The sequence below is a fragment of the Coloeus monedula genome, assembly GCF_965178545.1.
Source record: "Coloeus monedula genome assembly, chromosome: 2".
NCBI classification, from domain to species: domain Eukaryota; kingdom Metazoa; phylum Chordata; class Aves; order Passeriformes; family Corvidae; genus Coloeus; species Coloeus monedula.
Genome location: NC_138782.1, coordinates 2340843 through 2410802, shown reverse-complemented (window position 1 = coordinate 2410802; position 69960 = coordinate 2340843). Strand labels below are relative to the sequence as shown.

General features: G+C 42.3%; 3 protein-coding genes across 6 annotated transcripts; 2 read left to right on the top strand and 1 right to left on the bottom strand.

Annotated features, from left to right (window-relative positions):
• Positions 1-13619: 13619 nt before the first annotated feature.
• Positions 13620-29287, top strand: PNPT1 (polyribonucleotide nucleotidyltransferase 1; the record flags this gene model as incomplete). The annotated part of the gene is made up of 29 exons (XM_082300024.1): positions 13620-13804; positions 15249-15309; positions 15625-15699; positions 16163-16268; positions 16613-16662; positions 17142-17205; positions 17291-17338; positions 17995-18108; positions 18353-18539; positions 18716-18767; positions 19520-19577; positions 19725-19821; positions 19917-20019; positions 20813-20883; positions 21504-21540; positions 22301-22367; positions 22458-22547; positions 22850-22903; positions 23007-23113; positions 23687-23758; positions 23857-23920; positions 24469-24552; positions 25050-25133; positions 25766-25872; positions 25956-26011; positions 26571-26649; positions 27024-27071; positions 27415-27573; positions 28291-29287. The coding sequence occupies 28 exons, from the start codon at positions 13620-13622 to the stop codon at positions 27568-27570; spliced, it is 2376 nt and encodes a 791-aa protein (XP_082156150.1). The 3' UTR covers positions 27571-27573; positions 28291-29287.
• A 3395-nt stretch (positions 29288-32682) lies between these two features.
• On the top strand, positions 32683-51302 carry PPP4R3B (protein phosphatase 4 regulatory subunit 3B). Of its 3 annotated transcripts, none has more exons than XM_082303318.1 (16): positions 32683-33122; positions 34434-34489; positions 40302-40400; positions 40912-41532; positions 44462-44539; positions 44740-44856; positions 45460-45576; positions 45933-46064; positions 46483-46585; positions 47246-47287; positions 47540-47698; positions 47924-48093; positions 48689-48828; positions 49279-49463; positions 50008-50132; positions 50889-51302. In XM_082303318.1, the coding sequence occupies exons 1-16, from the start codon at positions 32981-32983 to the stop codon at positions 50982-50984; spliced, it is 2382 nt and encodes a 793-aa protein (XP_082159444.1). In that variant the 5' UTR covers positions 32683-32980; the 3' UTR covers positions 50985-51302. The 3 variants fall into 3 exon arrangements, with proteins under 3 accessions (XP_082159444.1, XP_082159443.1, XP_082159445.1); XM_082303317.1 differs by having other exon boundaries at positions 32683-33103; positions 49930-50132; positions 50889-51300; XM_082303319.1 differs by having other exon boundaries at positions 49930-50132; positions 50889-51300.
• A 7395-nt stretch (positions 51303-58697) lies between these two features.
• CFAP36 (cilia and flagella associated protein 36) lies at positions 58698-69234 on the bottom strand. 2 transcript variants are annotated; one of them, XR_014227375.1, is made up of 11 exons: positions 69108-69234; positions 65472-65536; positions 64481-64582; positions 63963-64077; positions 62905-62992; positions 62218-62269; positions 61211-61337; positions 60770-60939; positions 60202-60357; positions 59365-59509; positions 58698-59243 (listed from the first exon to the last, which is right to left on the bottom strand). XR_014227375.1 is itself a non-coding variant. In XM_082303322.1 (10 exons), the coding sequence occupies exons 1-10, from the start codon at positions 69220-69222 to the stop codon at positions 59423-59425; spliced, it is 1077 nt and encodes a 358-aa protein (XP_082159448.1). In that variant the 5' UTR covers positions 69223-69234; the 3' UTR covers positions 58698-59422. The 2 variants fall into 2 exon arrangements, 1 of the variants encoding a protein (XP_082159448.1); XM_082303322.1 differs by having other exon boundaries at positions 58698-59509.
• Positions 69235-69960: the final 726 nt, after the last annotated feature.

The window sequence follows — 69960 nt, the reverse complement described above, 5'->3', positions numbered from 1 at the left end:
CCAATGAGGCACTGAAGTTTCATGGACAGTCAACCATACCATGGTGAAAGCTACCCAGTTCTAACACAAATAAACATTTTGCAGGAATATGTTTCCTTACTTGTTTTAAAAATTTGTTACCCCCATTTTCTGGAGTGACAGAAATTAAGAGGCCACAGTGACACTCCAGTGAAGCTCCACTTCGTGCTTTGCACAAAGGCTGTTTGCATGTAAATGTAAAGAAAAGCTGGAGGGGCACCACACTCACAGCACGGCAATCAAAGATGCAGATAAAGCTCTCCTGCAGGATTACTCACACATACCTGCTACAGGTGTATGATACATGAAATGAGGATCCAGTCAGTACCAACATCCCACCCAAATCCACCTGCCTGCAGGTACCCAGGTAATGGAAACATGTGTCTAAGCTGGCAGCTTGTTGGCACAAAATAAAGCACTTAAGTCGCTGTTCATCTTGTTGTAATTTGATGCTTGTACCTAGGCCAAAATCCCTAAACCAGGCTATTTGCAAATGTTAAGTCCAGTAGCTTGGTATGTTTCTCTTCCCCAGACTGGGATAAGCATTAACCAGCTCAGGAAAAACACAAAACATACTCATAAAATCTCCAGATTCTGGGTTTTAGCCTCTATTACTGAGTTTACAAGATTGTTTTGATTCTGAGCACTGAGTGTTCAAGCACATTTCAGAGCAGGGTGGAACACCCCCAGCCCTTCTTTATTCTGCCTCTTCAATGGGCTTTGGGCAGCATCACAACACATCCCTCACCACAGCATTTTCTTATTTGAATTTAACCCTTCCACTGCTGTTACACTGCTGCAGGGATATTTTTTAGCTCTGCAAAGCTAAAAAGTTCTTCACCTCTGGGATCACCCAAATTTGCACACATTCAGACACTTGGGATCAAAGCTTTTGGTCTGATTGCTCCTGACCACCAGCACCAAAAATGAAAACACTGTGCTTTGGGGGAAAAATACTTTCTAGAAATTTAGGATTATCAGCCCAGTCTTGAAAATTAGACAGTGCTTTCAAGCAGTGGAAGGTATTTGGTGATGGGGGATGCTGTCTCACACCACAGGCCCCAAACCTCCACTGATCAGCTATTTAACCTGGGATAGTTCAGCAGCTGTCCTCAGCAGAAGCTTCCTGAGGTTGCCTGGAGTCTCCAAAAAAGACATAAAATATTTGTAGTAATTCCCTGAACAAACCCAAGAGGCTTCCTCGAAGCAGAGCCCTCAGCTCTGTTGACTTGTGTTTTTAAAAGGTAATATAAATTCCACTTACGCTGGTTTGTTTTGATGTTGAAAATTGGTCTCCATAGACATGGTTGAAATCATGCCCTGCAGCACCGAGGCTGAAGCCAACAACCACACAGCCCTCCGCCAATGCAGAGCTCAGGAGGCTTTAGAGGTGTAAATGCCATCCCACCCAGCACAGCAGCACCAGGAGAGCAAAGGGAAAGGGACAGGGTGCCCCATTCCACGGGGAAAAGCCACAGCTGTGGCCACCCAGGCACTGGAAGAAGTCTGTGGGGTTACCCCCACATCACCCTCAACCCATTGCTCACGCATTTCCTTCACCAGGCAGTGACAAGCCTTAAAGAGTACACATGAAGCCTAAAATATTCATTTTTGTTAATTTTTAAAGCCTCATTGCCCTGCAGGAACTCCCTCGAAGGCTGACATGCAGCTAGGACCACAGCAGTGTTTGCCAAGCAGAAACAGCAATGAAAAGAAATCAGGGTGAGACAAACAGGGGGAATATATGGAGAAACGACAAGCCGAGGTTTTTATATGGAAATTTATATCGAGGGTAACATTCTTGTCTAACACAAGCATTTTAATACTTCCGGATGCAAGCCTCAAGCCAAAATCCAGTGAGGTCTGATGTTATGATACTGTTTAAGCTCAGGGATGCTGTACATTTTGCAAGAGCTACAGGTTTTCCCAGTGCCAAAAACCATCCAGAACAACAACAGAAAAGCTTTTAATTCTGCCCCAATAACCCCTGCACAATGTCCCAGCACGGAGCAATCGCAGAGCAGAAATGAGCCCTGAGGCACCAAACCGCCCAAGTGGATCTAAACACGGAGATGCTGCGGAACCTGCCCACCCAGTCCCCAAAGAAGGCAGGGAATGGCCTATATTTGAGAAAGCATTACTTCCATGACACTGGTTTCTCCCCTTCTGCAACCCTAAGGCTGCTTCAGCCACCTCCTTCACCACCCCAGGGTGGCTTTGCAGCTCTCCCTAGCACCACAAATCCCAGGCTGCAAGGAGAATTTCCCTGGAAAGCTGGCTCAGGCTGGGATAAGGCACAGGATGGCCTGGCTGAGGGGGATATTGGGCTGAGATCAAAGCAGGAGACACATTGCCCAGGTCAGCAGAGCAGCAAGCGTGAGCCCCACAAGTGATAAAGTGTTCAGAACAACTTGTCCCAGAGCCGCCACTGCTGCACCGCGGCTGCCAAGGCCCATTTCTGCTTGGTTTATGCACCATGCCAATTCCTCCCCTATAAGATTAAGCTGCCTTGAGGCCATTTCAACTTACACATCTGATATTTGGAGCATTTTCTATGCTCTGCAGCTCCGGAGCCGGCACAGCCCCAGCACTGCCACTTCCCCTTTTCACCTCATGTCACCCTTCGCAAAGGCACTTGCTCCCATTTAAGGGCTCACACACCTTTTCTGGGATTTTGAGACATCAAGGGAATCATATTTTGATGAAGAACAGGACAGAACCATCAGTGCCATAGAGATCAACTCTGCAGGGGCATCAACCTAACAGCAAAGTGTACAGGACCTGTTTGCTTGGATAGATCCATCATCCTGGAGAAGAGTTTCTCCCTCTTAAGACTGTTCTGAGCTCATGAAATCCATTAATTAATCACAAATACAGAACCCAGAAACAAACAAACACTGTTTGAAGGCTAAAAGCTTGGTTTCAAGACCATTCTGAATGGTTCCAAGTTAAAAAAGCAGATACCCAGTTAAAAATATTCAATAATCTTGAAAGCCTCCAAATTCCTTATTTGTTTACTTATCCAACTACACATGAATAATTTTAGTCTAGCACAGGCCTGTTTGGGTGCCAGATCATGTTTGCAAGTCTGCCCTGTGAAAGGCAAATGTACAGTTGAACTTGGATGCTATGCAAGTATCAGCCAGCTATTAGCAGTGATTGCTAAACAATTTTTCCAAAAATTCGATCAAACAAAGCTCAATGCTGTGGTTGTTGCTGGTTACTGCTGTGAGGAAAAGAGTTAACTAATACACAACTGGTTGGGCTCAAATTATAAATGCAATTAAAATGCTGCATTTATCTTGCTAGAACAGTAACTCTACGGAGATTTTTTTCCAGCATTAAATCCAATTTCTGTACACACCACCAAGATGGACAGACCTAAAGGGACACTTGTGTGCACAGGAACCACGATCATGGTGATTCAGCTCACAAAACACCAAGAAATTTTGCAGATGCACCTCCAAAGCCATTGGTTAAACCATTCAGATGTAACAGTTGTGTAACAGAGTTACAAAGAAGACCATGGAAAAGCAGAAGAGGAAAGAAACTTCCTGAGGGTTTGGCATTGTTACTATTAGTGATGGCTGAATTCATTTAGCCTCATTTCCAATGCAGTCAGATATTCAAATAAAACTTGAACACCATCTGTTTGCCATGATCCAGAGCCAACAAGGATTGGAGACCAGGAATCATGACGATGGCAATAGTTATACACAGATTTTGCCTACCAGATCCAGTCTGGGACCTGTGAGAAAGGCTCTACCTGGAAGAAGGGAACAAGTTTCCTCTAAATGTAAACCCATTTCTAACTGAATCAGCACTGGATGTGTGGAAAGAGTATATTTACAAGGGAAAAGATTTTACAAGAAAATTTTGCAAATGTAATCAATTTCTGCATGGAAAGAGTCTCTGGAGCAGCAGGGCAGAAAGCACTGGCTTTACAGCAACTGGGGAGGAATGGCTTGCAAAACCTCTGCACCTCAACCTGCGCTATAATTATACAGCTCATTAGTTTAATCACTAACAACTCCAGACTCTTCATGATGAAATCAAGAGTGCTATTTCTCTGATTTGGGAAGCTCTCAGAAATCAATTTTTTTTAAGCTGAAGTTTTTTTAGAAGGTTGACAAAACCAGGAACATTAAAACTCTATATTCAGGAACTGAAGTAAATCAACTAAGTAAAACATCCAATAAAAGCACCAAGAAAAACCCTAGAGCAAACTTAATTGTGATAACTGAGTTTAATGATGTTAAATGGCAAAGCTCATCATAAAAAAATTCCAACTGAAACTTCCCCCCCAGTATTACTTAGGGCAGGTTTCACTCCACTTAACTCGGACAACAGGAACAAGATTCACAATTCATTTAGTCAAGGAAAACCTGTGGGGAGCAGGAGGGCTGAAGAAGCATATTCATAATTAACTCCCTTTGGAGGCACAGTTATGATATGAGTGTGTGCACTAATCCTTCATTTTCCTTCCCTCAAACATTTGTGCTCCTAAATCTGTAGCCAAGATTTGCACACGTCCCTGAATGAGGCTAAATCTGTGCAAGGCTTTGCTCTGACTTTTGCTCAGTGTTGAGCCCACTCTGCCCCAGGCAAAACCAGCACAAGTGGGCACACAGGTGTCCCATCCCCTCCTTCTGCCAGCAGCAACACCAACCAGGGGACACAGCTGGGCTCCCCTCAGGAATTCAGGGATTGCAGCATGGCCATGCCAAGCTCCAAGGGTCAGCCTAGGAGGCTGCAGGCTGCCTAGTCACAGAAGGGAAACTCCCTCCAGGAAGCATCAATTAACTCCCCCCCAGTTAAAGGCAGGTGCTGAACAGACCCCAAATTGCCACAAAAGCACCCTCAGCAGTGTTTTACTGCAATCCTCAAAAGCATATTCCCTCTTGCATGTAACCAAGGTCACTGGTGTTCAGGGCCAGCCCTGGCCAGGGATCCCAATGCAGAAGCCAACAATCCCCAAACCTTGCAGAGTCAGCCAAGAAATTGGGTTTTATCCCAGCTCAACCACTCAGGGCAAAAGGCTCACAAACCTCAGAGGCTTCAAATTCTTCCCAGGGTTAAAAAAATCAGCCCTTGCATCAAAATTTTGTGGGATGGTAAGTCAAGCTCCTTTTCAGAGCACAAAGCACATGGAGAGAAGATTTTCTTGGCATTGTTTTTTTTTTTGCACCGCCTCCTTAGAGGTTGTGAATTTGCTGGTGCCCATCAGCATCTTGCACTGCACCCCTGTTATAGTAGAAATTGCTGTGCAGGTCCGGCTGACCATGTGCCACTGCTCTCAAAAGTATCAGGTTCAGGAAGAAAATAGCAAGACTTCCTTCCAGATGAGAGATTATTTGTCATTCATGGCAGGGGCAGAATTACATCTGCTTGAGGATTTCACAAGTACAAACTACTCAACAAATTCTTGGAATTGGAAAATAGGTATAACCCTAAAGGAAAAAAGTCACTGAGAGAAGATTCAGCAAAGAGCCTGTGGTTAATGATACACTGGATATTGCTGTCCTGGCTTTGTGCTCCTACTTGCCAGTACACACAATCTTTTTTAATATCTTGAAAACAGCAGTAACAATAAAAAAATCATTTATTAATAGGTTTGGGTTTTTTTCAGAACTGTGGTGAAACCTGTGAAGCCAGAAGGACGGACTATCACCCGTCCTGGGAATAATATGCTGGGAGTTGCCAATAAGATCATTCCAGTGACACAGCTAAAATCAGGGTGTACCACTGAGAAACCCCCGGTTTCCTCCAGATGCTCTTTACACCCACCACACAAAAACTTACACATAACTAACAGAGATCAAGTTTGGGAGGCTCTGAAGACAACACCTGAAATAAGATCAAGGCCAAACACAGTATGAAGTTATGAGACAATAAAATAAAGGTTGCAGCTGAATCACTGAACTGTTACCAGCTGTGGAGCAAATACCTGTTACTGGGAGCAGCTGCTACTACCCTATAAAAATTTTACGTATTCTGCACATTTCAGACCCCAGAACAGGGTTGAATATACTTGGTTTTAAATGGCAGATACCCCTATTAATATAAACAATTACCACTCTCCTACTTTTACTAACACTGGCATTTTTCAAGCCAGTTGCAACTTGTGCAGGTAACTGTAGGAATTAAACACCACACACTGAATTCTTCACTAACCTTTCTTTCAACAAGGTAGCAACATGTAAGTATAGCTATAGTAAGTGCTGATGGGATTTATAACTGGGTCCTGAATATAAATCATATTTTTATCAGCCTCAAACTTTTTATTGCTGTTTTCATCCTTCATTTTATATGCCATATCACCTCTCATCAGGAGAGCCTATATCAAGGTGTAGCTCTTACTACATACCCCAAAAAATAATACAGATTTTTTTCCCCCAAGAAAAAAAAAAATTAATGCAAACATTTAGGGATTCCAAGGAGTCATTTTGAAGAAATAAGCATTTGGATTCATGGTAAAATTTAAAAGCTCCACACAAAGCTTGACCCAGCCTTGGTGAAACCAGTGACATTTGTCACAGCAAGAGGATGGAGCCAAACACACTGGAAATGGATCAAGGACATGGCATGGGTTGACAAACTCCTCCATCATTGGCTCTTAATTTAAGCTTAGACCTCCTTTTTAAGGCAAGTGGGTGAGAACAGAAAAAAAAAACCCACCCATATCAATCACCACATCCACACAGTTCCCAACTCCTATTTATAGTTTTGCTTTGAAATTAAGGAGAAAAATGCAAAGTATCATGCCAAAGGGGAACAGCCATGATCCACAGGACTCTGAGCTGCAAGGCTGCTGGTTTATCTCAAGCATGCTGTCCACCCCACTCAGCACTGCTGCAAGTTCAGACTTCATCAACATCCAACTTTTAACAAGATTTCAAAGACTTTTTCCTGGAGTTTGTCAGAGAGCAAAGAAAAAAAGGATTCAGTGACTGAGATACTTTAATGATGGACGAGCCGTGGTCAAGCAAACCTCTCCTGTCTTTCTCCACTACCTGGACCTATCTGCTTGCTACCTCCAGCAGCTTGGAGGCTTCCAGAGCTTTGTTCGAGAGGCTCTGTGAATCACTGTCTTGCTTTTGCTTCTCTTACTTGAAAATGCCTTTTAAAATTAACACACTAAGTTAAAAGAAAGCCCAAGCAACCATTAAATAGCCATTTCAAAACATCACATCCACAGCTCAGCAATCACAAGTAGCATGTCAACATGGGATTTGAAGAGTTCCAAATCCACCTTTTTTTACCGATTCTGTGCCATCACCCAACACACCACACCACACTCAATCACACCTTGCTCTTCAATCAGTCAAGGAATTCAGGGCCTTGGGTCATTTCGGACTTCTTGTATTCCTTGGGAGGTACTATAATTCCCATCATAAGCATTTAAATTTAGACCATTGGCTCTTCACAAGCAACAAAGACCTGCACAGCCTCTCAGGGTGACACAGAGAGGGGCCCTGAGCAGTGCTCAGCCCTCAGATGGGATTTTTGGAGTGTTTTCTAGAGTACAAATCATTTTAACTTGGGCACCCAAAAACTGGATTGACAGAGAGCAAGGACACATACCAGGAAGCTTTGTGCATTACAAATGATGTGCACTTACATTTCTTTTTACATCAACTGAAGATCCAGATCATCAAAGTCACCTACAATGTCAGAAGTGATGCTAATTCAGTTTAGAAAACAGGAATCTGAACACTACCCCACACATGCAGAGCGCTCCCGCAGTTAGCTTTGCTCAACTCCTTTGTTAAGGGCACAGCAGTGAATAATCCGAGTTCACAGAAATGCCTGAAAAGGCTTAAAAACCACACCTCTAGGTGCTCCTCTTTAATCCATTAATTTAGGGTCTCTTCAATCCCTCTCCACTCCCACTGCACACAAAAAGGGAAGAGCACTGTCCATAGTAAATTCTGTAAAATTTACTACTTTCGTAGATTTATCTCTTCAAATGAAAAATACTTTCTGTGCCAATCACTCACCCATGCAAATTAAAAACTGAAATGAAAACCAAGCTGTTGTTTTCTATTATTCCGTAAATATTCAGTCTACCCTTGGAAGCTTCCAAGCGAGCCACGCAGGAGTTGCGTGGGCAGAAGCTGCACCCTGCAGGCACCACCAGGAAACAACCAGAACAGAGCCGGGACCGCGCCGGCACAGCCCGTGCTCAGCTCACCAGTGCCACCGTATGGCCGAGGATTACTTTAAATAAAGACACACCAAATCACGCATTTCAGAGTTTTACTCTGCCCGGGGAGCTTCCTGCCAACGTGGGCACAGTATTCTCAATTTCTGTACCATAGAAAAGCCAGGGCATGGTGAGGATCCCCCCACCAAAGGGACAGGCTCTGGAATTAAACCCAGCACGAGGGACAGACTCTGGAATTAAAATGTGATGTTTCACACTGCCTTGAAGGAATTGTTATTCAGTGAACTGGTTGGGAAAAAAAAAAAAAAAGTAACTCTCACTGTGGTTGCTCATCCCTCTGATTTTCGTGTGAAGCCAGTGTTCCAGGCCCACGACTAATTTCATTCCTCTGTCCAATGCCAGGAGCAGCACCCAGCACACACCTCGCCCCCAGCCAAAGTATATTTACCATTTCAATAAAAGCACGTTTACTTCAAAGACACACTGCAAATAAAAGAAACATTTTCAGAATCTCACATGCTACAACAAACAGGTCTATGTGTTTAGTAAGTAAATATATGCAAGCAGAACCTTCACATAGTACCTGTCCCACTGACCTGGAATATTCCTGTTTCCTGGGGAGGTGGTGAAAGAGAAAGCAGCTCAATAAAGAGGTCTAAACCACAAAGGTAACACCTTTAAGAGGACAGCATTTGTTAGAGAGACTAGTTTTCTTTCATTAGATAGAAATACACTTTAACACAATCTCGCAGCACATGTACATAATGATTTCAGCACAATGCAGACTTAAGACATCTGAGCAAGTGAATCCAAGTGAATTTAAGTGTCAGAGAACCCAAATCCACAGCTCCCAGAAACCATTGCGGCTCTAATTCAGTACCTGGCCAAGGACATTTAAAATTCCTGTAAAGAAGACTTACATAGAGTCTCTGTTTCCGAGCTCTGCAGAGGGGTTCCTCCCAGATGTATAACCACTGCCCGCTACCCTGCGGGACTGCCCTCGCCAGCTCACATGGACAGGTTTGAGTCAAATCCCCTGCACAGCTACAATGTCCCTGCAGCTGAACACAGAACTTTCCTCTACAGACCCTCAGTTTTAGAGGCTGCTCCCACCCTCTGCATTTGCTGAGCCTGTTTCTACCTGCCCAAAGTTCCAATTGCCCAGGTTTGGGTTTTTCTTTCACATGAAACACCTAAAAGCTGGCCTATAGAGACACATTACATCCCATACACCAGCAGGAAGGCTTGGCTAAACAGTTTGCTGAACATAAGACACTTTAATTCTCAACTTAAGATAACAAATAGGACAAAAGAGAGCTCAGAAAAACATGAAGGAGGTGACACCACCAGTTCCAGTAAGGAGCTTATCTCTTCTTTCGTGCTGTGCTTCTGTTATCTCTTACCACAAGGGGGAAAAGCACAACAGTTTTCCTGAAGGCCTTCACTAAGTTTAGACTTCACAGCAATAAAAACCATAACTCAAATTGCTTAGAAGCTTCTCCCTCAAAAGAAAAAAAAGATTATACCTTATGTATCTATTAAATTGTAGTCATGACACACAGGCTTCATAAATGCATATACTTGACTACTGACATAGCCAAATAAATCTTCTCAAAAATAAAAGGTTCCTCTGACAATTGTTCAGCCCTCTGCCTTACTTGATCTTTATACAGTGCAAAAATAAAAAAAAACAAAAAAAACCCCAAACAACAACAACACACCCAGCTCATTTTAGAAACCACAGCACCGGTTTGGGAAAAGAGAATTTACATCTGTAACTCTTTCTCATGTGTTCAAGCACTCCCCTAAGAGAAATAATTGGTTGTGGAGATCTCCAACTTACTCAGCAGGACAGGAAGGCTTGGGATGAGCACAGGCTTGAGTTAAGTCACCTACATGTCCTGCTTGAAGCCACCTTCCATTCCCAGAGCACGTGGAATGCTGCAATTTCACACCTCCTGCTCAGGAACCTGGGAGAGAAAGGAAATAGGACTAACACTGCCCTAAAATAGGATGAGACACAGGTGCCCCCAACAAGAATCAGGCATCCAATGGGCAATTTATCGAATGCAATCAGCCCCACTTCTTATTTCACTCAAATCAAAGATTACACCCACCTGCCGCAGACATTGTGATTGCAAAGTTCATCCACGTGAGTTTTCTGCAGAACACTGAGACACTCGAGTTCTACCAGCTACGGAAATCTAGCAGCATCTGAAAGCCATCACAAGAGATACAGCAGGAACTCAAATTAGAGTAAAGCTAAACGTGACAAGACCAAGGAGAGAAAATCAAGTAAAGTAGAAAATAAGTTGGTTTAAAGTCATGCAATTTTAATGGATATTCCTAAGGCTTCTTTAGAAAGTTAAGATGAGATCTGTATCCTGCTAAAACAAGTTTATCTGTTCCAAAGAAGTTACTTGCTTAGGTGCAGCATCCTGGGGCTCACAGGACTATTTAATGATGCCATAATTGTTCTTCACAGTTTGCAATAAAGCCAGCAATGAGGTGCCCCACCTGGGCATGGTGGATGGCTGGAACACCACTGGGAATCTTTCCTGGAACAGCTGTAGGTACGATTTCTTATCAGCATTGTCCTTCTTGGCAATGGTGGAAAAGAGGAGGGAAGTAAATCACTGTCAGGCTGTTCGTTTGTTTTTTAATTTAAGTGCTATATTGAGCTGCTTTCATAGACCCAGGTCTGTGCAATGGGTTCATCTTGAAAGCAAAATTATAATAAATAAAATAAGTGTGTAGAGCTTTATGCCAAAACTATGTAAGGGGCTCAATTTAATCTTGTTTGGCATATAAACTTAAGTTCAGGAAAAAATAGAGCCATGAGAAGCCATCCAGTGGTGGGGTGCATGGAAAATGGTCACTGCCTCTTCTTAGGGCAGTTGGTTCCATGTTTACCATTCCTTAAAATAGCCACAAGTCTTTTTTATTTTTACAAGTGTCTGTAGCACTTGAAATGAGAGATTTATTGAGCTGCAGGATGGGGATGGATAGAGTTGGGTGATCAGCTGCAGATGGACTCTGGCCAAAATAAGTAAGTGGCTTAAGACTAAGTGGATCATAAGTAATTCTCTCGAGGAACTTGGAAAACTTTAACGTAGAAGAGCTCTCTGCTGCACCAGCACACCCAGTGAGCTGGAGAGGTTAGGGCATAGACCAAGTGGCCAAAAGGGAGCTGCTTAAGCTGCTCCTAAATAAAACCCCTCCTATTAACAACCACAGGATAGATATCAGTAGGGCCCATAGAGCACAAAAACACGGAATAATGTCATATGGGGATATTAAACATGTTCATTTCACTGTGGCAGAGGCTGCTAAAAAAGGCTCAAAAACTACTGCTGCTCTCCTGGAAGCTTTAATAATAATCAATTAAATTTAGCATATTAAAATCAAATTGCTCTATTAACTCCATGCTTTCCACAGGCACTTGTGCACACATCCAAGCTCTGGGTGTTCCAAAGGGCAGAAGGCACCTGACGAATTCAGGGTTTTCCTTAACAACCTCCCAGGCTCTGTGTGACTTGGGAGACTTTGGAATGGTTACAGCAGGGCTTTCTGAACAGAAAACTGCATTTGTATGTTAGTGTGGAAGCTGAATTTTCAAGTACAGCACATAAATCTCATTTTACAAGAAAAAAGGTGAACTTTACTCTCTACTAAGGATGGACTTGAAAAATTCTTGGCAGGATCAAGCTTTTTATTCTAAATAGCTGCAGGTATCTACACTGGGCTGGACTTTTTTTTGTGGTTTGTTTTGGGGTTTTTGTTTGAATTTCCAACAGTGGAATTAAAAAAAAAGAGTAAATTTAATGAAGAGAGATTTGCACTTCATTTCCTTCTTAATAAATTAACCAGAGTTTTGCTTTTTTTCATGAGGTTAAACATTAATTTTGTTTGCTGCCTAGTATCTTGAATGAAATCCAAGCTCTGATATCCTTTTCCTATGACAGTGGTATGGCCATAGTTTGTTAGTGCATGACAGTGATGAAATATTCACTTATCATGTTGGTGAGTGTGAGAATAGCAATTTTAATGAGTAACAGTTACATTAAAAACTTTCCAAACAATTGTCTGTTTGCCAGCAACAAAGTGAATATGAATTCAGGAGAACATGGGGAACATTCCTGCTTTGTCACCTAATATATTTTTGTACCAAATAAAACTGTACCAATAAATTGTAAATCTGGATAAAGTTAACAGCCTTTTTGCCCAGGCCAAATCCCTAGTTTCTGATCATTTTACTTCTCACTTTTGTGTTTTGCCAAAAAGATAAGAAACATGTTGGAACAAAAGAAAAATTATTGCTTAGATTGTTCTCCCAGTGAATCTGTTTCCTATACATGCAGCTTGGACAGAAAACTCCAGTTAAGCAATATCAAAATAGCATTAGAAATAAAACAGTAGTAAATGATTACGTTTTTTTATTAATTAGTTGCTGAATTTAAATTGCTACATCCAGATGGCAGGTGAGTTTAAGGTGATGTGTGACAGATATATGTGGGATTAAATGAATATAAATTATCTCACTGTTGGTGTGGTCATATCTCCATGATCACATTATTGTTCACTCACCTCAGTGACATAACTAACACTAATTACTAATCTATTTTGCATTACACTGAGAAATAATTAGTAAACAAAACCACTGTCCCCTGAGTGTCATTCTGATATACTCTGAGCATGTAAGAGCACAAAAAGTTTGTGATAAGTGATAACTGTGTTCTAACCTTCTTCTTGCACATTTCGGATTATTTTGGTGTTCCTGGCTTAAAAGGGTGTTTTGGTTTTGGGTGGGGTTTTGGGTTTTTTGGGGTTTGTTTGTTTGTTTGTTTTTTGGTGGTTTTTGTTTGTTTGTTTGTTTTTTGGTTTGTTTGTTGTTTTTTTGTTCGTTTGTTTTTGTTTTTTTAGTTTTTTTGTGGGTGTATTCCAGAACAAGGTCTGTGGGGCAAATTAATTTCAAATGCATGTATTTTTCCCCTCATGAATTTAAATCGGCGTTCGGGCTTGCCCCTCAGGAATGGTCGGGAACTTTTGGCGGAACGTTACCAACTCTCCCAGGCGCCACCTTGGCTCCTGAGGCGCCGGTGGCGGGAAGAGGCGGCAGCCCGGTGCAGGTGTCCTTTTCCTCGCTCCGAGCCACGTTCGAGCGGGTTTTCCTCAGATTCCAGCCCGAGCTGGCTCCAAGACCGCCTCAGGCGCCGCCTCAGACCTTTTCCTCCCGCTTTTTACCTCAGGATCCGAGGGTGGCAGAGCACCGCCATTCGCGCGCCCTACGCCGCCTGACCCTCCGCAGCCGCTGTAGCGCCCGTACGGAACCGAAACCGGCGCGGCGGCGCCGGAGCCAATCCGCTTCGCTCTTACTGCGCGGTGCCGCTCCCCCGAGCCAATCGCGTGGCCACCATTGCCTGCCGCGGGCGCTATGGCGGCCGCCACGAGCTGCGGCCGCGCCGCGCTGGGCGCGCTGTGCCGGGATGGCGGCGGGGCCGCGACGCGGTGGCGGCGGGTCCTGCCCCCGGGCCGCCCCGCCCTGCCGTGGGTGCCCGCCCGCGGCGCCGCGGCAGGGCCCGGGCCCGGGCGGGCCGTGACGGTGGAGGTGGGCGGCAGGTGAGGGGCTCTGAGGGATGTGGCGGGGCGGCAGTAGGGAGCGCTGCCCCGGCTGGAGAGTGAGGCAAACGTGAGGAGAAAGTGGTACAAAGTGCGGAACGTGTCGAGGTTGTCCTCAGTCGGGACGTTCTTTGATGTCGGATCTTGGCGTGCTGGCAAGCCTAATCAGCAAGAAAGGAGACCGGATCAGTGGAATCATCCTTGTCATGGCTTAGCCAGGGGCATCCGGGAACTAACGAGCCCTAAGGATGCAGAAAATCAAGATGCTAATGGATGTCTATGTGTACATTGCTAACTTAGCAAAATATTCGAGGCCACCAAGTTGATCAGAGGGATGGAGACCTCTCCCGTGAGGAAAGGCTGAGAGAACTGGGATTGTTCAGCCTGGAGAAGAAAAGCTTTGGGGTCACCTAATCCTGGCCTTCCAGTGCCTGAAGGCAGATGACTAGAAAAATGATGAGACTCTTTATGAGGGCATGCACAAGGGGAACAGGTTAAAATTGAAAGACAGTAGTTCAGATGAGCTATTAGGAAAAAAAATCTTCCTTTTGAGGTCCTGACACAGGTTGCCCAGAGAAGCTGTAGGTGCCCCATCCCTGGAAGTGTTCAAGGCCAGGTTGGACAGGGCTTGGAGCAATGTGGGATAGTGGAGGGGTGGAACTCGATGATCTTCAGGATCCCTTCCCATTCAAACCATTCTGTGATTCTGTAGCTGAACTGTGTTCATTATTATAACAGTAAAGATCACACCTACAGGTTATAGGGGCCCTGCCCGAGTGTTCCCCTGAGCATGTGAACAAGTTACCTGGGATAACCTGTATAGAAATTACTAACGAATTGTAACAGAGGGGCTGTGCTTGGGAAGGGACCACCGCTGGATTTCTTTGTATAAATAATGGCATGGAAAGTCAGGAGGGTGTGCTGGGCTTGTGGAATAGCACCGAGCAGCCAGCACAACTCAGGAATAAGTAATCCATGTCTCACTCCTGAGTGTGTCATCGTTGTCTCCTTGTGCTCCATTCTCTGCCATGAAGGAGGGGATATTCTGCAGCCGTGGTGGGACGTGGTGTTCTCTGGGAGTGCAAGCAGCTCCCCTTGGCCTGTGAGGGTGTTTTCCACTGGCTAAACCCAGCTGGAGCTGGTGGTGATTCACCTTTGCCTCCAAGGCTTGGATGTAATTCCTAGTGACAGCTGATGTGCTACAAGGCTTTGCTTCAGGGTAAAAGAAGCAGGACACTTGAGGCTAAAGCACTTGAAATTTAGGAGGATTTTGTCACTTTTGCTGAAGGAGTTTCAATTTTCATATGTAAGGAAGATTTTTAAATACCTTGTGAAGCATAGCCTTCATTCTGTGCAGTTGAGGCTGCAGATGAATGTAGAAATTGCTGGAAAATTTATGTGAATTCACCAGGAATTCATGTAACAGGTTGTTTCTTTCCTTTAGAAAGATGGAGCTGTCTTCTGGAAAACTTGCCAAGTTCGCTGATGGATCTGCTGTTGTTCAGGTAAAAAAATAGTTAAAATTTGTGCAGCTTCAAAATTCCTGTATCTTAAAAGTCATTGTTTGGGCATCCGAGCCTGCTATATGTGGGATATCGAGCCTTAAGTGGCAATGTCATCCCTAATGAAGGGACAGCTGTATTTTTTAGGAAAAAATTCTGTTTGAAAAGCAAAAATAATGGCCTGAATTGCAGATTTATGTGGTGGTTTTCTGCACAGTACAATGCTTATTCATATTTTAGCTTTTGAATGAGTTTAGAACATTTGCAGTTATTTTTTTTGCAGGTAACTTCAGTTTTTATCTATTTTTCTTAACCCAGCTAGGTGACACAGCAGTGATGGTCACAGCAGTCAGCAAAACCAAACCTTCTCCATCTCAGTTTATGCCATTAGTGGTAAGTACTAATGACAGAATTCGTTTTGTGCTAATCAGTGGTCGACGTAGCAGTGATAATCCTTAAATAATGGAGTTCAGGATGCTGGGGAGAGTGAGGAATTCAAACAGTAAATAACAGACCCTGGACTTCAGAATTGCAGCTGATGATAAAATGTCTAGATGTCCAGGATCCCTGTGTGGGTGAGGGATGAGTCCTGGATGTTGTCTGCCTTGGCTTCAGTAAGGCTTGCTTTCCTCAAAGCCCTTGTGAACTTTGCCATGACATCCAAGCCCAGATATTATGGTTTGGTTGTGTGGAGAACTGGTTGGATTGTGAGGCTCAGAGGGCTGTGATTGTTATGGCAAGGAAGTAGATAACTGGGGTTGGAACTGGATGATCCTTAGGGTCCCCTGTGAGGGTTTCTGTGGCTCTGCAGTAAATAATCAGGTGTCATTAATATTACCTGAATTGTTTTTGGAAGGTTGACTACCGTCAGAAAGCTGCTGCAGCAGGAAGAATTCCTACAAACTATCTAAGAAGAGAGCTTGGTTCCACTGATAAAGAAATTCTTACAAGCAGAGTAATAGGTAAGCTGAAACATTTCATTTACAATGTATTTTAAAGACCTTGTAATTTTCTCAGGAGTGTTTGAAAATACAGTTGTTTATAACTGCTGTCAGAAAATAAACTTGTAATTTATTGTTTATCAATATGATTGAAATTTTAAGGTTATATAGGTCATGCTAAATACATTTCTGGGTTCTCTGCCTTTTGTTTTTTTTTGTGTGTTTTTTTTGGTTTTTTTTGTTTGTTTGTTTGTTTGTTTAAAAAACCCTATTTTGTCAGTTTCTTGTGGGGTTTATTGCAGGACATATTGAATATTAACTATAAAACCAAACTGCTTGTTAGAGTTTGATTATTTCCTTTGCAGATCGGTCAATCAGACCACTCTTTCCAGCAGGCTACTTCTATGATACACAGGTGGGTCATGCTACCTTCAAAATGGAAAACTGGGATATGGCCAATGAAAAGTTCACATAATAAAGGCCCTGTTTTAAGAAAAATGGTTTTTGTTAACATTAAGGAGGAGTTTGCACTTTACAAACAAATGTAAAGTTGCTTTTTAGTTTGTCATCTCCTTGTCTTAAATTATTTTTATTACATCCTACTTTTCAAATTTTGGAAATGTCAAGGTGCAGGAACAAAATTAAAATCTCCTCTGTACAACAGAGGAAAGATGCTAATGGTGCATATTTTATATATGATGTGATACAATATTATCCATTAGTGGGGGTTTTTTGTCAGCTTTCTACTTTAAATACCTGAGAAATTTTTCATGTGCAGCATAAGCTTGTGTAGATATGTGGAATGTGGGGTTTTTTTCGTGTCCTTAGCTTTGTATTGACAGCTAATAAAAATGTATAGGCCAAAATTATTCATTGTCTTTTATCTTATGCCAGATCCTTTGTAATCTTTTAGCAGTAGATGGTGTCAATGATCCTGATATTCTGGCAATTAATGGAGGTAAGAGGGCTGTGAGAAGTTACTGCTTCTGTGGGATTTAATGAGATCAGTTTTTTTCTAATCCAGATTTTTGTCTTCCTTTCAGCTTCTGCAGCACTTGCATTGTCTGATATCCCCTGGAATGGTCCTATTGGTAAATAAACATTGTGAAATTATAGGTGATTTTAATGTAATGGAAGACTTAGACCACAGCTGGTGCTTTGCTTTTTTAACAAGAAGCTGAATCTAAATACTAAATTTCAAGCATTGAAAACAATTTTACAATGGATAGGATTATTGCACTTCAAGAGATTATTTTTTCTGGACTAAATACACTTCTGGGAGGAATTACAATCCAGAAAGAGTGTACTATAGAGACCAATAAATTAACTTTTTCTTTAGAGAAACATATTCATTGAAAAGTATTGCTTGGAAAATAGCTGGTTCAGAATACTTTTCCTCAAGGAACTCAAGAAGATATTTATTTCATTGTGAATTTTCTCTGGGAAAAGACCTAGCCAAGAACAAGTATTTAACTGTATTTTCCTTTCAGCTGCAGTACACTCACAGCACTGTGTGTAATACTACTTGGCATTATTTGCCCTACCCAGTAGTAGTACTCGAAAGAAAAATAGAATAGATAATTTTGTCTTCTAGATTTGTTCTTAATATGCAGTCAACATGCTGATGTTTTAAAATTAGTTTGGAGCTTTAATTATTGTTATTAGCTGTGTAACTTTCAAAGGAAAATGATGCCTTAAAGAACTTCCTTATTATGATAATAAATAACTTTCTGGAGTTTCTTTGCAGGTGCAGTGAGGGTAGGGCTGGTGGATGGAGAGACTGTTATCAATCCAACTCGAAAAGAGATGGCCTCTAGTGCTTTAAATTTAGTTGTTGCTGGAGCTCCACAAAGTCAAGTTGGTAAGCAGGTTAATTGTTGTGTGTTGAGGGCTTGGAAATCTTTGCAGATGTTTTCCATATCTTTGAAACGTGTATTTTTATACAATAGTAGCAGCAAACAACAGTGATAGGTAACTTCTGGTTAAGTAAAGTAGATTCTCTCATATTTATGCAGTTTAATGTTAATCTGTATTTCCTCAGTTGAGTTAGGTTGCTATTGAACAATAAAACAGGAATTTACTTAATTTTTATCTTTCCATTGCAGTTATGTTGGAAGCAACTGCTGAGAATATCTTGCAGCAAGACTTCTGCCATGCCATCAAAGTGGGGGTGAAGCAGACCCAGCAGATAATCCAGGGCATTCAGCAGCTGGTGAAGGAGCGAGGCGTTGTCAAGAGAACTGTCCAGAAATTATTTATTGCTCCTGAAGAGATCGTGGAAATGGCAAAGAAGTGAGTTCAGAGCAAATAATGCAGATGTAGCAATGTTTATAAGTATCAGTCTGGTGCTTTCACCAGACTGATATTTCACCAAATATTTTTCAAATATTTAGTCCTCAAAAAAGCCCCTAGTTCTAGAAGTGGTTTTTAAGCTGTGTATTCAAAAATTCTTCCTTTTCTTCCCAAAGACTTGCTTGTAACAAGATCTATGCAGTGTTCACAGATTCAAACCATGATAAAGTAAGTAATCAATCATTTTATTTTTTATAATTATTTAATATATAATTATTTTCTCTATTAATATCAGAATGAAACTGTAGAGGATTGAGTTCTTCAAGCTTTTAGCTCTTTAAGCTTTGTCCCTGGAGGCGTTAACGGAAAGACTGGATGTGCCATGGTCTGGTTGACAAGGTGCTGATCATAGGTTGGACTTGATGATCTCAAAGATCTTTCCCAACCTCAGTGATTCTGTGATTTTGTGATTTAAGCTTGTCTCCTTCCCTGCATCTATTTATAACAGTAATAATAAATTGTTCTGTAAGTTCTTACCTACCACAATATTTTGTTTGTATTATGTGGAGGTGGAGACTTCCTTTTAACAAGGAGTCACATGGAAAAGATGAGGGGAAATGGGTGCAGGTTACTTCTGAGAGGTTCTGATTGGGCACAAGAGCAATGTTCTCCTTGGGAAAAATTATCAGCCACTGGGATAATCTCCCCAGGGAAGTGGTGGATTCCCCACCTTGGGACATGTTTAGGATTCAGATGGGGAGGATGCTGGGCCATCTTGTCTAGATTGTGCTTTTGCCAAGAAAGCTTGGACCACACAACCCTTAAGGTCCCTTCCAACCTGATTATTGATTTTTGAATTTGTGTGACAGTTCTGTTTCTTATTCCTTAAATTTTTACAGATCTTTAAACCAAACAAAACCCCAAAGCTCTGTTGTTGCTCTGCCCTGTAGAGATAACTGGTTGCAAATCCTGTGTTCTAGATTTCGAGAGATGAGGCAATCAACAAAATAAGGCTTGAAACAGAAGAGGAGCTGAAAGGTATTTTTTTTCTTTGTGTTTATAGAGTGCTTCAATGGAGGTAGCACTGCCTGGAGTTACAGTGTGCTCTTTGTTGGAAGCTATTTTAGTAAAAGTTGTATAAAATTAATTTTCCAACTTAAGATGCAATTTCTTTTTTATACCCAGAAAAATTTCCGGAGGCTGAGCCTTATGAAATCATGGAATCTTTCAACGTGGCTTCAAAGGATATTTTTAGAAATCTAGTTCTAAATGAATATAGAAGGTGGGTATGTCAAACTCCTACTGATAATAGTTCTGTCAGCTTTTAATCCAAGACTATGGTTTAACTGATCTCTTAATTTCTCTTTGTCACTTCAGGTGTGATGGGAGAGATTTGACTTCCCTCAGAGACATTAAATGTGAAGTGAACATGTTCAAAATGCTTCATGGATCAGCCTTATTTCAAAGAGGTCAAACACAGGTAGTGTCACTTAAACATCAGAAATTATAAATGAATTTTCAAAAGCTGAAAGATTTGGGTTTTTCATTTAAATGCCAGGTTTCCTTTTTCTTCACATTTAAATAGGAATAAGTAGAAATGGTGTGTAGGTTGATAAGTACACTGGTGTGTAGGGCACTGCTAAATTGCGCACGTCATGAGAAATCTTTTAAAAGCAACTTCATATGCAACCTGAACTAAATAGGGAAATTTTATCCAAAAAATTGCAATAATGAGATGATTTTTTTTCCTCTTCTTTGCCAAAAGTGTCAGCTGTTGGGTGGATTGATTTAAGATTGTACTCAAGATTTGGCCTTCTCTATTTTTATAGCTCCTTTTGCTGGAAGACTGTCAGCCATTGATCTGACTTCTTATTACACTGACTTGGGGTGGCAGTTGCAAACAGTGATTTACTCCTCAGTGTTGTCCCCTCTTGCCCACTGCAAATCCATGTGGGAAACAGGCACAAACAACATCGTGGCTGCCTCTGGCCCTGTCTCTTAAATGTTTCTTAGGGAGCAAAGTGCTCTTGGCTCCTACTTAAGAAGCATTAAGTTAGTATTTTTAAATGTGATTGCTTGTAAGATTATGTGATCTTTACAGATTATGAATAAGTTTATGTGATGGAGGAAAAAAGTCCATACAAGTGGTAGCTGATGGCATCTTACTTGTTGCTGAAGTCATTCTTTTTGATTCTTCATGAACAGTAAAATTTGTGAAGGCTGGAAGGGTTTAAGAGGGGTTTATTTTTTATCTTAGCTCATTTTTATTTTAGGTTCTGTGTACAGTTACATTTGACTCTCTAGAATCGAGTGTAAAATCAGATGTTATCTCAACAGCAGTGAGGTATGTATATCTTGGTGCTTTGGCAGTGGTACTAAGAGGGTGAGCATTTAAGCACATTTGATTAAATTCCCTTGAACTTTGACATAGATACGTTTCTTAGGACTGAAAATTGTGTCAAATTAGACTTCTAAGTGGCCTGTTTTCCACAGATCATGGCATTGGGTTTGTGTTAAGGTGACATTAATTCCATAGGCACACACCTGAAACTGGAGTAACATCCAGTCTGGTTTATATATTTTAAATACTTACGTTCTTTTTTTTTGGAGCAGGGAAAATGTAATTTAGGATGTAGCAAGCTAGTCCTTTTGCCTTGAACACTTTATTGCTGAAGGCTGAAGTGAAATTCGTTCCTTTTAAAGCCACAGTTCAGTGATTTCATCCAGTGTGGGAGCTTTTACATTTTAATGTCTTAGCTTTACTGTAGTTAAATCTTTATTACCCTGAAAGAATTTGTCCACATTTGCTAATTTTGGTAACTGTGGGTGATCAGCAAATGTATTGATTTGTTGGTTTTGGCTTGATCCATTTGTAAGCATCACAATATCAGCTTGAACTACTTGTTGTGTGTAAAACTTGTTTGGTTGCTCCTTTTTTAACATGGTCTTGTTTTTAATTAATAGTGGAATAAAAGATAAAAACTTCATGCTGCATTATGAGGTGAGAGTTTTCCTGTGTCACAGCTTTCTGCATGATTCACAGAAGGGCTTTATGTCTTGCTTTTAAAGGTGCACTTGATCACTTCCAAGGTTATAAATTATCTCTAGATTTGCCAAAATGTATATATGCTAATTGATGCATGAATTTATATGAACAGAAGTGCTGGTTTCCTGAAAAGCAGTAGGTAATTTGTAAATTGCCATTTTATAGAGTGTTTTTAATGCTGTAACATTAGGTGAGCTCCTTCAGAACAGGTTCTTACTGAAAGCAGGATTAACCTGTGCTATTATTTTTAGTAAACTCTATTAATATATTCAGCTGACATGCCACAGCAGTAGTAAATAAATGCTTTTACATCTTGGATCTCTTTCAGCCTTTGGAGCTTGCCCAGAGTATTTCCTCCAGGCAACAGGCATATCTTGTTCCATTATCTCTGTGACAGAAATAACATTTCTGCTAGGTTGTTTGACAAGTTTATTTGGAGGAAGCTGCTTGTGTTCTCTCTTAGCTGCCTTGCAACTGCTTTATTCTCTTCTGTTCTGTGGAAGTAAAACATTTACTAAACATTACCTAAACTGGTCCTGGTTTGCAAACCAAGTGACTGATACAAGTCATGTGGTGGCTTGAAATTATTTTATTTTTAATTTATTTTTACCTTGAGATGCACCGAAACTTCAAAGATGTTTTTCTAAGTGTATGCTTTAAAATGGAAAAGAAATGCACATTAATTTTCTGTGTATACACATCTTTTGCTTCATAGTTTCCACCTTATGCAACCAATGAGATTGGCAAAGTTACTGCGATGAACAGGAGAGAGCTTGGACATGGTAAGTCCAGCCTAGAGAAATCCTGTGCTGGAAGATTCAGTATTTTATCTGATTTCTATTTATGGATCACTTGGTATCTTTTTTAAACAGGTGCATTGGCAGAACGAGCTTTGAAACCAGTTATTCCCCAGGATTTCCCATTCACAATCCGAGTTACTTCTGAAGTCTTAGAATCAAATGGTATTAGGATTTTCTTGTTTCTACCCTAGTGCTAGAGATTGAATTTGGTTCTTAAAAAGTGTAGGTTTGACAAATGTGCCATATAGGCATGTTAAATAATAGATTTCAGTTTAAATGTTCTTCGTAATTATTACCTGAAACACTTCAAATAAAAAGCATGTACATGTCCATGAACAATGGACCTTTCTTGGTTTAATAAAATGGTATTTGGGGCACTTTTAAGCTACAGGTTGAGGGAAATAACTCTAGCTTGTATTTTTTCAGTGTTTAATCCCTGGTTTTTTCCTGTATTCCAATTCCAGGGTCCTCTTCCATGGCTTCTGCATGTGGTGGAAGTTTGGCATTAATGGATGCAGGTACAAAATATGGCACTTACAAGGATAAACTGCATGTGATAATGTGTTACAGGATCTGGAAATGACCACAGGGTTCAAAAATGGGGTTTTTTGCCACTCTTAGGAGTTCCAGTAACAAATGCAGTTGCCGGTGTAGCCATAGGCCTTATTACGAAGTGCAGTCAGGGAAAAGGGGACATTGAGGACTATCGTTTGCTGACAGACATCCTGGTGAGTGTTCCTCACATTGTTATTGTTGCTGCTGAGTGCTGAAAAATACCTCTTCTGGCCTTCTTTTGTAACCTTTTACCTAGTTAATTCTGGAACATCACTACTGAAAAATTGGTTGTATCTTCTCGATTTTATCTCCTAAATTCCTCCCTTATTTTGAAAAATGTCTGTGAAATGTTCAGTCGTGTTTCTTTTTTTTGTGTGTGTTATTAGTTATTTAAGCATTCATAAGCTTTCTCTTCCCAATGAATTTTGTTTTTCCTCATGGGAGAAAAAAATTATTAATTTACTGAAAGACACAATATATGGGGTGAAGAATGAGCACTTGGAAGAGTGGCTGGGGAGGAAAATGTGCAGCCACTGACAGCACAAAATCAGCTGTCGATCAGACGCTTGTTCACAAAAGCTCCTAATTTCTAAAGAGAGGATGGAACAGTGTTAATCCTGAGCAGCAAAATAAAGCTGAAGAAAACTTGGAAGTCTCAAAAGTAATTCCTCTGTACTTTCAGTATAGTGGGACCTGGCACTGTGATAAAATGACTCCAACTTGGTTTTCTCTGTCTGTGCTGGCAGGGAATTGAAGATTACTATGGAGATATGGATTTCAAGATGGCAGGCACTAATAAAGGGATAACAGCACTGCAGGTATTGTGACATGAAATCTTCCTCAAGTGAAACTCTTGAGAGAGTATTAAAAAAGCTTTCCTGACATTATTGATGCCACTTCATTCTTTTCATGTCAGGTTGATCTGAAGCTGCCAGGAATACCAATGAAAATTGTGGTGGAAGCTATTCAGCAAGCTACAGGTAGGTCCATGCTTGAATTTGCACCCATTTTATCATGTTTAATGATAAATGGTGTTAAGTTGTATGCAACTAAACAATAAACTGTTCATTTTTTGGTTTTGTTGTGGAAAAAACCAAGCCTCTATCTTTATAAAATGAGTTTGGCTTAATCAGTAAGCTCCAAACTAACTTTAAAGTAACTTCAGACATTGCATGATTTGGACTAACACACATTACATGACTTTGTTTAAATCCAATAGGATAATGTTATCAAAATAACAGCAAACTTTCTCTCATTTCCCATAAATTCAGCTATATTTACAAGTGAAACTTACTGCCATCTGTATTCTGACATGTGCAGCTAAAATATTCTTAAAGCACATGAGAAAATGAAGCTACATGGTTTAATAAGGATTTAATGAGTTGGAAAACTTTCAGCTTGACCTTCTCCAGCTAGGCAGGAGACAGGTTTTGATAAGGAATGTTTTTCTACTGTTTAACAAAAACTTCATATATTTATTTTAATCATATACAAAATTACTGATTTTTTTTTCTATTATTCCCTCTAGCTGCAAAGAGGGAGATTTTACAAATCATGAACCAAACACTGGCAAAACCGAGACCTAAAAGAAAAGAAAGTGGACCAGTTGTAGGTAATGCTATTGTATGAATTCATAGCTTTCATAATTACCTTTTTAACAATAAGCTTCTGCTTAAAACAGCTTGGTTTTTTTTTTAATGATTGATTGTTATATATTTTTGCTCCTGCCCTGTGGGGTTACTTTTAATTTGTAGAGGGGATTTGGTTATTTTTGGTTATTTTGGGGGGATTTTTGTTGCCATGTGGGGCAGCACTGTTCTATTTCAGTGCACAGCAGAAAACAGAATTTGAGTGAAGTTATGTGAAGCTCTCACAAAATCAGAATTGATATAGATGAGAGTATCAGTATGGCTTAAGGTAATTTACAGTCATCAAAGTGTATTCTGTGTTTTCATTTATTTCAGTTCTTACCTATAATTACACTCATGTTCAGCAAATACCACAGGTAGCTGTAAAAGATGAAAAGCTAAAGGAATGTGCCTTTTCTGTGTGATAGCTTTCAAGGTGATTGTATTTAGCATTTCAAAGGATTTCAAAATGTTCTTTCAGAAACTATCCACGTTCCATTATCAAAAAGATTAAGATTCGTTGGTCCTGGGGCTTATAATTTGAAAAAACTGCAAGCACAGACTGGTGAGACATTCTTGATTCCTGTGATAATTTATCCTGATGTGTTTCCCTTTGTTTCAGACTTGTATATTGAGCTCAGTGCAAACTAAAAATGAAAAAATACTGATATCTGTAGAGTACCAGGTAGATGCTCTGCTTTGGACCTGAAACCCTTAATGGTCTGGTGAATTTGATTAATTTTTCTCAGGGGATTGGGTGGAGAAAAGGAGGAAAAATCGTATTTCCCTTTGGTTGCAAGCCTATGTGGTCTGGCCACAAAACTACTCTAGAGGAGCAAAGAATTTTACCATTCTGTCTCCAAAACACTTTAATTTCCATCAGCTATTAATGCAAGTTTTATTAAAAATCTCTAGGAAATTGATTCATAACCCTCAGCATTTATTCAGGATTTTTTTCCCTGCCTTTAAAGGATTATAAAAACAATTTTGTGTTCCTTTATGGCCCACAAGTTTATCCTGGTATTTGCAAGAAGGTGGCGGCCGTGCAATTGAATGTAAAGCTGAACAAGATTAAATGATGATTAGAACTCAGATCTTAATGAGTCTGTGCAAAACCATTCTGCTCCGTGCAGGTCTTTACTGAGTGTGACTTTCTGCAGCCTGCACCTAAATGCTCTCCTAAATGCCCACTTCCAGGTGTGACTGTGAGTCAGCTGGATGAAGAGACCTATTCTGTGTTTGCTCCCACACCGGGGGCAATGCATGAAGCCAGAGAATTTATTGGGGAGATCTGCAAAGATGATGTAAGAACAGACTTCTGTTGTTAACTTTTTCAGTTTGCTCTTTGTGACTTTGTGTCTTACTGTCTGCTTTTCTTCTTCTACAGCAAGAAGTTAATTTGGAATTTGGGGCAATTTATACAGCCACAATAACTGAACTAAGGTATAAAAACTGCTTTGGAGTTTAAGTTAGTTTATTTACATAGCTGTGTTCCTGATATCTAAATATGTTGTGGAATAGTAAATGATTTTTAAAGGTGCCAAACTTATGCTGGGGTTCTTGGCACCTACATAATTTCTGATATTTTTTTCTATTGAAAATAGTATTTTGTTTCCTGATAAAGCTCTTTATTTTTGCTGCTTGTTTAGTTTTTAGAATGTCTCTAAATTATAAAACTTAAGGCCTTTTTCATCTTTGAATCTGAAAGAGATGGTTATGAATTTGCTTTTCACTTTTCAACCCAATATTTGTCTTGTAAAAAATACTTTTTGGATGGTACCTATTACTGAAGTACTGCCCTGAAATAAGAAATTCTCATTCACTACCAGTTAAGGAAAAATGAGTGGACATGTTATGGTGAATAAAAGATTTTTTTTAAAAGAGATGAGTAAAATTTTGTTTATGAGAAGCTTACTAATGCTTGCTTTGGGGACCATATGCAGAGGGAAATGTGGACTTCTCTTGAGACACTTTGAAATAACTGTGCTGTTTCCTGCTGCAGAGATTCTGGAGTGATGGTAAAACTGTATCCGAATATGACCCCAGTATTACTTCATAATTCACAGCTGGATCAAAGAAAGGTAATCCATCCTTAAACAGGTATAAAATGGGCAATTATATTTATTTTTACCCAGTTGTCATGGCTGTAACACACTCACTGTTGTTCCACAGTCCATTTCCACGTTAGAAGCTGTTAATTAGCAGCACTTTTTTGTTTAATTCTGCCTGCCCTATACTTAAAGCTGCAATCAATCAGCTGTGTGGCTGCTGCAGTCCTTTTTACACCGAGTTCTTTGGCTCTGTAATACCCTTTTCCAAGGAATATTCAGAAACCTGTTGTTCCTAAGGTAATGCTGAGCCACTGGGGTTGAAGTGTAGCATGAGGACCCCCTGAAAGAAGGGATTTTTATAACTAACTCAGATAATTTTATTTCTGAAAAACACTGTGTTCTAGATTAAACACCCTAGTGCCCTGGGATTAGAAGTTGGACAAGAAATTCAGGTAATTATTTTTTTAACTTTAAAATGCTAATAAAATGCTGTTCATATTTTAAAATTTGATTTTTTTATAATTATTTATTCAGTGTTTATGAAGAAAATATTTTTCCATAATGGATTCCCTTTCTGTGCTAGTTAAAGGCCTGGTCATTCAAATTAGATTTACTTAGTGTCATACTCTTGCTATCTAGGCACCACATTATTTGACAGCAATATAGGCTAAAGGATGCCTATTTATGGCTCCTCTAGAATCAAATTGATAAAATATCAAACCAATCTTTTAAGGAAAATGCTATATCCAGCTCTCTTAAGTTGGTCAGTGTGAAAATGCTTTGTTTCCTTACCAGGTTAAGTACTTTGGCCGTGATCCCACTGATGGCAGAATGAGGCTTTCACGTAAAATTCTCCAGTCCCCAGCCACCAGCACCCCGAAAACCCTGACTGACAAAAACAGCATTGTCCTGGGAGGGGCTGTTCCACAGACATCCACGTCATCCCAGTGACAGGTAAGGCCAGAGGAGCAGCTTCAGCTGACTCAGTACTGCACTTCACAGCTCTGCTAAAGAATTGTGTCAGTCTGGGTCTGTACTGAGCAGTTACCCCTCAGTGCTGTGCAGGTGCTGCTTGCCAGCTGTGTTGTAGCTGTAGAAAGGTTGATGATACACAATTTGTTCAAATGCCTTGACAGTCTCAGGCAGTCTGGACGGCCCCCTCTGTCCAAAACAAACTTATTTGTTCATCTACAATGTCCTTTTTCTCTACCTTGCTACCATTTCTTTTTTTAATTAAAAAAACAAACAGGGCAGAGGAACAGGAGAAATAAGCTGCTTTCTCAATTAAGTGAATTAGTAGAGAAAATTTCAGTCAATTAGTGAAATGGCCAAAGTTCTTCCTTAGAAGTAGTTTTCCAGCATGTATTTGACTGTCAGAAGGCTTATGCCTCAACTTTTCCCGAAATTTGTCAGTTTTCTTATTCTTAGAAAGCTGCTAGAACAGGAAGGTGTCTGATCTTAAAATCAGGAGAAGTTACACAGCGAGATTGGCAAATGCAAAGGCACAGTGCAGCAGTGGGAACTCAAGGCCATCTGTGGCAACCTTCCAAGAATGATTGCCAGCACAAAAAGAAGGGAAAATTCACTGAAGAAATCTTGCTTTTAAGAAATGTTTTTGAATCTCATACCTTGATATTACGAGTTGGTTACAGAGTATTTTCTCTCTTTCAGGAAAACAGGTGTGATAGTTCATGGAAATACAAGTGACCTTTGCTAGAATCTCTACATGTCCTCGCAAGAATCTGCAGGTGGATGGTAGTGAATCATATTTATGAAATAGACACTATTTATGCTTAAAGGTGATATAGAACTTCAAAGCCTTCAAATTGATTAAAAACTTTAAAATAAAACCAGAAACAAGCAATGCCCTCATCTTGTGTAGCAAGGTTGAGATGAGACTATAAGAACATGGAATTTATAGACTGGGAAGATGATATTTCAGTGCTTAAGATTCTTCTGAGTTACCCACTCAAAATAAAACTGTGAATATGGGAAGTAAGAATTGAACGCCTCTTTCGTGGGAGAAGGAATTATCCTGTACACTTGGTCAAGAGTCACACTTGGCCAAGGTTTTACTGGCTTTTCAGTGTACAAGAATGTTGAGCAAGACGTTAAGATTTAGAAGTATCACCTTTAACATGATGGATGCTGTTTTAGATCAATACATCACTTTCAAAAGATTCAGACCTGCTCAAATACCTGAGCAGAAGTTGGCTGAAACATCAGCCCTTGTTACCTGGGTTTGTTAGCACTGACTTTTAAAATACATAATTAAAACATTAAAATACTTTTTTTGGAACGAACAATTGATGTGATAAATTTTCCCCCAAAACACTCCCTATAAGAGTGTCCTAATCCCTTCATTAATTATGTTGCATCACTGAGTTCACTGATCTCTTTTAGACTTCAAAACATTTCCCAGGGGCTCACGAGAATTACTCGTTTTTCTACTGTGAGGTACAGACTTTGAAAATCAAAGAGGGTCCTTCTGATGTTCACCAATTTGTATGCAGACCTAATAAGAAAATCAACTTCCCACGTGATGGCAAGTGGGCTCTGAACCTCCTGAAAGTAAAAACAAAGCACTGGGTAGAGGAGAAATGTGACTGTACAGTAAAAACTGCTCTTTTTTAAAATTCTAAGTTAAAGTATTAAAGAAGAAAGAAAAGACTGGTACTTCTCTGTGGTTGTCTCTGTCTTTCATTATGAAAGATTGAAAATTTGAAAAAAGTTGAGAAAGACTGAAGAAAGATTTCCTTGGCAATCTTTTCCTCCTCTTTGAGGGCTGTTGTCTTATTATTTCTTAGTAAGAATTCAGATGTCACGTCTTACTGTGACAGTTGACTGATACATTGTTGTTACATACGAATAGTGTTAATAAAATCATGTAGGTCAATGTTAAAGTGCCTGAATAGAAACTCAGATGTTTCCATTTCTGGTAACTCTTCCCAGAAATTGACATCTCCAATCAAAGTGGTTTTCCAAGGTCTATCTCCCTTAATTGTACACTAATTTCTGTGAGGCTACGTTGTAGTGCTGGTCTCAGTAAAGCAGCTACTGCAGTGCTGGGGCATTGTCTGGTGGATGATAAAGGAGCAAAATGGCTTTAATGTGGCTGTGGCAGAACCTGTACCGTCAGCCTGGCTTTCTGCATCTGGAACCAGCTTTAGGCCCTATGAGAAGGGGCGGGGGAAGAACACACTTGGGAACTGTCTGGGAGGAGCAGAAAGCAGCTGCTCTTACCTGAGGAGAGAAGCTCAATGGGAGCCAAGAGTTGAGTAAGCGTGTGCTGGTGTGACCCTTCCTGGGGGAAGGACATCCCGGGCTCTCCGAGAGCCGGCGCTGGGGCCACGGCAGGAGGCACTTGGTTCTCAGGTGGGATCAGCTATGATCAGAAACCAGGTGGGTCCACAGTGCTCAAGAGGACAAGCTCAGTCCTTTTGCAGCAACTGGTTTTTCGTGTTTGAAATAGCGATTTAGTTCCTTTTTTTTTTACTGCTCAACATAATTAACTTCAGTAATGACCTGTGTTAAATGGAGCTGTTGAAAGGAATTGCCTTGGAGAGTGAAGCTGGGCAGGTGCAGCATTGCAGCAGGTCAGGAGGGCCAGAAATGCCTTTATTTGACAAGTCTGAAGTTTTCATGCAGGTGCAGAGTCAAGAGCTGGGGTATTTTTAAATGCCATCAGTAAATATTACAAGTGCTATCATAAAAGTATAAGAGCTGGCCTAATTGTACTTCTGGGATTACATGCCAAAGGGAATGATAGAGTCTCGTAATTTCACTCCAAGATATTTTAAGTGATTTAGGAATGAGTTGTCTGTCTTGCTTTGGAAAACAAAAAAAAGGAGCTTTCTGCTGCTTGTGTTCTGACACTTGGAGTTGCTCTGTCTGCTGTCTACCCTAATGAAATCCTTTGTTTTGATGAAGAGCACAGAATTCTCAGCATTGATAACTTGATGGTGGTAATGGGGAAGGATGAGCTGCTGGCAGGCGCAACACCACAGTGGAAAACATGGCTTTGCTTTTTGTTTGTCTTAGCAGAGACTCAGATGCTTTCCTGGTCTTAGCCTGGGTTTAAATCCAGTATGTAACATTTGTTGGGGCTAGTATTGCGTGTCTTGTCCAGGCAAAGCCCCCAGAACTGACTTGCTGGTTGTGGGTACCGATGGAGGGGTCATGCTGGGCTTCACAACCCCCTGGATGCTGTTTTGGGCAAAGAGAAACCCCGTATCTGAGTGAATGCAATCCCGGTGTGTTCTGGAGTGATATTTTTCCACAGAGGTCATTGAGTTCATGCCTGGAGAGATCATGGACTTACTTCACAGCTGAAGCACGAGAAATGGTTTTTCATGCCAATTCTAATTCATGTATCTCCTTTCTGTAGCTTTTCACCATAAGAACTTGCTCCAAAATACTTTGCTGTGGTGTCTTGCTGTTTTCTGTATCCCGAGAAGTGCTGCATTTAATCATGAATAGAAGTCATGCTTTTATTTTTGTGCATTTGGTTTGAAGAGCTAAAAAGCACGCACAGAAGTTGTGCGGAGGAGAGAGAGGGTTCATGAGCAGCAGATGTCCTGGGGCAGAAATATGCTGTGGCCATTGGGATTTGTGTTTCTTTTTGTGTGTTTGCTTTTTATTGAGCTTTCTCTAAGGTAGAAATATGCTCAGTGTGTAAAACCTTGAGAAAAAAGGCCACTAAAACATAGCAGGGAAGGTTTGTGTGGAACCCGACTGTAAACTGGCTCATGTGACTCTCAATCCAGGGTTTTGAAACCACTTAACATGGTCTTTTTATAGTTACTGACTCACTTATCCATAATGATGCACACAAAGTGTGCTCATATACAGCTAAATATAAGTGTATATGATAATTCTCAGAGGTGTATCTTGTATTTTCTTGGTGACTGTATGATGAATCGTAGAGGCCTGGTACAATGAACGTCAGAGCAAAAGCTGAGACTTGAATGTTACTTAGATGCTAAGTTTTCTAAATCTGCCTAGAGAATGTTTGGAAAAGTTGCACAGTTTGTTGGAAACATTTCCTTTCCCTTCCTCTGGAACGACAATTTGAACTTGCGAGCAGAGAAATGCCAGTCGTGTAAATAAGAGCCATACCGGTGTAACTGCTTTCACCGTGAGGCAAGAGCCAAGGAAGTCTGGCTTTGTCTGGGAATGAGGCACACCCTGGCCTCGGGAGTACTTGCCCTCCCCTCTCCTTCCCCTTCAGAGCCTCAAATATTGGGTTCGGAGACGCATTCAAGCTTCCCCTCGTCCCCAATTTCCCACTGTTTCACACAGCTTGACTCCCTGAACACTTTTGTGTCCTTTTTCCCTATTCCCACGCAAGCATGGAGATGTAACTATTTATCTGTAGTACAGAGGAAACGTGTAGATTGTGTTTAGTGTGGAAAACTTAAGATTTACAGACTCCACGATGCTTGGCAAGTGGTCTGTCTTAAATTGTACAGTGTGTGTAAGGGCTAATTAAGCACGTTTCTCTCATTTTGAAGCTTCAACTTCAGTTTCGCTTTTGAGCCTTCTGTGGAGATGTACAAAGCATGCACAGACTGTATGTTACAGTATTGGCTGTTGCTGTGAGGAGACGCCGCTCACTAACCTTTCCGCCGTTTTGCGATGCAAGCGATACCTTTTCTTCCTAAACATTCAAGCTGTGTCGCATGCGCTGTTTAAATTTACCCTGGCCGGGGTGTGGAGCTCGCCCGTCATTTTGTGTGACGGCGGTGGGTGGCACTTTCTGTGGCGTGAGGGGGGGGAGCCGTGTGCTTCGTCAGCGGCGGCACCACCGCTTCTAGACAGACTTGTAAAAGGAAAACAAAAAAACGAAAAGAAAAAAAAAAGGTTTTTCGGGGGGCCATGTGAGCTATTTCCCCCTTTAGACGCTGTGGGGGTTAAAAGGCAATGATCTGCCCACACCCCCTGGGGGTGAGGGCAGCCGCCATTTTGTTCCCGCCTCCCCGTTCCCGCCTCGGCGCCGCCCGGGGCCGTGAGGGAGCGCGCGCGGGCCCCGCCCCGCCCCGCCCCTGTGGCCGCCGTCCCGTCGGCGGCGCGGCGGCAGCGGGCGGCCGCCGTAGCCCCTGCGAGGGGAGCCCGTGCCCGGGCGGGGAGGAAGAGAAAGGCGGCCCGAGCCGGGTTACAAGATGGCGGCGGCGCTGTGGTAGCTGCTGAGGCGGAGCGGCGCCAGCGAGGCCCGGCACGGGGCGCGGCGGCGCTGACTCGCCATGGGAAGCGGCGCGTTAAGGGCCCCGCGGTGCCCCTGAGCGGCCCGGCGGCCCCGCTTGCTCCCCGCCGCCCTCGCTCCATCACCCCCGCGGAGGCGGAGCGGGCCCGGGGTTGCACCATGTCGGACACCCGCCGGCGAGTGAAGGTCTACACGCTCAACGAGGATCGGCAATGGGACGACAGGGGCACCGGGCACGTCTCCTCCAGCTACGTGGAGCGGCTGAAGGGGATGTCGCTGCTGGTGCGCGCCGAGTCGGACGGTGAGAGCGTGGCCGGGGCTGCCCAGGCCGTCCGGGCCGCTTCCCCTCGCCCCCCGCCCGGCTCCGGGCCCCCCCAGCCGGGCCTTCCACCCACCGTCGCCGGACTTGGCTGATGGTGCCTTCCCTTGGGATACCCCACAGGATTATTGTTATTATTATTATTTCCATCCTCCGTGCCTTCCCTTATCTTGCGGCTCCATGTGAAGTTTCCTTACCCCCACAAGCCACAGCAGTGTTTGATACCGTGGTCCTAGACTTTTCTCCTCCCAGTTCACAAAATTATGGAATATGCTGAGCTGGAACAGACCCACAAGGATCATCCCGTCCAGCTCGTGGCTCTGCACAGACACCCCAACCCTGTGCATCCCTGGGAGCGTTGTCCAGGCTCTCTGCTGGAGCTCTGGCAGCCTTGGGGCCGTGACCATTCCCTGGGGAGCCTGTTCAGTGCCTGACCACCCTCTGAGGGAAGAACCTTTCCCTGATACCCATCCCAAACCTCCCCTGACTCAGCTGCAGCTCCCCAGCCTGAATAGAGCTGAAGCTGTGACATGTGACGACATTTTGTTCGCTTTCAGAGCAATATCCTTTGCTTTTGAGGTGCTCTTTTCTTACTGCTGTAAAAAGTTGTTTGTTTGTTGCTTTTTTCCCCCCCTTAGGAATTCACTGGTGGTGTTCGAGTCGGGTGGCATCCCTCGTGTTTTATTGCACTTTAAAGTCACCTTTAAGGGTCTTTTTTAGAGGGGGGGAGGTACGTGCTCCCCACTTTGTCAGCCGACAGGTGCTAATGTGCTAAATAAACCACCTAAGACTGGTATAAATTGCTCCGGAGCTGTTGCCAGGAGACATACACTACTTGCATACACAAGATAAAGTCCCTGCGTTTATAGTAGCTGGGTGATTCACTTCTGAAGGGCAGCTGAAGGGAATAAAAGCAAGTGGCCCACGTGGCTTCTCTGGGCAAAAACACTTTTATGCTGGGCAGCACGTTACCTGCTGGAATCTGTATAGGTGGCCTAAAAGACCACTAAACAAGTTGGTTCTGGCATCAGATTTCAGGAGAAAAGAGTGCCACAGTGGATTTTGGACTAAATTAGAAGAGAAAAATGTATTTTAATAGGGATATTTCTGTTGAATTTTGTCTTATCTGGCTTATTTTAGGAAATTATATTTAAAGGAGGCGGTTCTTGCGGATTTTCTGGGAGATTTGGATTAAGCTGAGGGTCTGTTGGCTGGCACATGGGCAGTGGTGTGAGATGTGTGGAGATGTTTGTTTTGTTGAGTTCAGTAAATCTCTCTTCGTACCTTTTTCAGGTTCACTACTGTTAGAATCGAAGATAAATCCAAATACTGCATATCAAAAACAGCAGGCAAGTATTACTGCTAGGCTTTACTTTCTCTGGGTGCTGATGCTGAGGAATTGTTTTGTGCTCGGAGTAATTGCATTTTTCAGGAAGAAAGGAAAAGCAGGACGACATGGAATTGTTGATGGTGTTTTTTATAGAGGTGACAGTCTTGCTTAGAAACCTGTGGGTGCTAAACACTTCACATTCTAGGAATTAATATGTGGGTCTTCTAGAAAAATACATTTTGGACTTCAGGCTTTGAAGTTAATCTACGCAATTTGGATAAATATTGAAATCATTACAGGAAAGGAAAAGTCACGTATATGTGTGACTTTTGTCTCCCATCCCAGGCTGTCTGAAGTAATTGCAAAATCAGGGAGGCAAAACTTTGGCCAGGTCTGTTGAAGTGTATTTACTTACCTCTTGAGTTCTTTTTCTGGAAATAACGTGAAGGAATTTGTCTTGCTGTTTAGTTTTTATTTTAAGCCTGGTAAGCTTCTGTTGTCCTAGGTAAGGCCACAAGCCATGGTGAGTTACCTTTCCTAGAGGTAAACCTACTGCAAGACCAAGAAGGAAAACAGTTGGGAGATGTGTTAATAGGTTATTTTTGTTTCATCTACTGAAAAAATCAACTTACTGAATCTCTTCTGCTTTTACTGTTTTCCTTTTTTCAGCATTAATTTTTGATGTCTCTGCCTGCATTGTTTTCTCATGGGTTTTCTGGAGTTTTTTCTGTCTGTTCCTTTGTTCTACAGTAGAGTCTCTGTTCCTTTCATTCAGTGTTTGATACTGTTCTTTATCATTATGGTGTCCAGAACTGTTTCAGTGCTAGAAAACAGTAATTTTGTTCTTCCTAAGTCACAGAGGGACACGTCTTTAAGGATTTTGTTATCGTGACAAGTTACAGTGTGAGAATTTGAGAAAGAGACTTTATTATCTCGTGAACATTGGTTGGCTCACTTTAGGTTAGGACTGAGGTGGAGTTTTGGGCCAGCCTTTCCAGGAGGCTGTTTGCTGTGGTTTCTGCTTTTCACTTGTTAGGGATTGGTGGCTGGAGGCTTTCCTTGGGTGGGCCATGCTGAGGAAGGAGCTCTTCAGAGTTCCAGAAGCCGACAGTCTTCAACTGCTTCCTGTTTACTAGAGGGAACCTATACATAGAGAAACACAAATGCCGATTTTGTGGCTGCAAAGTTTTAAAATGCTTCCTTTCACACCCTGTTTCCTGAAACTACAACTGATTAGTTGTAGGCATTTTTTACTTAATTGGTAGCAAAGTTTCAAGTGACTTAAGTAGCTTTTGTTGCCATTTTTCTTGTGGAAAAGGTAGATCATAGTTTAGGAAAACTCAAGCTGAGGTTTATTTTGGCTGGCTTTTATTTCTGATACTAATGCTTTTGCGTCCTTGTGGCAGAAAGCGTTTTCTTCGCTGTTCGCTCTTTAAGGCTTGTGTAACCTCGTGCAGCTTCACACAGAGCATTGTCCTCAAGTTGATGGTCTTGGACTGGGGAAAGCCGCAGGGTGGTGCAGCTTGATGGAAAAGAAACGTGCCCTGCCTACACATCTGTCTTCATGTAAATAACTTGAGTGGACTTAGAGGGTACTTAATGCTTAATTGTGGTTTGCATAACAGCGTCCTGTGAAAAAAGGAAACCAACCACTGATTTTTCGGTGCTGTGCATCCATCTGTGACTTCCAGTATTACTCTGTTGGTGCCAAGTCATGCTGTAGCTATTGACTAACCCCAAACAGGACAGGCCTGTTACCTGTCTGCTCCTGTCGTGTTTGCGGTTCCTGGGGAATTCATTCTGTCCAGGTGTTGGGCACGCTGTCATCACGACTTCTTTCTCGAGGGAAATAGGGCTTGGATGGGACATAGGTGCCAAGCTGCTCAGCATACAATGTGTAAAATTATCTCTAATTAGATGAATGCAAAGAACACGAGAGCCTGAAGAGCTTTAGGTCCCTCTCGATTTTGGAGCATAGGCTTTGAGAGTTACACATCTCTGCTGGACACCCCACGATAGCCAGAGGGCAGGGTCAGATGTGTTCTCGAGTCTCTGGCAGGAGCAGTTTTAAAAGTTGGCACCACACCCATTTGTTGTTCCAGCCTCTGCTTGAGGTTACTGTTCCCTGGCAGAACTGGCAGAAGAGAGTGTCCATGGCTGAAAGACATTGAACTGCTGCAGAAATCCTTGCTGGGAGTGCTGTCCTCCGGTGTTACCTTTCCTGTAGGTGTGCTCTGTTTGCAGCTCTGAGATGAAGATCCTGCGCAAATCCTGTCTTTTGCCCAGGGTTGCCATCACTCCTGTGACAACAGAACGTTTTGCTCGAGGCAGAATCGGAGTTCCTTGCGGCCGGGATTTAACACGTTTGCAGAGGTGCTGTTAAAGCCAGCCTGAGTGGTTGCCAGAGGGCTTCTTCACTCCTGTTTCATGCCAGCAGGAGTGTTCACATTACCGTGTGGCAGGTTAGATGTAGGACTGAGTCAGTTGAAACATGTCTTCCCCCTGGATTCATTTTTATCAGCACATGTTCCCCGTCCGCTTCCCTGTGCAGCACTTCGGTGCTGGCATGGGGATGTGGTGCAGTGCAGGAACATGGAGAGGTGGAGCAGCAGGCACTGTGCAGACCAGTACCAGAACTGGAGAGGGGTTTGAGCTGCTGTTGCAGTTTTTGTTCAGAATGAATCTTCTTTGTCTTTATATGGTGTTTGAGTGAATTAAGGAACGTTGCTGTTGCTCATGGATGGAGCAGCATCCCCTCTGAGCATGTGGGGGTGGTAGAGCCAGGCCTGGAAGATGTCTGTGCTATTGGTGGGTTGTCTGAGGTCGTGCAGGAAGTGTGTGCCAGATGAGTACATTTTATATTGGTATTGGACAATTATTTTCTGTTGAAACCAACTTCGAGTCTTTCTGAAATATTTTTGGAAAAGCTTATATAACTTCTGCTTTGTGTGGGCAGTACAGATTGTAACGAGTACCATTCAGTAACTTGAGAATTTTCACAAATTTTTCACTGCAGTCCCTGGGTGCCTGGAGTCATTTTAAGTTACTGCATTAATTCTCTTCCTTGAATCATCCTGAGCTATGAATAGGGCTGCTGAGTGTGTGTGTGTCCTTCTTTGTTCAGTGAAGCACCTTTGAGGCTCAGCTTACCTGGGAGTGCATTGATTTTGAGTGCCAGGGCATCAGTATTTGCACAGAACGTTTCAGGATAAACGTTTCAGATTTTGAATTCTGTAACAGCCATAAAATTGTACTCAAGAATTATTTTTTGATTAATCTCTGAAAGGGAACCAGATCAGGGAGCCAATGAAGCTTTTCAGTGCATGCAGTTGACAATTACTGTTTTTCCCTCGAAGCCCAGTTGAACTCTTGACTCTGAAATGGCACACGGTAAACACAGAGATCCAGCTGTCCTGAGCTGGAGATGACGGGGGACAGCTGTGAGTGAAAACTATGTCTGCTCTAAGAACTTGGACCAGTTGTGCCCGTGAGTTGGAGCCTGAGAGCAGAGAGGCTCCCTATTAATATTTGTCACTGTAGGAGAAAAATGTAATATACATAAACAACTGACAACAGTGCTCCAACCACAGTGCTTGAACTCCGCTCTTTCCACAAGAGGGAAATTTTGTTTCTCTAAAGAAATGTTTAAAAATTAGTAAGAAAGGAAAAAAATTGTGTCTTTGCAAATTCCATTGTTTTTAGTGTGGCCTGTGATTATTTTGGGAGAAGGAAGCAGATCTATTGGTAGGCATTTGTCAACAGTGATGTCATTCTAAACTTTATTTTCAAAACAAAAAAAGGCAAAGACAAAACCCCCAAAATATACTACTCCACATGGATGTTGAAGGATTAGGATTACTGTAGAAATGAACTGAAGGATTAATGCTGTTATCAGTGCTGCTGATGTTCATTCATGTTCCAGTGATAGCTGGAGCAGCTGGGAAGTTGTGCTTGTTGAGAGAGATGTATGTTTTCCAAATACCTTCCAAATGATTGAAGAGGGAACCTACTGTCCCATGCCAGCAGTCCTTCCCAAATGTCAGTGTCCTCACTCCTGGAAATACACAAGTGCTCCCTGACCCGTGTAAGCCCAGATAACTGCATTTACAAAGGGCTGTTTAAACCTCACGGCCCCTGAAGCTTCCTAAGGAATATCAGGTATCTATAATCAGGCATTTCTTTGGGTTTCCTTGCTGAACTTACAGATACCACTCTTAATATTTTGTGTTCACTAAAAGTGGTGCATAAGGTAAAGATCTAACCAGCCTTGATGAATTGTGTGGTGAATATTGGACATTGTAAATGAGGGAACTAAGTTACCTTACTGACCATTAAGCAAGGGCTTGCTAGTGTTTTAAAAACACTTCAGTATTTAAAAAACTGTGGTGACAGTTCAGGAAGTCAACAAACTTGGAATGCTGAACAGTTTTGCTGAAGCTCATCAAATATAGTGGAGAGTTAGCAGAGAGCTGCTCAGTTTGGATATTTTTATATGAAGATGAGTTTGCTGTGGGATGGGGAGCTGTTGTCCTGCTCTTGTCTGGGACTGAGCTGATTTTCTTCCCAGTAGCTGGTGCAGTGCTGTGGTTTGGATTTCGGATGAGAATAACACTGATAACACAGGGATGTTTTCGTTGTTGCTGAGCAGTGCTTACCTTGAGTCAAGGACTGCTGAGTTTCCCGTGCTCTGGCAGTGAGGAGCTGCACAAGGAGCTGTGAGGGAGCGTGGCCAGCACAGCTGACCTGGCCAAAGGGATGTTCCATATCCCGGGATAACAGGGGCAGTGGATAAACTGGGGGGGTTGGCTGGGAGGGGCCAATCACTGCTCAGGTGGTGCTGAGCAGCTCTATTGTGCATCATTTGTCTGTTATGGGGTTTGTTCCTTTCTTCACCTTCCTTTTCATTGCTGTAACTATTATAATTGTTCATTATATTTTACCTTATTTCATTTTTTAAACGGCTCTTATCTCAAGAGTAAAAGTTTCACCTTTTTCTGATTCTCCTTCCCAACCCACTGGTGGGAGGAAGTGAGTGAGCAGCTGTGTGGTACTTACTTGGCAGCTGGGATTAAACCACAACCACTCTATATTTGAATGTTGAAGTACAGGCTTGCATTCCTTACAGGACAGCAGCAAGTGTCCTAGTAAAACCTCTTCAAAAACCATTTTAGTCTATTCAGAAATTCCATCGAAACTTCCAGATCTACTGTGCAAGTGCACAAATTGTATTGATGGAGACAATAGTAACACAGAAAAAAAACCTGGCTCAAATGAAAATAACCAGCAAGATGGTTGTAACTTTAGTAAGAACTTAGGAGTTTTATATTATTCAGGTTGTATGGTTTTTAATTCAGAAAGAAATATTTGAACATTAGCTAGGCGTTATATCTCACATATCTAGGGTTGTCTTAAACCCATTCTAAGGGGGAAATTGAAATTTTAGGCGTTTGTTTCAGCCTTGCTAAATATGACAATACTTAAATGGTCATATTGCAGGTTTTCTTAATCTAGTGTGTGCATTCCCATTTCAAGACTTGGTTCGAGAAACGTGTCTTGCAGAGAAGTGCCATCATAAGTGGCGTGCATATGAAAAATAGTATCTTTAAATATGGTTTGTGTAAGGTAGTGGTCATAAAATAACAAGAAAGAAAGTTGATGTTCCTTATGGCAGAACAGGTGATTTAGTGTTTTGGTGTCTTACGTTCTTTTGGCAAGTGTAGCTTTAATTAAAATGATTTATTCTGTAGACATTGTCTGTAAGGGAATGGAGATTAATATGCAGTGCAGACCTGTTTCAGAAACAATTCTTTTCTTGGTTTTATCTCAAACAGGACACCCTGATTGTTTGGTCAGAAGCAGAGAACTATGATTTAGCACTGAGCTTTCAAGAAAAAGCTGGCTGTGATGAAATTTGGGAAAAAATCTGCCAGGTACAGTAAACATGAAACATCCTGGTTTTATTCCAGATTTTCTTGTGTCTTCTGTGACTTGATGTATTTTTGCATCCTTTTTAAACCTGATTGTAAAAGAATCAAATATTCATTGTTATTTTCTCTGTAAGATCTTGACTTGCCCCTGCTTGGAACATGAGTTGTTCTTTTCTTAATTGAATGTCAGGCTTTTGAAAAATCACTGTAATGGTGGGACTCAGGTGGTTGGTGTTTTTTGGGAAGGGAGTGGTGTTTGTGTGATTGTGTTTATTAAAAAGGGACTGCCAGAGTTCCATGTTTTAATTGTCCTTCTCCCAGTCATCCTCAGGAAGCAGCTCATTGGAGTGCAGTGGAACTGCAAATGTACTGTAAGGAACCAGAGAGCTCAGATTCCCGAGCAGCTTCCTTGGACAAACGGGGCAATTGAGATGTGTTGTTATTTCAGTTACTGACCTGCTGACTTCTGTGTGTAGTTTGGGATCAGACAGTAACTGTGTGCACTCTTTCTTAGGTTCAGGGTAAGGATCCTTCGGTGGAAGTCACGCAGGACCTTATTGAGTCAGAAGAGGAGCACATAGAGGAAATGCCTGAAACCAGTCCTCTGATTGACCTTCCTACTTGTGAACTCAACAAACTTGAAGAGATTGCTGACCTAGTTACCTCTGTTCTCTCCTCACCCATCCGTAGGGAAAAGCTGGCGCTGGCCTTGGAGAACGAAGGCTACATTAAAAAACTGTTACAGCTTTTCCAAGTCTGTGAGAATTTAGAGAACACCGAAGGCTTGCATCATTTGTACGAAATTATTAGAGGGATTTTGTTCCTCAACAAAGCAACTCTGTTTGAGGTGATGTTCTCTGATGAGTGTATTATGGATGTGGTCGGATGCCTCGAGTACGATCCTTCTTTGGCTCAGCCAAAACGGCACAGGGAGTTCTTGACCAAAACAGCAAAATTTAAGGAGGTTATTCCTATTACAGACTCTGAACTCAGGCAAAAAATCCACCAGACTTACAGGGTACAGTATATTCAGGACATCATCTTGCCAACACCATCTGTTTTTGAAGAGAATTTTCTTTCTACCCTCACTTCCTTTATTTTCTTCAACAAAGTTGAGATTGTCAGTATGTTACAGGTAAGTGGTTTTTGATATGGTCTGGATGGATTGTGTGTTGATACCTGTAGTTGTAGTTTAAAAATGGATTACAGTTAATCACACACACTTCATTTGCTCAACGTTTTGAATGCTTCCACTGCTCTCTGATAGCTTTGATTTTGTATTTTGTAAAGGTACATTTCAGGTGAGTATATTAATATTTTTTAATGGGCTGTAAAGTTGAAGATTTTTCTCCCTGATTCTCAACCAACGTACACCTTTTGGTCAAGTTTGTGTAGGTATTTAGGGAACAGGCAACTTCTTGTATTCTGTATTAGGGACATTGTAACATTGTTTTTGTAACAAATTCTGGATCTGTGATCCAAAAGAGCATGTTCAGACCCATTCTTGTTTCACTGTTGTTACATCATGGTACTAATTTCAAATGTTCATGTTGTCTTAAAAATTAAGTAATTAGTTGCTGGGGTTTTTTCCTACTATGAGAATATATATCCAGAAGTACTAACTAATAAATAACCAAGCTGTTACTTTATGAAAAGCTGTCCTGCACACTTTGTAGTCAGAAGCAGGCTCCAAGGTGGTTGGGACCCTGTAAGGAGCCTCGGTGAAGAGCTGTGTGAACTTCATGGCATTTTGGGGTTTTCAGTTGGTGCTGTGTTGTGCAAACTAACGGGTACTGAAGTGGCTTTATTGTGTTTATCTGTGTCCAAAAATGGTACATTTGTGTAGGACAGGTCACAGACCTCTTGGGGTGAGTTTGGAGAGACTCTATAAAACACCAAGAAGAGTTGAGAAGAGGAAGGGAGTAAAAATGGTGGAAAGAGAGGGGCACTGGAGACATAACGTATCCATATGGAGTATGTTAATGAGCTCAGATATGGGTGAAATGCAGTAAAGAGTGCAGTACAGGACTGGAAAATAAATCAAAACTGAGTAATTGCAGAGGATTGCATGAGTATGCTATTTGGCTTCTTTGCACTTTCTTCTTTGTGGCTCAATAGCAGAAAGAATGAAAAAATTAAATCCCTCTTGCAAAATTAATGGCTTTGTGTTAAATAAAGATTTTCCTTTAAATTCTTTTTGCATATGTTTTCAAAAACTACAAATAAATGCAGTATTATTGTCCTGAGGCCACAGTCCTGTTTACATTTAGAGATTAAGTCTGTAGAGTTCTTTATTTTTCATTGAGGCTGTACAGTACTGAATGTTTAAAAATTGTGCTGTAACAGAACTCTGATTTGCTGTTACCATGAGTGCTCTTTACAGAAGGTTCTGAAATCCTGACAGTTCTTTGCTGGTTCTGTCGTGGCTGTCCTTGCCATCACAGATGGAGTATGTGGCACACAGGTTTGCCTGCTTGTTCTAAAGTCTGTAATTGAGGTGTGTGATGATTTACAAATAATGTTGATCCTTGAGAATTACAGACTGAGAAGAAAGCACACATGGAGAAGATGTTACAGCACACTTGAGGAGAATTCCCTGGTGGTGGGGACCTCAGGTCCAGGACTGCTTTTGCAGCCCTGTAAATCAGCTTGTTGGGCACAAGAACTCTAAAGCTCCTTTGGGTTTGGGGAACACATTGGATGTCCTGTTACCCTAAATACAGTGGCAAAGCTCCCTGGGAGAAGGCAGTTTAGAGGAGCAGCAGATTGTGTTTGCCACGGCAGCAAAGCTCCTTTCTACGTGCCACAGAGCACTAGATCCCAGTGCTGCTGCTGGTGGAAGGGCAGCCATGTGGGAAAGGAACCTCCATCCATCCTGTGCTTTAGGACACAGGACTGGGCTGTGTAGCAGCCTTAGACATGCAGGAGATATTTCTGTGCTTAGGTGTTCTGCTGTAGGGATTTTCTACCGTATCTGCTGTTAATTGTAGTATGGCCGGGGTTTTTTTTGTAACAGGCTTAATTAAGCTGTTTAAGCCAGCAAAGCTTAAAATAAACTACTAAATCTACTAAACTACTATGTTGCACTCCCTGTGATGTTGATTCCAGGTATTATTTGTTTGTAAAGCACTTCTATCCCCACATCTTAAAATTGTCAGGAAAAAGTTTGCCAGTCTTTGGTTGGCATTGCTGTAACTGTAAAAATTCTGTATTAAGTTATGCTAATAAAGCACAGAGATTTTAGTGACAGCACACAGCAAAATAGAGAGGTAAGCACGCTCTGTGTTATGCAATGTAAAGTTCATGTACATTTATTGGAATGCTGCTATTCTGTTCATTTTTGTTCAATGCACAAGTTCATTGAGTAGAATTGGTACAGTGATTCAAAATTCTGTAAAGCTGTAGCATGTTACTGTTTGCTGTCAGATTTATATTGTCTTTAAAAGGTAACAGAAACATTTGAGAGAATGCCAACGCTGTTTTTAATGTGAATGAGTGCAGAATAATCAAAGGGCAGAAAGTGCCCAAACCCTTGAGAGATGCCAATGTTCACCCTGTTTTTTGGGTACTTCCTGATCTTACGCAATGGGGTAACTGAAATGCTTTGCAAGAAGTGCGGTGTTGTCCTGTATATACTTAAATATCTCTTGGTGTAGTAGAGGATGTGAATATAAAAAGCCAGTAATAGTCCATAAAGTTTCCCAGCTTGGCAAAGCAGAAGGTCTGCAAGTGGGAGAGATTGTTTTATTGTAAGAAAGGTAATGGGGACATGGGTGCAGAGTTGTCCCGTGGCCGGCACTTTGTAGTTGCAGTTTTAGGGACTATCACTGAGCTCAGCCTTACCTGGGTCTGGTCTCCTGGAGCTGCTTCTGCTGCTCAGAGGGAGTGCTGAAACAATGCCCTGGGAATGATCCCGCTGGATGTGTGCTCTGGCATTTGCCTTCTTTGGGATAAATTGGATGGAGAGGTGGAGAGCTGGACTTCTGCAGGGTTGGATCCTGTAAAGATGGAAGTTCTTTTCCAGAGGCGCTGTGTAAGGTGTGTTCCTTTTGTGTGTTGCACAGGAAGACGAGAAGTTTTTATCGGAAGTTTTTGCACAATTAACAGATGAAGCTACAGATGATGACAAACGGTGTGAACTGGTAAGTCCCAGCTTCCTGTGGTGCCTCCAAGGCTTTACCTGAGCGGGATGAAGGGGAAACAGTGAAACTCTTCTGCAGTCACTGGGGGGTTTCTGTAGAATCAGCCAGCACACAAACTGCCACAAAATGTAGCTGTTTCATCCTCTCACAGAATTTTCTGACCCAAATACACCTGTAATTACTTTTTCCCTGTGCAACAGGTGAACTTTTTCAAGGAATTCTGCGCCTTTTCTCAGACGTTACAACCTCAGAACAGAGATGCGTTTTTCAAAACGTTGGCAAAGCTGGGAATTCTTCCAGCCCTTGAAATTGTAATGGTGAGTGAAACTTGAAGCTGATTTTAACCCAAGTAGAAGAGCCACAGCCATTGAAGCAGTTTTGGCTCTGCTGAGCCCTCTGTGTCAGTTTTGCTGTGCTGGGAGTGGGAGTTGATTGGAGCATTCCCAATCCAGAGGCTGCCCCTGGCTCTGCAGTGCTCTGGGCATTTTTCCTCTCTCTGTGTGAGCATGTGGGCAGCACAGTCCTTGGGACAAGGGATGTAAAAACTGGCAGCTGGATTGTTGTTGTGGTTGTTGCTGGCCCAGGGCCAGAGAAGTATTTTTAGATAATCTTGAACTGTTGGCTGGTTCCTCCCAAAAGATCCCGTAATCCTGTCATTAGCAGATTAATCTGTCCTAATCAGCAGTGGGAAAATGGAATGTCTTTCACTCCTGTGGTTGAAGCAGCTGTTGCTGCCTGACCATTGCAATTCATTTTGCTGGTTTATTGTTGTTTTTCTGTAACCCTATTACTGTGTTTCTCATAGAAACTCCTGTAATGTGATGTTCTCAACACTTTGAACTACCTATTATTTGCAGCTGTACTTGATAATAAATACCAAACTTAATTTGTTCTTGCTAATCAACTTCTCTTTTTATTAGGGAATGGATGATCTGCAAGTTAGATCTGCTGCTACAGATATATTTTCTTATCTAGTAGAATTTAGCCCATCCATGGTCCGAGAATTTGTGATGCAAGAGGCCCAGCAGAGTGATGATGTAAGTCACAGTGGTTTGCAGTTTGTTGAATATACCAGTCTTTGGGCAAGCAGGAAACAAACAAAACATGAAAACAAACCTCTAAAAACACAGGAAAAAGTAGATTTAATACACAAATATACACTTCTGAGCTTGTTGGTGTGGCGTGAGTTTACAGTTTTGGAGGTCTGACTGACAAGGATTGTAGGTGTGGAGGGTTGTGCTTAACAGAATTTCTGTATCCAAATGCAACTCTCAGTTCTTCCGTTTCATTTAAATTTGTCTTCAAAAAATGACAGAAACTATGGAAATTACTTTCCTCTATTGAAACTGTGTCTAATTGTTTGCTGGTGTGTTTGTTTGGGATTTTTCTGCAGGACATCCTCCTCATCAATGTGGTCATCGAGCAGATGATCTGTGACACAGATCCGGAGCTCGGGGGAGCTGTTCAGTTAATGGGGCTGCTGAGAACTCTGATCGACCCAGAGAATATGCTGGCCACAGCCAATGTAAGGAGATGTGGGGAGTGCAGACACTGCACTGTCCCAGCAAAGCTGAAAACCTGAGATTCTCTGTGTTTGCTCTGATACTGAATTTCAACAAGCCAAAAATAAGCTTAAAGTTTCCATTTTGGGGGATTGTGCAGGTGTTTATTAAAAAAGTTTTGTCAAGCTTTTTGAGTTGTTGATGTTTTTTCAGTAGATGTTTGCATGGTGGGGATTTTTTGGTGATGGTGAGCTTGGTTCGTTGTCCCAGAATGAAGAAACTGATCTTTTTTGAGCAAAGACAGTCCTGCAGGCCCAACAAATATACAGGCAGACCTGAAGGAGCCAATAGAATTCTGTGTGGGCTGTTTCCTGTGTTACTGTTCTTTCTTATTTAAGTGTGTACAAATCCCACTGTTTAATATAGCTGTTTTTGTTTTAGAAAACAGAAAAGAGTGAATTTCTCAATTTCTTCTACAACCATTGTATGCACGTTCTCACCGCGCCGCTTCTGGCCAATACATCAGAAGATAAATGTGAAAAAGGTACTGAATATTTCCATTTTCTTTTTCCTCCTTGCAGGCCTGTAGTGTTTGGCAGTGGCTGACAGTGCTGGTCCCAGGGATCAGCCTGAGGTGCCAGCTGGGAATGCACTTGTGGAAAACTGCACAGAAGGGACAGGGCTTCTGTGGGCAGCAGTTTTCAGCTCCTTCCTGCAGCTCTGGATGCTGCTGTAGCTTCATGCTGTGCTTTGTGAAAGATGCACTTCCTTGATGTTCATCATGCGAATATACAGTTGTTGATTGCCTTGAAAAAATACTTCCTGTAAAGCAGAACGTGTCTGTAGGTCTCAAATATTAAGCTAAAAAAAGTTTTGCACATTCCATCTAAAATCTGTAGGACTCGTTTTAATGCATTATTTGAAAAATTTAGGATTGGTAATCTTATTCTATATAATGTTCCTAAGTTTTAGGTTATACATTTTCACCTAGATGTATTTAGAACTTTGTAAGGTAAATTAAATACAGAAATCTCAACTGGCTGTGTTCTTGCTGCACGTTTATGTCCCTGTAGCTCACAGAAACTTTTGATCTGATGAAAAATCTGACCATCTGGTAGAATTTATTGTTTATCCCCATCTTTTACATCTTGACAGTGCTTTGAAAACCGTTTTCTGACATTTGGTTTTATTTTCTCTCTATTAGATGCAGTAGTTGGATCCACTAAGAGTAATACAATTTGTCCTGGTGAGTTTGAATTGATTTTGAGTTTTGAAACTTTTCTTGTGTGCTGTGTATGGTATTCTATTAAAAAAAAAAGTTAGGTACGCCCATACTTTATTTCTTTTAATAGTTTTTATGGAAATAGATGTAAGGGCTTTGCTTCACTTGGGACAACTGGAAGCTGAAGGAACATTTTCATCTGGTTTTAAGTTACTGAGGCTTTTTTTCCTAGTCAACCTTGCTACTGAAAGCTTAAATTGTTAATTTTTCTTGCAGATAATTACCAAACAGCACAACTACTTGCCTTAATTTTGGAACTGCTTACTTTTTGTGTGGAACATCACACATATCACATCAAGAATTACATTATGAACAAAGATTTGCTAAGAAGAGTACTGGTCTTGATGAATTCAAAACACACCTTTCTGGCCTTGTGTGAGTATGGAGCTGTTGTGATTTCCTTCTTCCAGGCTTGGTGTGCACTGTGTGGAAGGTGTTCCAGTGTACACTTGAACTTGGAATTTGTGTTAATGAGCGTGAGTGAGATTTTAATGCTCTGGGTTTGGGGGTGCATCTTCCTCTGGGTAACAGCAGGTGTTTCAGTTCTTTCCATGAGCCCTGGCATGTGGTTATTAACTCCTTGATTCTTTCTTCCCGCAGGTGCTCTTCGCTTTATGAGGAGGATAATTGGCCTGAAAGATGAATTTTATAACCGTTACATCACCAAGGGAAACCTCTTTGAGCCAGTTATCAATGCCCTGCTGGATAATGGCACTCGGTACAACCTGCTCAACTCTGCTGTGATTGAGCTGTTTGAGTTCATCAGAGTGGTGAGTCCAGCTGCAGCTCCAGCTCTTAGAGGAGCACCCAGCTCCTTGAAAAACAAGGACTTAAAGCAGCTCCTGAGCCACTTGCTGCCAGTGCCTTGATGTGTGGGAGGCTTCGCTGGGAATCTTTGTGGCCTGTGAAAGTGAAGGGTGGCTTTTAGTTGTAGGATATTGTAGCTGCTGTCTTTTCCAGCAAGAAGAACATTAGGAATGTTAGGATTTGCCTGATAATGGTGAGAGACTTGTTAGAGGGGGCTGACCGAAGTTCCTGGTCCCACATGAGCTGCTGTAGCCTGTGGGGAGAACAGGGCACAGCTGTCCTACATAAAGTATCCTGGTTTAGCAGAAGCATCACAGATATAGTTGGGACACTGCTGAGTCCATTGTCTGTATCTGTGGGAAGCCTTATAAATATTTCTCGATCTCATCTCTTTTATTAAGGATAAATCTGATTTCATGCTTCACTTTTGTATAATCTTGTACAATAATGCTTTGGCTCTGGGCAAGAAATCAGTTACTTTCCAAAGTGAACTCAAAAGCTTTCTGAACTTCTGCCTGTGCCCATTTGAGGCTGAAACGCTGCTTTGTTCTTCTGCAGGAAGATATTAAGTCCCTTATTGCACATATAGTTGAAAACTTCTATAATGCACTTGAATCTATTGAATATGTTCAGACGTTCAAGGGACTGAAGACAAAATATGAGCAAGAAAAGGACCGACAAAGCCAGAAGCTGAACAGGTAGGCCTCGGTTTCTGTGCTCCGAGCCTGCCACTGGCTGCCACTCTGCAGGGCTGCTCCTTGCTTTTCTCTTTCCCAGAGGACAGCAGGAGCAGGAGGCTGGGATTGGGGTTGGGTTTCATTCTTGGTGAAAACTTCTTGGATTAGAAGAAAGCTGCATCTGCCTTTCCTTGTGGCCAAGTGTAGTAGAGCTGATGTTGGCCAGTGCACTAAATGCTATGTTCAGAAAACTCTCAGCTTAAGAGGAACAGAATGTTGCTCTGATTTGGGATTCAGTCTGGCTCATCATCATATGGGGTGTTGAGGAGTCTTGGGGTGAGGGCAGAACCAGAGGTGGAGCTGGATTGCCTTCTCAAATACACCGAGCTCCCTCTAAAACTCTGGAAGGTGTTTCTGGTCCCGAGTCTGAAACAGCAGCCAAGCTGGAATCACTGTGTGTGTCTCTTACAGTGTCCCATCCATATTGCGTAGCAATAGATTCCGCAGGGATGCCAGAGCCTTGGAGGAGGATGAAGAAATGTGGTTCAATGAAGATGAAGAGGAAGAAGGCGAAGCTGTTGTACCTCCAGTTGAGAAGTCAAAACAGGAGGATGATTTTCCAGATAGCTATGAAAAATTTATGGAAACTAAAAAAGGTATTTACTCAGTTTGAGCTTGTTGGCACTGGAAGTGCTCCATGGCAGATTCGTGGAGTATCACCTAAACCAGCCTGTGGTTTGTGCCCTGTACCTTGAGCAGCAGTACAGGGCATTCTGTGTGATTGAGTCATGAGATCCAAACGTGTCCTTGCAAGCCAGTCTAGGATTAAAAGAACAAGTTAAACTGCTTGGAGCATGCATCTGGTTTAAATGCCATTTAAAAGCAGGACTTTGAATGTGCCTGTGTGCTCCAGGTGAGCCATGTCCCTGGTGCCCTCAGCATCCAGGCCCTGCTCAGTTTGCTGCTGGTGGGCTCAGGATGGGCTTGGTTGGGGAACTGAGAATTGCAGCAGAATTGGAACCAAAAAAACCTGCTGGCTCTTGCCCCGCGATTGCACTGTGATGTGGATTGTACTCCTTGGTGTGCAGCTGATACCTAAGTGTGGCAATGTTTGTCCCTCAGCTAAGGAGAGTGAAGACAAAGAAAATCTTCCAAAAAGGACTTCAGCTGGGGGATTCAAATTCACTTTTTCCCACTCAGCCAGCTCAGCCAACGGTGCGAACGGTGCAAACAGCAAATCTGTGGCAGCTCAGACATCACCAGCGAGCTCCAACGGCTCCTCTTCCAAGAACACGGCCCTGAGCCCGGCGGTGCCGGCCCCCAAGGTGGGAGAACTCGTGTGGGGCTGTCCTGGTGCAGGGCTGTCCCAGGGTAACAGCAGCAACAGCCTGTGGGCAGTGGGGCTGAGCTGGTGATAAATTCACCCTGGGCCCTCCAGTGAATCCCTGATTGCTCTGGGGAGGTCTGAGCAGGGCTGGACTCTGTTGCAATCTGGTGGGCGCAGTCTCATCCCGCATCCTCTGCATCATTTCACTGTTGCCACTTTTTTCCTTGCCCAGTTGCTGCTCTGTGTGTCTGATGTACAAAGGAAATTGGCGGTTTGGGGAACTCTGTTAGTGCCCCTCCAGATTGGGAATTGAGTGTTTCTAAGGGGACAGATGCAGGGAGTGACCCCTCTGTGGTGCCTGACTCAGCTGTGCATTACTGGAATCCTCAGCCCTCGAGCTCCTGAGCAGCTACAAAAAAGCGTGGCAAGAATTGGTTTCTCACCCTAAGGCTGAGCAGCCAAAGGGATGTCAGCCTGCACGTTGGAGTTCATGTCTGTCCAGCTGGGCTGAAGGTGATTTTTAAACAATTTGCAGTCCAGACCCAGAGGAGCGAGGAAACTCCAGTACTTCCTGCAGCTTGAGGTTCAAACCCACTCTCCAGACAAATGGGACTTGGAATGCCAAAGGCATCACCAAGAAACCTTCAGGCTGGTGTGTTCCAGACAGGTTGGCTGGAGGTTGAGTACTAAAGTTGCAATTCCTGGGTATTTTTTCAATGTGAGAATTTCTTTTTTCCTTGTTTCTGATTGGCAGGGAAGTCTAGTTGGGCTAGTGGATTATCCTGACGATGAAGACGATGATGAAGAGGAGGAGACATCTCCAAGAAAAAGACCTCGTCTGGGTTCATAAAAGAAACCAAAACTTCGGAATAAGAACTTTTATTACGGGGTTTCAAATGCTGCAACCGTTTTAAGAGCTAAAAAGAATCTGATTCAGAAAGCTTTCTCCCATGAGTATATAAGATAATACAAGGAGTAGCAAAAGAAACTCGGTGTATCGGCTAGAAAGGGTTAGTTCTGTAAACACAAAGCTTCCAAGGAACTTAATGTCTTTCTAGAAAGTAAGGAGTCTGCCATTCAGGCTGTCAAAAAAATGAAAAATTAAAAAAAAAAAAGGTGGGTTAGTATTCTCAGAACCTGGATGATGGCTTCTCAGCAAGGAAAGTCTCAGGTGTCGGGAGGGAAAGGGGGTGGGAAAGGTATGGTAACACTTTTTTTAAAATATTGCAGGGTTTCCCCAGTGTTTAACAGAACTAGGAAAAAAAATAAAATTCAAGCTTAAATTTTGAACCCAGTAATCTTAATTTTGTAATGGTGCTGTCAGTTGTGTTCTTTTAGCAATGCCTCTTTTAAAAAAAAATTTTAAGGGAAAACTAACTCTGTTTGCATAAGAACAATCCGTATTTTGGGACCATTTATTACCAACTAAACTGCATTTCTCATGGTTGGAGGGAGGGACACTGCAGTTATAGTGCATGTTGAGTTGTTTAAAACAGTTAAAATAAGTTTTTGTCTTTTCCAAGAGGAGAGAATGGAAGCTGGATTCAAAATTGAAGGTTTTGCTTGTTTTGTCAGTGAGACGTCCAGAAATATCTATGCCAAGGAGCAGTGGCTTCCCAAGGGTCTCCCGGAGCTGCTTGTGTCACAGTGGGGCTGTACCCGGCACATCCCACAGCTGTCGGCTTCAGGTTGGGAAGAGCCCGAATTCCAGCCACGCTCGGCGGTGTTCCAAGGGCCGCCTCCTCTCGGAGCAGCCGTTTCCCTGTTTGGGAGTTGAAATTGCGTGGGTGAGGTGGGAATAAAAAACACTCACAGGTTTTTCATAGTGATGGACTGAGCAGCATTTTAACACCAAAGTCAGTTTGGACCAAGATGGGATTATTGCCAAGAGAACACCTTGAGGGCTTGGAGGCGGAATCCACAAGCAGCACCTGAACCTGGGGGTGGTACAAAAGCTGCTTTTTTAAAACACAAAAGCACATTCCACATAGGTGAGTGAACTGTGACAGGAATAGGTGAGTTCACAGCAAGGTGACAGAGGCAAACAGTCCAGGTTTTATTTTCAAGAGCAGCACATGAACTGTAAATATTTTAATGTTAGTTTGCCCATATGTGATCTGAGATCATGACAAAGTGAGAGGAGATTCCCAGCAACTGTGTCAGAGATGTTAAAAGATGGAACCAGCTGCAATCCACCACATAGATCACTCTTGTAATATGTGTTATGGGTCCATTTCTCCTGGAATAGTTTAAACTGAAGCAGTTTCTCTGTTTTGGAGATTTTTGTAGTTAGTTTTAATTTTAGCTCTTGTTTGAAAAAAGATGGGCTGTCTGTGTAGATATGAAGTATAGTTTTTTCCATAAAACAGAAGTTTATTTTGTATTAAAGATACCACTGTACTTGTTTTACACCATTTGTATACATGTGGTGATATTAATGCTGAACTGTAAAATTCAGGAATTAAAATGTGACCCTGTAATTCCATAATTAGTGCTTTTGTTTGGTTTGTTACACATGGTAAGCGAACTCAGAATTTTCAATGTGGCTGTTGTACGATATTGTTTAAGGTTAGTTATCCATGCAGATTTCAAAGTAACTCCATACCACTGGATGGAATCCCAGAGGGAACGGGTGAGCTCTTCCCGATGCGTAAGCGAGACAGAGGGCTCTGATGGACCTGGGGACAGTCGTGGTGTCCTTGGGGAGCTCCAGGCTGCCCGGCACAGGACTCTGATGGAACACCCTGTCAGCTCCAGAGCCAAGGAAGCCTTTGCCAGTAAAGAGGAGCTTCAGCATCATCCTCATGTGCTCGCTCTTAGGCTGCTTTGCTTCCCAGTGGGTCTTTCCTCTCCATCAGTAAAGATGATCCACAGGCCATGAGAGCAGCAGTTACCTGGGATGTGCCTTCACTCACCTGAGAAGGAGAAGTGGCATCACCTGGAGTGTGGACCCGTGTTCCCAATTCTCTTCAACAGTCTCCCAAGCCAAGTTCTCCATGGGACTCCCGAGGAGCATCAGTCCTTGCTCTGCTCCTCACCACCTCAATCAATGGCTGCTGCAGTATGGCAGGAGCTTTAAAAACATACTCAGACAAACAGGAGATTGTTTCACAGCAAAACCAAGAATGTCATGAATTTTTATAGTTCTAGGAAAGGACTGGCTGAAGTGGCATTAGATGTCCCGTTAAACACAAACCTGCAGTCCCAGGAGAAGGTGACACCCAGCACTGTCTGGCTGTCACCCCTTGGTGCTGGTTCCCAGTCTGCCCTCGTGAGCAGCCGTGTTCTCCTGCCTGGGCTCCTTCCACTGCCACTCTTTGGGGAAAGAACAGAACATCTACCAACGTGTACCAGTTACAAATGCTATTTTAATAAAAATTCCATGAAACTCGAATGGGTAGGTTTGTCTGTTTTCCTGGGAGTTGCTGTGGCAGTTAGGGAGGTGATGCCATGGGCAAAGGGCAGCCTCTTTCCTCGATTTTTCACAGCCAAACGAGTAAAGGACTTTAAAAGATTTCTGCTACTCTGGCAGTGAATTGCTGGCAACAGCCTCAGCTTTCAAACTCAAGCAACTCCTTTTACTTAAAAGTTGCATTTATTGCAAACTGGGACCTGGGAAACTGCCCCAAAAGCCTGTAAAATGCTGTAATGTGGAGTTAATTTGTGGATGTCTCGGCTCCCGAGGTCCATTGGCTTTCTCAAAAATGAGGTGGTCAAGGGTGCACTTCCTTGTGAAGTCAGACTTTATTACACTGCGCTGCTGGAAAAGCCATTTGTTTATAAGGGGCTAAGGAAAGGAACCAAGCTCTGCACTGTTAAAATGAGGAAGTTAAAACGTTGAGCTCAGAGCTGTTGCCACAGGAATTCCTTTCCCAGCTCTCCATCTCTGCCTCTGCTCTGCGGGCTCAGGGCTGGAGCAGGGCTGTGCTCTGCAGGGATGGCACGGCCTCGCTGCGGGACAAAGTCGGGGAGTTTCCAGCACTCTGGAAAAGGAGTGTTCATGGTGTGTTTCAGTGTCATTTGAATAGGGAGTGACCAGGTACTGAGCTGCTTGTCTGAAAGTTCTATAAATCTGACTGTAAGATTGGAAATCCCTTCACTTACTGATGATTTATTCGAAAGCATCTTTCTGTTCTTGCCTGTGTAAGTGGTTCAGGTATGGGGAAAAAGAAGTATGTTTAAATATATGCTGTGTAAGGCAGTGCTCATAAAATAGTTCCAAAGAAAGGTGATGTCCCTTACGACAGAACAAGTGATTTAATACATGTCTTCTGCAGGCATATATGGTAAGGGAATGGAGATTAATATGCAGTGCAGACCTGTTTCAGAAACAATTCTTTTCTTGGTTTTATCTCAAACAGGACACCCTGATTGTTTGGTCAGAAGCAGCGAACTATGATTTAGCACTGAGTTTTTAAGAAAAAGCTGGCTGTGATGAAACTGGGGAAAAAATCTGCCAGGTACAGTTAACATGAAACATCCCATTTTTATTCCAGGTATTTTAATGTCTTCTGTGACTTGATATATTTGTGCATCCTTTTTAAGCCTGCTTGTAAAGTAAGCAAGTATTTGTTGTTTTCTGTGGCTTTTCTATGCAAGATCTTAAACTGCCCCTGCTTAGAGCACCAGTTGTTGTTTTCATGATTAAATGTCAGGCTTTTGAAAAATCACTTTAATGGTGGGACTCAGGTGGCTGGTGTTCTGGGGCAGTTTGTGTGATTGTGTTTATTAAAAAGGGACTGCTGGAGCTCAATGTTTTAATTGTCCTTCTCTCAGCTGGCCTCAGGAAGTGGCTTGTTGGAGTGCAGTGGAAAAGCAAATGTGCTGAAGGCAAAAGGAGCTGGAGGTGTCAGGGAGAGACAAAGAGGTGGCAGCGCTGCGTGAGTCCCCAACTGTCAGAGCAGATCTCAGCGACTCTCATGTTTTAGGGCTATTTTCATCTTTGTTGTTTTATTATGAAGCAGTTTAGATTTTACACTTGCAAAGCTGGGAGCAGCAAGGCAGTGGAGCTGCACCTGTGTGTCCTTAAAAGAAGCAGCACTTTCCTGTGGGAATCATCACAACCTTCCCAGACCGTGACACGGCCCAGTGTAAAGCTGCGAAGTAAAGAACCAGAGAGCTCCGATTTCCAGCAGCTCCCTAGGGACAAACTGGGCAACTGAGATGTGTTGGTAATCTTTGCATGCACTAGGGTTTAACACCTGCTCAGGCAGTTCTGAAGTCCTGTTGCTGGAAGGAACCAATCCTAATAACCAGTCAGGAAGGAATAATACCGTTTTCTAGGAAGGTCCATAGCAGCCAGCACACAAACTCTGCCACAAATGTAGCTGTTTCCTCCTTTCAGAGAGTTTTCTGACCCAAATACACCTGTAATTACTTTTTCCTATGCAAAAGGTTTTCAAGGAATTCTGTGCCTTTTCCCTCCTGTTACCTCAGAACAGAGATGAAGTTTTCAAAATGTTGGCAAAGCTGGGAATTCTTCCAGCCCTTGAAATTGTAATGGTGAGTGAAACTTGAAGCTGATTTTAACCCAAGTAGAAGAGCCACAGCCATTGAAGCAGTTTTGGCTCTGCTGAGCCCTCTGTGTCAGTTTTGCTGTGCTGGGAGTGGGAGTTGATTGGAGCATTCCCAATCCAGAGGCTGCCCCTGGCTCTGCAGTGCTCTGGGCATTTTTCCTCTCTCTGTGTGAGCCTGTGGGCAGCACAGTCCTTGGGACAAGGGATGTAAAAACTGGCAGCTGGATTGTTGTTGTGGTTGTTGCTGGCCCAGGGCCAGAGAAGTATTTTTAGATAATCTTGAACTGTTGGCTGGTTCCTCCCAAAAGATCCCGTAATCCTGTCATTAGCAGATTAATCTGTCCTAATCAGCAGTGGGAAAATGGAATGTCTTTCACTCCTGTGGTTGAAGCAGCTGTTGCTGCCCGACCATTGCACTCCCTGTTTGAGTGCTGTTGTCCCTCAGAAACATGAAATTCCAGGGAATTTCTGTGCTGTAGTAATAACCTGTGGACTGACCAAGGGACACTGACTGCAAGGAAAACATCAAGTCCTGTAGATGTTCAGTGATTAGATCAGCCTTAATCCTATTATTCTGTTCCAGGGCTAGCCCAGTCCAAACGTGTCCTGTTGTGTTACTCTGTCAGGCTGAGTTGTTTTTTTCTCAGAGAAAATCACATCCATAAGAAGTTACTCATTCCTGTTGCATGCAAATGAGCACAGAAAGTTGTGTACAAGGTCATGTGTCCACTTGGTCGTTTGGTACAAAATGAGTAAATTGTGGATAACAGGTACAGAAGATCAGTGTCTCAGATATTCTGGCAAGTAGCACGAGGTGAATGTTTCCTGCCTGAATTAGGGCTGTTAAATCCACAGAAAGTCTTGTGTCCTTTCCAAAGGAGGGAAAGAGTGGGGAAAAGATGTTGCTGTTGTGTTGTTTTTCTGTAACCTTATTACTGTAGTTCTCATAGAAACTTTGTAATTAAATGTTCCCCAAACTTTTAACTCCATTTCTTTGCAGCTTTACTTGATAATAAACACCAAACTTGACTTATTCTGAAAAAGGAATCTCTTATTTATTAGGGAATGGATCATCTGCAGGTTAGATCTGCTGCCAGCCACAGCTATATTGTCAAATCTAGACGACCTTTGTCCGTTCATGGTCCAAGAATTTGTGATGCAAAAGGTCCAGCAGAGTGATCATGGGAGTAAAAGTGGTTTGAAGTTTGTTGAATGTACCAGTCTCAGGGCAGCCAGGAAACAAACCAGCCAAATAAAATTTCTGTTTTCTATTTCATTTTAACTTTTGTTTTTTAAAAAATATATAAATGTAGGGAATTCATACTCTTGTAGCTAATTGGTTTGTGTTTTGAGTAGTTTTGGGGTTATTTTGCAGGATGCTTCTCATCACTGAGCTGATGCTGCTATCCTGATCCTGAATTTGGAGGACCTGATCAGTTAATGGATGTACTGTGCTCAATCCAGGGAATCTGCTGGCCACAGCTGATGTAAGAAAACACAAAGTCTAGATTCTTGGTAGGCTGTTTCTTCTGTTACTTCTCCTGTTATTTACAACATGTATGTGTGTGCCAGTGTTGAATGAAGTGATTTTTCCTCTTAGGAGTCACAAATATTTGCATTCCTGGATTTCTTTTACATTTCCTGTGTTCCTGTTCTCACTGTACCACTTCTGGCCAGTGCTTCAGAAAACACATGTGAAATAGGTAAGGATGATTTTTATCTCTTTTCCCCCTTTCAGGCCTGTGGTGTTGGGCAGTGACTTGGCAGTGCTGGTCCTGGGGATCAGCCTGTGATGCCCACTGGGAATGTGCCTGTGGAAAAGTGCTATTGAAGAGTCCTGGGGCTGAGAAGAGGCTAAGCAGAGTACTGGTCTTGATGAATTCAAAACACACCTTTCTGGCCTTGTATGAGTATGGAGCTGTTGTGATTTCCTTCTTCCAGGCTTGGTGTGCACTGTGTGGAAGGTGTTCCAGTGTACACTTGAACTTGGAATTTGTGTTAATGAGTGTGAATGAGATTTTAATGCTCTGGGTTTGGGGGTGCATCTTCCTCTGGGTAACAGCAGGTGTTTCAGTTCTTTCCATGAGAAGCAGATTGGAGCCCTTGATCCAGTTCTTGAGTTTATTCTTCATACACATGGCTCTTCACTTTATGAGGATAATTGGCCTGAAAGATGAATTTTATTACCATTACACCATCCCAAAGAGGGAACCTCTTTGAACCAGTTATCAGTGTTCTGTTGGATAACGGCCCCTGGTACAACCTGCTCAACTCAGCTGTGTGAATTCATCAGTGGTGAGCTGAGCTCCAGCTCTGGCACATCCGCAGCATCTCAGGTCCAAAGGCAAAATGCAGCTCTCCAAGATTGCAACATCCTGGTTAAAGCAGTCACAAACAGCACTGGGACACTGCTGAGTCCATTGTCTGTTTCTGTGGGAAGCTTCATAATTATTTCTAGATCTCACCTCTTTTATTAAGGATAAATCTGATTGCTTCACATTTGTTCTTTACAACAGTGTTTTGCCTCTGAATGAGGAATCAGTTACTTTCCAAAGTGAACTCAAAAGCTTTCTGAACTTCTGCCTGTGCCCATTTGAGGCTGAAACGCTGCTTTGTTCTTCTGCAGGAAGATATTAAGTCCCTTATTGCACATATAGTTGAAAACTTCTATAATGCACTTGAATCTATTGAATATGTTCAGACCTTCAAGGGACTGAAGACAAAATATGAGCAAGAAAAGGACCGACAAAGCCAGAAGCTGAACAGGTAGGCCTCGGTTTCTGTGCTCCGAGCCTGCCACTGGCTGCCACTCTGCAGGGCTGCTCCTTGCTTTTCTCTTTCCCAGAGGACAGCAGTATTCTAGTTCCCCCTGCACTTGTTTTACACTGTAAAGATGTTTTAACCTATTAATGCTGAGCTGTAAAACTCAGGAATTAAATGACTCTGTAAGTCTAGTAACATGTATTGTTTATAATTGTTGTTTTAATAAAAATTCCATGAAACTTGAAGGGGTGGGTTTGTCTCTTTTGTTGTGAGTTGCTGTGGCATGCCATGGGCAAAGGGTGACCACTCCTGGCTTCTTTTTGAGTCTGTGAAAGCCAAACGAGTAAAGGACTTTAAAAGATTTCTGCTACTCTGGCAGTGAATTGCTGGCAACAGCCTCAGCTTTCAAACTCAAGCAACTCCTTTTACTTAAAAGTTGCATTTATTGCAAACTGGGACCTGGGAAACTGCCCCAAAAGCCTGTAAAATGCTGTAACCTGGAGTTAATTTGTGGATGTCTCGGCTCCCGAGGTCCATTGGCTTTCTCAAAAATGAGGTGGTCAAGGGTGCACTTCCTTGTGAAGTCAGACTTTATTACACTGCACTGCTGGAAAAGCCATTTGTTTATAAGGGGCTAAGGAAAGGAACCAAGCTCTGCACTGTTAAAATGAGGAAGATAAAACGTTGAGCTCAGAGCTGTTGCCACAGGAATTCCTTTCCCAGCTCTCCATCTCTGCCTCTGCTCTGCGGGCTCAGGGCTGGAGCAGGGCTGTGCTCTGCAGGGATGGCACGGCCTCGCTGCGGGACAAAGTCGGGGAGTTTCCAGCACTCTGGAAAAGGAGTGTTCATGGTGTGTTTCAGTGTCATTTGAATAGGGAGTGACCAGGTACTGAGCTGCTTGTCTGAAAGTTCTATAAATCTGACTGTAAGATTGGAAATCCCTTCACTTACTGATGATTTATTCTAAAACATCCTTCTGTTCTTGGGGTCAGCAATGAGCCTCTTAAAACTACCGCTTATTAATTACTTCTTCTTTTAGCTTTTCTGCAAGCATCTTCCTCTTCTGGAGCAGCCTTTGCTTCTCTTCTGACATTTCCTAAAAACAGAGTGAAAACAACACTGCAATGAGCAGCTTCCCTGGCAGGTACCAGCCTCCACCATGGACCCTGCCCTCTCCCACTGCCCTGATCCTTGTTTTGGGAGCCCCAGCCTCAGTTTCAGCTCCTACTGAGCAATTGTCCTGAAGACTCCCCAGTCACCAGAATTTGGGGCACCTTCTGAGCATAATAAAATACTCAGCAACTCTGAAAAATATATGAGGCAATAGAAAGTCTTTGGGATTAAGCACATGCCCTTAAGTACTTGCTCTGTAAAGGAGAGTAATGATTTTTGGATTTGAAATAGAACAATCACTATTATTGTTTCGTAATGTAAGAGGGTTTCAAGGTCTTCTAGTATTTTCCTTTTTTGAGAGAGTTTTCAAGCATTTGCAGAAGTAAAAGAAAATCCCTGAGATTTAAGGAGCCCAAACTGTAGGTCACAGACTAAGAGCAAACTGGCATTTTATCCATTCATAAACTGAAGTTAATCATGAGCATTTGATGATGCTGAAGCAAACCAATGCCAACTCCATCACTGAAACTTCCAGGGCAAAAAAAAACTTTCTGCAAAAGCAATAACTTGGAAATACTTCCCTCCCCTTGTTGTTTTTAACCCATTCCCACTATTCAGCAGCAGCATGGACACCTGCACTGAAACCACCCGAGGGTTTATATGAAAGTCCTTCACCTCTTTGGGAGGTGATTCCTCCTCTTTCTGGTCAGTGTTTGGTGGTGGTGGTACATTATTTTTTGACTCTTTCTTCGTAGCCAGCAGCAGGTCTCGTTTTTTCTTTAGGTAATCCTCACGTTGCTTCAGCTGCTGCTTTTCAGTTTCTGATAAATTCTGGGGAAAAAAATTAAAATTTTAATTTTTTTTTTGTAGCAATGTCCTGTGTGAGAAAAGCACATTTACATCCTATCTGCCTCCAAAATTACCAGGTGAAAACAAATCCGAGTTGAGGCTTCAAGTCAGAGCTGTCTCCTAAGAAACTACCAAAGGACTGAATGCTGAATTCTACTCTGAAACCAGAAATCATGAGCTGAACTTTTGCTAATTAAACTCTGAATAACATGAAAGAGTGTTTACATGTTGGTTTAAAAAAAAAACCCAAAATAACCCAAACCCACCTGATTACAATAACAGAAAATCTGTATTTCAATATAATACTATTTTTATATATATATTCTACATGTAATCTCTCTTTTTGCATTCTAGTTCTATATTTGGCTTTTTTTCTTATTTGTTTTTAACTTACAGGTCCTTTCACCCCAGCTTTTTGCACTGTGTTCTCTGAACCTTTCCCAGCAGACCTTTTCTTAGTGTCTTCTTTCCCCTTGGTACAAGAGGGCTGAGGTAAGTTATCAGTTCCTTTTTGTACTGGGCAAACTGGTTTTGGGTCTTCTTTTGTAGATTTATGAGATCCCTCTAATTTGACACAGAAAACAATTAGAAAGAATAGAAATCCATCAGATAAAAATAGTAAAACAGAAGTTGAAATATCATGGAATAGTAAAACATCCCATGTTGGAAGGCATTCCTGCAGGGCACCTTGTGCAAACACACTTTACTCACAGCTTTATCCAGTCAAGTTCTTGAAATCTTGATACCAGTGGATTCCTGGATAATTTAACACCAGCATCACGTTGCCCACTCAGCATTGCTCCCCCCCCCCCCCCCCCCCCCCCGCTGAAATTACCTAATGGGCATTTTGGAGTTTCTTCAGAATCCTCAGCTCCCTCTGTGGATTCCTTAACTTTTACAGCTTCTCTCGGATCTCCTGGAAAATTGTGGGTAACATCTGGAGCTTTGAGTTTAGCATGTGCCTTGAATTAGAAAACAAGTAAACCCAAGTGTTACACTTCCTGGCACTGTACCTCAGGCACTGAACTGTCCACACAAAGGAATCTCCCAAAAGAACTTCCAGTTAAAATTGTGTTATTTACACTACAGACAATGCAGCCGATCTCTCAGAATTTCTGCCCAGGAAAGGTCTATGCTGTTCATGAGTTACATAATTCATGTTAGAAGCCCCCAGCATTCATTAAAATATGAAATTGTTTTGTGTTAAAATACTCTTTTAACAAAAAACGTATCACTGAGCACTAACTATCACCTTCTCTGGCCAGGGGAACTCGACTGGGGCCTCTGCAGTCTGGCTTGTTTATCAAGAATATTGATACTCTTGGTGGTCTGTAGAGATTTGGATAAACCTGCCTGTTTTCCCAGTCAAGAGGAGGTTTCTTGCCATGATTCCTCAATTTGGCCAGTCCCCATTTACATTCAGTTTCCTTTCTCTGTTGTTTACTCTGATGGACACCAAGGGATGCTCTCTGGGAGAGGATTTCTGGGTCCTGGTGATTAGTTCTGTATTGTGAACACTTAATGAATAGCGACACTGTCTATAGAGTGATCCTGAAGGTAATTCCTGCAGGATTATGAGTGCTGTCATCTCCAAGCAGCTTACACTTGCAAGTGTCTTTGATCCTGACAATATTAGTAATTCAGCTGCCCTCTGGATCTGAAAGGTTGACACCCGTTACCAGGATTTCAGGATTCAGGTGCTGAGCAGGGAATATGCTTCTTGTGGGATATGTGCATTGATGGAACACACAGCCTGGAAGGGATTCAGGCACAGCCAGGACAGGAGTATCAGGGGATTTCTTAATCATCCCCATAACTCTCATGCAAAGGTAAGATACTCACTTCTTCAGTCCTCTTTCTCTCTTGCTCTATTTCATATTCTTCCTTAGATTTTCTGCAACAAGAAACATGAGTGAATACTCAAAACTCCTTTAGTGTTAGTGATTTTCAGGGAAATTTAACACTGCTTAAACATTTGAGGACTATCAAAGCAATTACAAGGTAATGTGAATTTGTCAGTATCCAAAATATTTCCACAACTTAAGTCTTAATAGAAACAAATAATTGGGATAAACACACAAGAGGCCACTGTCCTCAACTGTCTTTGTGCAAAAATAATTGTGTAAGAATTTCCAGGGCTTATCCATCCCTTTATTTCATTTGCTAATTTAAAGACAGGAAGGGAGGTATTTCCAGAATACAGAGGGGAAATAGCACTATCTAACATAACCTGGATGGATTCATCTGCTATTCTTTATGTGTCTGTGAACTGGGAGTGGGGGAGAATCTGCAGAAGTTGTATTGATCTCATGCATCTCAGATCACAGCAACAGTTCTCACGCACTATTTCGATATTCCTGAGCACACCCACTGTGCAGCACCACCCATTTTCCCTCAGGTGGGATGTTGACAAGAATATTCCTGTCATCTGTAAGATGAAGGCAGTTTCCTGGAAAAGGCTGGAAGAATTAGTTCCTACAGACCTTTATTTTAAAATAATGTACGAAGTGGGACTGATGGATTTCTTACCTTAGAACCTCCCTGAGTATTTTCATTTCTTCCTGTTCAATTTCACTGAATACATCAGAACCCTCTGTCAAACACTCAGGCAACACACCTGATAAAAACCAGCAAGATTTATGCATTATTCTAAAGAAAATGATTTTGAGCGCCAATGTCCAGAGAAGAAAATTAAAAAAACCCCAAACCCAAACACAAGAAAATCACATTCGCAAAACCAAAGCTATGTAATTCTTCCTCTGAAACTGTTTCTACAAAGGTCCTAGATCCTAGAGGAAAAAGTCCTAAATCCTGGTAGGAAAAAGGCAAAGATTTCTGGCAATTAAAGTTTTGACATCTAAGGTTAAGGCCAAACTCTGCATTGACCATGACGTGGCATTTCCTGCAGGCTGCAATTCAGTCGTGGCCACCTGAACCATGCCAAATTTAGTTGTTATATGAAAGGTGAAATTTAAACATTATTCTCTGAAAAACACACATACAGTAATAAGGTGAAACAAAATAGTGAAACTAAAGACATGGAAGAAAGGAGTGGGATTAAAATCCTTTCAGAAGCATCACCAGAGCAGCAAAGTTGGGTGTGGATTATTTTCTCCTTATCTTCTTTCTCATGCGTGTATTAGCATCATGAAGGCCTTAACTTGTGCTTTCTTATATGGATTTTTCAGTGTGAATTGCAGAGTAAGCACAGCAGACACTAGAACATCCTTGCCATGCAAGGAGCAGAATTCCAATTGATATTGCCACATTTGAGGAACTGCTCTAACTGCTTTAACTCAGAATTGTCCCCAAAATTCTGCAGCAGAAAACTCAGTCAGGTTTCACAGAGAAATTTAGACAAACAGACCTGAAAAATCCGTTAACTTTAAAATATGAAGAGCTGTCACTGAGAGTGCAAGCCAAGGACTAAGTAATGAAATCTCTGTCCCAGTAACATCAACTGGATGTTTTCCAGTAACTTGAACTGGAACAGAACCAGCATTCCACACTCATTTATGAATGGCTTAAAGAGTCATCAAAAGAACACTAAAAACCTGCAGTGAACCCCCACATTCACCACTTCTCACCATTTCTTTCTTTGATGATTCGAATTGCTTGCAGTTGCATTTCAATATTTTTCTGTACCATCATTTTTTTAAACAGTCTAAAATCTTCTGCTGCCAACACTGTTTGCAGAATGGCCTGTGGGAGGAAAGGTATGCACAAAATTAAACCCCCACAGAAATCCTAACCAGCTCAGTCTGTTTGAAATTAGCTTGATTTTTCAATTCTGAGCAGCATGTTTTTAATAATTACATTTCATTCTCCTATCTGTCTATTTTTCCAGATATACAAGAAGAGCTCATGGTCAGGAAAATAACTTGGTGGGTTATGTTTTTAGATCAACATGCCTACAATAACATTATGACAATATTATAACATTATGACAAAACTGGGTTTCCCAGTGTAAGTTTACAGCTGCGGCTGAATTGAAAATTACAGTTTCGCCATGAAAGCTTTCCCAAGTTTCATCTCCTGCCAGCTGTGTAAGTGAAAGCATAAAGATAAGAATTAAATCCAGACATTCCTTAATGAAGGCAAATACCTGTGAGGTGTGAGTCTTTGCAAGAGGAGAAGAAAAAGCTTCTTGAAATTTCTCCTCATTAATTCCAACTTCTTTAAGGTAGTCCTCTAGTAATCTCTCCACCTGTAAAACGATACAAGCCTTACCTTCTAAGGTTTTTCCCTGAGAATCATAGGAATTTTTGTCATGGTTGTCTATTCTTTTCTGCTGATGTTGTGGTTTTTAAACTCAAAGGAAAATCATTACAATAGCATAACTGATTTTTCTGAAGTCAGGCTTCATTTGCTTTCATGAACTGTTCAAAATGAGCATTTTTATTGCTAAATTTGATTACTCCTTAATGTATCTTCTCCAGTTTCCAGGATTCTCACTCGTGTACCTTTCCCCCAGACTCCTGGCTAGTATTCCTCAAGGGTTTTTGATCTAAGTACAAGACTTTTTGCCAGTCTGTGCCTGAAAGGGGTCAGAGCAGAAATGAATGTTGGTTTGTATTTATTCAATCAAAGGTTTTTAATATCATGTATTTCCCAGCCTCATTACAGAAAGAGTGTGTTAGAAACCTGCATGTATTGTTTTATAGGTATTTAAGCTCCAAAAATCTCCTGTAGTTTTTCCTGATAATTGAAAAATAATTCAAAAGATTTCCCAGAGTCATTAGTGAACAAAATACCAGTTGTGAGTGTTCTCAGGCATCCTGCTGTTTGTCATTTTAACTTGACAGAAAATAACATTATCAAGCTTACAAATACAGTCTTGAAGGTAGTGGATATATTAATTTTAATGAAAAATATGTAAAACAGCCTAAGAGCTATGACTGAGTTACAGTTTCTTTTCGGTGTACCTGGTCTTTAGGCATAAAAATGCCTATGACAACTACAACTCACAGGATTTCTAAGTAACACTTGGAAAAATTCTAAATAACAAAGATAACCCGATCAGAAGTTCATCTAAATACTCAACATTTTAAATTGTTTTGCTTAGAAATTTACCATCAATAGTGAATAACGCTCACCAGAGCTTGGTACTCCTGATAAATTTCTGTGTAAGACAACTTGCTTTCTTCTTCATCATCAAAAACTGGGGAGGGGGGAAAGAAAAAACATTTTGCAGTCAGTGTACAAACCACCACAAATTAATTTATGCCCTAAATAGCAAGATTAACCTTTACAGGGTAATATATTTAATCACATGAAAACATAGGCCATGGTTATAAGAGTCCTGTGTTTTTCCAGACACTCAGGCTAAGTGTGTGCTTTTGATAAGTGAAAGTAATAAAGCTGCATAATTTAATATTGGGAAAATCTTCATAATAGACTTGTAAGCAAGTTGAGGATTCAGCAGATACATTCACTACAAAGTAAGTTTTAATACAATAATTACCCCATGAACCTGTGTAAGGTTGTTCCAAGGTAGCAGATGACACATCAAACAGGAAATTTCGCACTCTCCATGTATTTACATGGAAGATGTTATTTATTAATGACTTAAACCACTTCTTAAAAAATGTCATTCATGTAGTGAGAAGCCAAGGTGATGCAGGAAAATGAGTCCCTGTCTGCATAAAACCAGATAAACCCAAAGAGGAAATGTGGTGCAGTTAAATTATATTTTAATTATATCTCTCCTGATTTAGGAAGAATGGACATTCCTATACTATAGGCCATATTAATCATATTCATGTTAATTCATATGAAAAACCCTGACTGGAACTACTCAAGCAAATGATCTCGATGCTGCAGGATAGGTAGAAGAAGCAGAAAATCAGAGAAACTGAAAACTAAGGTTTGAAGGGGTTCATTTACATTTTTTTCATGCCAACAACGAAGAGAGGTAATGTAAAACCTGGCAATTAAAGCGGAGGCTTAGAAATAACTCTGCCTCAATCCCCTTCAAGATTAGCCACTTGGACAAGTCACTTCCCAGGAACATCCTTTGAAGTCATTTGAAAAATGGGAATTCCGCTTCAATTGGTGGATGAGCGTGATTTATTCTTCATGTGTACGTAACATCTCTGATGGTGGTGCTGCTCATGGAATCAGTGTAAATACAAATTTAGAGTGACTTTTTGAAGGCATCCAATATCTTTCCCAGCTGTGACAGCCCCAGGGCCACGTCACTCCGAACCTGGACGCAGCGTGAGCTGAGGTGGCACTTCCTAGAGTAGGAGGTACTTGCATCACTTTCTAACACCTCACAGCAGTGCAATGATAGAAATCCAATGACACAGTTCAGGTCCCCCAAAAGCAGAGGAAAATCTGCTTTTTAATCATAATTTGGAAAACCAACATTGCTTGTGGGTTTTGCACAAGGCAAAATTTTTTACGAAGAAATTAAAAGGTTAACAAATACCTAGGATTAAGTTCACCTGGTAGGAAAAGTATTATAAACATCAGTCCTATGGCAATCACCGTATTACCAAGCTCAGGAGGGTGAAGACACTTTACAGCCTCTGTTGTCTCCTCCTGGCTGGGGATCCCTCACAGCTCTTGCAGACCCCAACTTTCACCTTGGTTTCTCTGTTCCCTTTTTCCCACCCTTCCTGCCCTGGGGATCCCAAGCAGGGGTGACACAGGGATGTCACCCTTCAGTGACAGCTGGCCTGGCACTGCCAAGGGGATGTTCCTCTTCCTGCTCCCATGGCTGCAGAGCAGAGCAGGAAGCCGGCACACACCGTGCTCTGTCCCCGGGCTCGGGACACAACGGGATGAGGTTCAGTGCCAAGGAAAGCAAGCTGCAGTCAGCATCTCCTCCCAGCTAAGTGGCTTTAAGAAGTACTTGGAACAGAGGCCTTGGATTTCCTTGAGTCAGGGCTCCTGAATCACACAGTCATTATTCCTTAAGGTTTTGGCACAGTCTTTGGTCGCCCAACAGGAATGAAGATCTGAAGAACCACGGTATCAAGACAAGCCAGGGGACACAGATGTCCTGGGAGACACTCATTATTTTCCTATTAAAACTGAAAATCTTGGCTAGCACCCCTCAAATAGGATGATACACACCCGTCAATGTGTTAATTTCAGTTTGATGTAAAAGGAAATTAATCAAGCTATAAAAAATTAATCACGTTCTCAGAAAGAGGGAGAGAGAGAAAGCAAACGTTTACTAACAGATAGAAAACCATTACAGTAAGTTTTCAAGTTGAAGTGCAAGGACTTGGCCTAAGTAACTACAGTTCTAAAATAAAGTCCTTACATACCGATTACCAAAACCCAAATTGTATTTTCAAGGAATCACAAATTATTGTCAGTTACTCAGACTGTTGCTAATTTGCTTGTCCAGCCCAAAGATTAAATGTCTGGGGAAATGCCGAAGACTCTGTCCTGACGAAGTGTATCAGTACAAACCCAGCAATGGAATCAGCACAGCAGGAAGTGACCATCATCAGAGCCTGCCTCACACTATGTGGAAATTTACAGCAGTTCCACAAATCTTCTTACTGCCAGTAAATTCCCCTCAACCTTCTGAGGAGAAGGGATCATTGCTCCTGAGAGGGATAAATCAATTCCCTCGATACCTAAACCTAGACCCTTTGCATGATAACCAGAATGTTTGGCCCACCCCAAGTTTAGGCAGACTTCCCAGGAGAAAACTTCCAGTCTAGGTTTCTCTAACCCTTCCTAGCTGTGAAGGCTCCAGGAGCTTTCCCTTCCTCTCTTCCCAGTTTTAAGAGGGAAAGGCATACGGACTCACAACAATCGTGCCTCATGCAAAGTTTGGGGCAGTAGAAATGATTCAGGGAGAAACTGAGAAGCAATTTTTTTTCAAGAATCACAAACAAAAGCTGCCTTTTTTTTCCAAAGGGCTTAGGCACTGCTTTCAGACCTGCCCAAATTGTCATTACTGTGCTACCAGAAGGATCCAGGTGGTTTTTGGCAGCAGAAGTTGTAAGCAGCAGAAGCAATTTAGCCAAATCTCTACATCAGAAAGTCTATTTCCTCCTTCCCTCTTTGCAGACACAAACCTGCACAGGTCTCCCTCCCCTGGCTACAGGGCAATCCCAGCCCCCCTCACTGCCGGTACTTCTACTTTACCCAGGCCACTATATGTCCCAAATTATGCCTTGATTGTCTCAAGAATAGGAAGGAAGAAGTGGAAGTTTTAACTGGAGTTACTTCCGACCTAAACTCACACACAGGATCACCTCCAAAACATCCCCGGTAACCACTGACAGTGCTGACCATCATTTTTTGCGAGGTCCTAAAACTTAGGGGTTTTCACCTCTTAATGGACACCATTCCTGATAATTGCAGGAATTTAACTTTGGGCCTTCTCCTCCTCTGTCCCACGGACCGGATGGCGCTTTCGGTTGTCCTGCCCAGTTTCCTAAGGAGAACTCCTGCCTCTGGGAGAGCTTTGCAGGCCGTGCCGGGGTCCGAGGCACCGCAGGGTGCAGCGCTCGCTCGGTGTCAGCGGTAAGATCATGCCATAATCCCAGGACGAGCTAATGGATACAAATGGCACGTCCTGACGCACGGCTCGCGCAGGGAACACCGCGGCCCCGGGGAGCGCCCGGCGGGAGCGCGGCCGGAGGGGCCGAGTGCGCGCTCCTGCACAACCCCGGGGGCCGGAGGGACGCCCCGCACACGGGACAGGCGCCCGGCGGTGGGCTCGGGGGGCCCACCCTGCCCTGCCCAGCGTCCCTGCTCACCCTCGCAGTTGTGCTCCATGAACTCCAGGATGGGGATGGACCAGGCGGGCCCCCGCAGGAAGCCGGCGATGGTGTCCACCACCCACTCCACGTCGTCCTCCTCCTCGGCCGCCATGGCCGGCGCCGCGGCCGCTATGGCAACTGGCGTCACGGGGCGGGACCTGCGGGCCGGGATCCGCCCTCACGGCATTCCCGGGAATCGCGGCACGGTGGGAAGCAGGCCTGTGGAATGGGGCCAGCGGGTGTACCTGGCGCGGGAGGAGCGGGTGGGGAGCGGTGGGAGTTCGGCTGGCAGCAGCCCGCAGCATCCCCGGCCGCCTGGCGCGCGGGTCCTCCACAGCACTGGAAAGAGAAGGAGTTAGTAACTACGGTGCTTGGTAGTCACCAGCGCTGAGGGTAATGGAGCACGGGAACAGGAGGTTCAACCAGGCTGCGGCTTCCCTGTGCTTGGGGATAGCCGGAATATGAGGGACACGGCCCTGAGAAGCCGCGTTGCACTGGCCCTGTGCCCTCCGGAGATCCCCAATTGTTACAACGCCTCTCTCACTCACAGTTTCACAGTACAGTCCAGGTTGGGCTTATATATTTAAATTTTATAAAAAATTATCCCAGACGATGGAAAATTCATGTTATCCCTTATTTTATCACGTGCAGAATGCAGTGACATTGTGGAGCAAACAAGAACACGCGTGTTCTTTGTTAGCTTTGAAGTTGGTGCTCTAATTCTAATTAAAATGTTAATCACTCATCGGGCCTTCATAAGAACACGGATAATTTGTAACTTAGTAATACTGTAAATACCCTACAGTGCTAGAATTGGGAAATAATTTACAAGGCAATAGGTGGGAAAGTT

Bases quoted from the DNA above. Each gene is read 5' to 3' on its own strand.
- PPP4R3B (XM_082303319.1), top strand. From the start codon at position 32,981: ATGTCGGACACCCGCCGGCGAGTGAAGGTCTACACGCTCAACGAGGAT. The intron at 33,123-34,433 runs GTGAGAGCGTGG...TACCTTTTTCAG, and splicing joins GGTGCGCGCCGAGTCGGACG to GTTCACTACTGTTAGAATCG. The intron at 50,133-50,888 runs GTGGGAGAACTC...TCTGATTGGCAG, and splicing joins CGGCGGTGCCGGCCCCCAAG to GGAAGTCTAGTTGGGCTAGT.
- CFAP36 (XM_082303322.1), bottom strand. From the start codon at position 69,222: ATGGCGGCCGAGGAGGAGGACGACGTGGAGTGGGTGGTGGACACCATC. The intron at 64,583-65,471 runs GTGAGCGTTATT...ATCGTTTTACAG, and splicing joins ATCAGGAGTACCAAGCTCTG to GTGGAGAGATTACTAGAGGA. The intron at 60,358-60,769 runs GTAAGTTAAAAA...TTTTTTCCCCAG, and splicing joins AAGCTGGGGTGAAAGGACCT to AATTTATCAGAAACTGAAAA.